The sequence below is a fragment of the Phasianus colchicus genome, chromosome 2 (genome assembly GCF_987193195.1).
Source record: "Phasianus colchicus chromosome 2, bPhaCol1.hap1.1, whole genome shotgun sequence".
Lineage (NCBI taxonomy): Eukaryota > Metazoa > Chordata > Aves > Galliformes > Phasianidae > Phasianus > Phasianus colchicus.
The window spans coordinates 93,633,917-93,706,005 of NC_143437.1; the positions used below are offsets into that span (position 1 = coordinate 93,633,917).

General features: G+C 37.4%; 1 pseudogene; it reads left to right on the plus strand.

Moving 5' to 3' along the window:
* The first annotated feature begins 14,451 nt into the window (after positions 1-14,451).
* On the plus strand, positions 14,452-40,901 carry LOC149919194 (uncharacterized; annotated as a pseudogene).
* The last annotated feature ends 31,188 nt before the right edge of the window (positions 40,902-72,089 follow it).

Here is a 72,089-nt window from a genome sequence, read left to right on the forward strand (position 1 = left end):
AGCAGAAGCAAGAAAATGATCAGAATAAATAAAAAGAAGGGTTGTATCTGAGGCATATAAGGAAGTCCAAAATCCAGGGACAAGATAGAGCTCAAATGAGACTAGAATAACAGAAGACACCAGATCATTCCTGATGTGTCATGCATGCAGCACCTATAGCACCTGTCTCCTAAGAGAGCTGTGCTCTTTTGATGCTTTGGTAAATAAACTAAACTTTTGGTAAATGAAATCTTCAGCACTGCAAGGGAAAAAGTCATCAGGGACTTGTGTCACAGGGTCATCTTGATTTTTGCATGTCAATTCCAGGTTTGTCCTACAGCAAATCAGTGGGACCCCATGAAGACACTTTGAACTTTCCCTTCAGAAACTGAAGCCTATGGTTGCTGAACCTCTGTTGCCTTCATCAAAATACAGATCTTCTACACAGCTCAGTGGACCATACAAAGAAGTGCTATCTTCTATGGAAGTAACATGAAAAAAGGATGACCATATCCCCAAACTTGGAAAGACTAGATATTCAACTGAAATTGTGCTTTTGTATTCGAGGATGAAACCCTTTCAGTTAATACATGGAAGTTTTATGGGTATTTAATGACATGCGCTGTCTTGAATTCAATTCTGATTTCATGTTATATGATGAAGTTCACCTGGTGGTGGAAGTCAGCAGTGACTTTTTCTACCACTTAGAGCATACAGTTTTACAGAGGGTTACATTTTACCTAGAAATTTTTTTTTGGAAGTCACTCCATGAAGTTTCTTTAGATTTTGAACTAGTATTTCAGAAGGAACTCATAATTAAAAATCATTCTCTCTCTAGAATTTGGTATAGAATTCTTAAGGGATGTGCAACTGCTTCAGTGAACTGTAACTTCCATTTACCTAATGTAAAAGTGCCTATTAGCCATTTAGTCTAATTCAACTGCTTCTTACAGAGGTTTTGACAGACTACACTACATATTGGCTTGCATTTCTGTATAATCAATGAATATACAGATGTTGTAATTATAAAATATATCAGAGAGATTGGCTAAGCAGTTGTTATTCTAAAAGAGAATAGATAGAATACTTACCCATATCCTGGGCTTGCATGGAAAACTCCAGTGGAGTGGATCTCCAGAAGAGATCCTTTCCTACTGGTAGTCAGCTCTTAAATGGGATCTAGGAGAAGTGGAGCCAGGTTCCACCCCTTCTGGCAGCACAGGTGAATTGCCTTCACCTGTGCTCCCGTGGCTGACTCATTGCTCACCTCAGGTGATCAATCAGAGGTTCAGGCCGTGATTCAGCAGTTCCCATACAACCTCCTTTACTATTATCCTCAAGGCATACAAAAGCAATAGTTATGTGGTGCTGTTTCCTACTGCTTGGAAATAAGTTATGAGAGTTTTTAGTTACAGGTTTGCCGATCAACAGAGATGGCTTAACTGAAAACTTTAGAATAACTGATGATGAAATGGAAGTGATACAATTATCAGGAAATAATTTTAGATTCTTAATTAGACTTTCAAACTTGGTGGAGTAACATCATTACTTATAATCCTTTTTCTAATGATTTGTTCTTCATTTATGTACCTGGAATTTCTTGCTTATTGCCTGAGAAACTTCAGTTGATAATTATTCTTACTTTTTTAGTAAGTGACTTAAACCTTGAATCAGTTGCCCAAATATGATTTGTGGTAATCATTCGGATCAGCGTACCTGACCCGAAGCTTCTTGAATGTTATCCTATCTGGCCTGTTGTCCCAGAAAGGCATGTGTCATATCTGTTAGTTCCATATGAACATCTCAAAAATCATGAGCCTTTTCAAGTGGGACTAAATGCCTAATATTTGACACGTGAACTGAGTTTGTACAGTACACAGGCATGCTTTCAGATAAGTGAAATTTCATCTGCAGACAGTTTAATTGGATGTTATTTTTCTGCCAAGACTTGTGTATTACACTTTATATTAGAAGGGCCATAGGAAATAAAAAGCTTAACGATGTTCTAACTGACATTATTTTCTGATTATGGTCCTTGTAACATTGTTTCTCTGTATTATTTAAAAATAAATTATTCCTACGTATCTCCTCCTCACATCTCCGTCATATTTCTACATTTACGTATATACATCTACGTATTTTCTACAGTATATTCAATTTTTTTTTTTTACTAACACTCCCAAGAAAATGCTGTCTGTTTAAAAAATTTTACTTTGTGATGCCTCTTTTGATAACCTCCTTTCAATGGATTATATTGGATTACATTTGTAAAAAGGAAAAATAGAAAAAATAATTTCAGAAATAATAGAAATTAATGGTTCTTACTGCCTCACAGTTAGCAAGAACTGATTAAAAACATTTTGAGAATTCAGGCCATGCTTCAAGAAGTCAAAACCTGGTTCAGTCAGAATCCTCAGTTCCTCAGCACTCTGATTTGTTAAGGTCAATGCACAAAGCACTTTGCAGGACTGCAACTTGCTGATAGAAGACATGCTGTTCTCTGCTTAGTTCTTTGAAAGCAGACACCTGAATGCTTTTGATTAAATATGGAAAAGCTACATCTGAGCTTGGGATTGAAATTTAAAAGGATTTGAGGAGACATTTTCATACAATTTTCTATTTCTTCCAGTGCTTTAATGTTTGGAGGGTTTAAAGTTGGTTCTCTAACTAGGAAAAAAGGATGTTGTCCAAGAAACATAAAAAAAAAAACCAAAGCTATAACAGTTTATAAATATACACAAGGAGAAAATGGCAAACTGGCAGTAGTCTGTTCTCCTTGTGATGAGGATATAAAAAATGCTCTGTACTGGAAAATCAAGCAGCAGCACATACAAATCTCTACAAAAACTTGCAAGGTTTAAGCTGAAAATATTTCAATATGTAAATTATTGATTTTTTAATTATTTTTCATTAACCCTAGCATCCGGGTTTATATATTTAGAAGTAGACTCTAAGACATCTGAAACGTATTTATTCATTTGTTAATTTGCTTATTCTTTCTCTCTCTTTAGCCTCTGCATTTTGTGTGAAATCTTGTACCTTTATTTATAGAAAATGAAGAAAAGAATGAATGCTAATTTTTTTGTCATACTGGTGTTTGCACAAACTTATGAAGTATTCCTATAACAGTGCATCATACCTATTTCAAAACTGTATTGCAGGCTTCTATTTTACATTTATTAAATGTATACATATGTTTATTGCCTTGGTAACTACAAGATGAACTTATTTAGCTTTGTTTCTTGTTTTCATTTATGATCTCCAAATACTTTAGTGTTATGTAATGAAATTGAACAACAAATTGTGAATTTATTGTGTCTGAAAGCACAACTAAAATAAATGTGTAAATTCCATTTGGTAAATTAGAAAAAGATGAAAAAAAAATCTGTAACTTGGAGATCACAACCATTTTGAAAACTTTTAATGGGTTCCACTTCAGTCTTTTAACAGTAAAGACTTTAGTTCAGATCTTGCTTCCTAATTTCTCATTGTACCATACCCATAGTAAGACTTACCAATAGTAATACTTGTAGGTGTATTACAGTACAAAGAACTGGAGTAACTTCAGTTAATTATGACAATGAATACTAAGTAACACAGGGAGAATTCCCTGTCCACAATGTGCTTATATTCAGGTTAATAGGTATTATAATTTCTTCAAGCAAAGAATGGAAAGTATACCCCTGGCATTACTCAGTTATTTGCAAGTTGAATAACTTTTTAAAGTGAGCATATCTATGGATGTAATACTAATCTGAAAGACTATTTCCCTAAATCCATGTAGGATCTGTAACATAGGCAGTCTGCTTCTATGCTCAGAATCATAGAATGGTTTAGGTTGGAAGGGATCTTTAAGATCATCTAGTTCCAACTCCCTGCTATAGGCAGGGACACCTCCCTCTACACAGGTTGCTCACAGCCCCATCCAGCCTGGCCTTGAATGCTTCCAGAGAGGGAACATCTACAGCCTTGCTGGGCAACCTGTTCCTGTGTCTCACCACCCTCACAGTAAAGAATTTCTTCCTAATATATAGTCTAAACCTACCCTCTTCCTGTTTAAAGCCATTTCCCCTTGTCCTGTCACTACCTACCCTTATCAAAAAGCCCCATCCCAGTTTTCCACTAGGCCTCTTTCAGATATTGGATGGCAACTATAAGGTCTCCTCAAAGCATACTCTTCTCCAGGCTGAAGAGCCTCATCTCTCTCAGCCTGTCCTTCTATTGGAGATTCTCCAGCCCTCTGATCATCTTTGTGGCCCTCCTCTGGACCCGCTCCAGCAGCTCCAAGTCCTTCTTGTGTTGTGGGCCTCAGAACTGAACACAGTACTCTAGGTGGAGACTCATGAGTTCCAGCCTTTGTGCTTGGGATTGCCCTGACCCAGATGCATGACCTTGCACGTGGCCTTGATGAACTTCATGAGTCTCTCTGGACTGCATCTGTTCCATCTAGCGTGTTAACTGCACCACTCAGCTTGGTGTCATCAACAGACTGCATGCTATAGATGTGATTTGAAATTCTTTAAGCTTGAGAGGAAAATGGAAAAAAAAAAAAAGTACTCATTTTCAATATTAATATTTATATAATTTTTTATTTTTCAAGCATTTCCCCATTTTCTGTATGGAATAGTAGATAAAGTTATTAAAATGACTACTATCTCAGTATTCTTGAGATAATCATAACATTTCTTCATTCATGCTTCTGATTTCTAGTGGCTAATGTGGTGGGCTTATTTGAATAGGAAGCTTGTAAACTCTCTGTACATAGACAAAAATGTACAGATAGTACAAATGTACAGTTACAGAGTTTTATTTTGAACAATGCATGGGATATTATAAAGTCACTGGTAGAAGTATTTTGATAAAGGATGCACTGATAAACAATTTTATCAATTTCTGTAATGGTACCCATGCTGATGATTTGAGCTGTGTGTAAGGCAGCAGAAACTCCACAGGCCAGATGAGTTTTGCTTTGAGCTTTGACACAGTTCATTTTTAGACAAAGTCATTGTGACATACACTGTAACCCAACTGCTAGTAATAATGTTCTATCTAATTTAGACTTCAATATTTACCTGTATTTCTGTAAGACCGGCAGGAGCATTCAGTTAAATCTTATCTGCAGAGTAAATAAGAAATTTAAGGTAAATTTTGTCCTGAGTTCTATTAGCTAATGATTGGTTAATGATTCAAAGAAAAATGGGTTCCCCCCCATCTGTGTATTAGACTGTAACCCTCAGAGTAATATTAGTTCAGGTGAAGCAATCCCATTATCTATTTCTTGCATTTTGATTTCACTGATTTCTCTTTAATGTTTAATGATGAGAAATGAGTCCCAGATTTGCTTTTCTGAAGTGGTCATTATCCTACCGACTCTCAGGCCTATTTAAACTCCTCTCTAAAAAAATACATTTGCACTTTCTGACTTTTATGATTTCCAGCTGTGCCAAGAAATTTTTAGAATGCTGTTGCCTGATGTGATAGCATTTTACCTTTAGTTTTAACATGGATGCGTGAGATAATTTACTGTTTTATATAGACAATAATTTATTGTTTTATATTTTCTCTGTATATTCTATCTTTTATAATTTCATCTGTTGTCAGTGTAACATTCTGATATATGCAATGAAATTAGATAACTAGAACTGAGGGCACTTTTCTAAGTGATGGAGGACAATCAGTTCATGTAACAACATTATCATATTTAATTTTCTCTGTTTATGAGGGATAGTAAAAAACTCCTTCAGTGAATTCTGCTGTGTGATTGCTAAATGCCATTGCTAAGCATGAGACTAAAAAGTCCTAGAAACAATATAAAAGGCTCTTTATATTCTACATAAAACTGTGTTTTATAGAAATCCAAGCATTTTCTGTGTGATTTACCATTTTATCACTCAGAATTCAAACTAAAATGAGATCAAATCTCAATTTTCCAATCTGGTGTAGTTTTAAAAGCGAATTTTCAAGACTGTCTTCAGGTAAGGGTGCTTGCACTGTTATAATTTCATGAGAATTTATATATCAGAATGCCATGCATCAATATGATGTTATTTCATGAGACAATTTAGAGACTGTTCCTAAACGTTTTGAAACATTTCTCATCCCTGCTATCTGAGTTTGACAGCCTGGTGAGCTCAGATCTGTCAGGAAATGCAATTAGTCAAACAGGAATTCAGCTTTCATGAGCAAATTCTGAGACATCACTGAACAAAATAAGTGAGACGACAAAATGAATTAGGGAAAATAGCTTTTTGAAGAATATTACAGAATATTAACCTTTTTTCCCATTAAATCCTAGGAGTGGTGTGCAACAGTAGACTATGTAATCAAGCCCTATGAAAACAAAGATACTCACCAGAGAGTGGTGGGCATGGAATAAGCTCCCCAGGGCAGTGGTCGTTGCACCAAGCTGTCAGAGTTCAAGAAGTGTATTGACAACATTTTCAGACATATTTTCTTATTTTTGGGTGATCCTGCGGGGAGTTGGATTTAGTGATCTATATGAGTCCCTTAATACTCAGGATATTCTACGATGCTCTGATTCTAATAATAAACAAATGCTATTGCCACCTCTCTTATATTTGCACAAAGAACACCAATGCCTGATTATGTTTTCCAGTAGAGAAGGCCTAAACTTCCAGGGTTCCTCCCACTGTTACTGTGCTTTCCCAAACTAAGACCATATCCACGTAGAAAGATCTGAATCTGACTGGAGAATCAAAATAAGTTATATCGGAAAACTGGCGTTTGTTAGGTAAAATAACTCATACCTTAATAACTAATTTTGTGACTAACTGGGAGCTGTTGAATTATGCCAGTGCATAATTTTGGATGATCCCTGGAGGCTGCATGTCTGGGCCAGCAGCACTTTGAGTGGTTAGCCTGTCTGACAGCTAGATGCCACTGTTTCTCCATAGAAATGATGCTGGGCAGTAATACAACTCTTGCAGTAAGTCAAAATGTGCCTGCCTCCTGTCAAGCAAAGCCTTTCATCAATCAGCTAATGGGAAAGAGACTAAATGTACAAACTTACTCAGAACGGGATTTTTTTTTTTTTTTTGCTTTATTTAAAACTGAGGAGACAGTTTAGATCTCTGAGCAGAGAGCACCCGTACTATTTCAGTCTGAAACATATACAAGCTTTTTGTCTTGAACTGTAAGGCATCTCAGAAATAATAGGCATTATTTATGTTTTATTTACCATAACATATACCAAATTTGTTAGCATTCTTACAACTATTTGCGTCATTTAAATCTTGGAAATTTAAAAGAAGAAAGAAATAATATGCTTTTTGTAATTTATCAGCAAGTATAAAAGATCTCAATTAAAAAAAAAAAAAAGCATCAGATTTCAGGTGCCAGTCAATGGTAAGTTTATATTGCTTAGAGTAGCCCCGTGCAGCCTTGGCTAGAAACTCACGGAAGAGAATTTCTCTGACAAGACATGTATCTTAAAATTGCCTCCCAGTTGGTTCTGAAGTTTCTGTGGTAAATGAAAAAAGCATTATTAGAACACAAAGTTTGAGATGAGAAAAAAGTGCTTGTTCTTGCATGATTTCCCAGCAGATTAAGGTTACTGCCTCCCAATGTTTGATTAACACCACAAATGTGCATCACCTGGCAAAACAAACACATCGGCATTGGTGGAGCCACTCCATACTACACAGTGTGTATTTTATTGGCATCAGAGGAGTAACATCTGCAGCTGCCTGTGGTGTCACATGGTCACCATGCTGCACAACAAGACAGTGAGGGTGGAAGGCAAAGGCAGCGAAGTTTGCAGAGGGGGCAGAGGCCCTGCTGCATTCAGCCAGCTGAGGAGATGAGAGGGGCCATGGGTCAGGGTATGTATGGCAAACATGGAGGGATGTGTCAATTTAATGCTGTGTAATGTTAAATCACTTTGCAGATGGTTTGGTAGGTTCCTATTAACGTGTTAGTGGCCACCATTTGCACTGGTCAGCTCAGTCCAGTAAATGGTCACTGGAAAACTCTGTTCCCTGATCAGCGTGGTGGAACCTAGAAATACTGATAAGTCATCAGGAACGGCATATGGAAACATGGACAACATTCCCGAATCTCAGAACATATTTCAAATGCAGAAGGAAAAGAAAATGCATCACAGTTACCTGTGTACAACGAAGGGTAATTGAAGTATGTCTCTGAAGGATGAAGCTTTCACATTACAACCAAGCTTTTTTATTAATTACGTCTTGACAGAACAGAGTGCATTACTGATTAGTTCGTAAATGCTTTAAAATAAATATTTGGAGACAAAAGCCCCAGGGCTTTAAAATCAGACATAAAGTTATAAACAAGTGTCAAAACCTCACAAAAACATTGCAGCCAAAATAAGTCACAGTAAGAAGCAAATGCTTCCATAGAAAGGTTTCTAAATCTTCCGGTAACTTATTAAAACATATCAAAAAGCATTTATCCCTTCAGTTCATGTATTGAACTATGGATGCCAAAACTGTTTTTCACTCTACTCTTGTTTTCATGTGGTAGATTTCTATTCCAGACATTTTAGAAATGCTCATGTTAGTGAGTATTAAAAGATATAACACTCTGGATACGTATATTTGTTTTTCCTTTTCAGAATCAATTATTGTACTATTTATGTATAGTCTCCTTTTCCTCAAGTAATACTGGCCTTTTTCACTAGTATGTTTTTGTAAAAGGCCACTGCATAAGTGTGATGATTTTCTGATTGTTTTCAGATTGTGGTTCGCATAAAGATTTCTCCATCGTTGGTATTTACTAGTGGGTGTTAAGGAATTTCATATGCTGAATTTTGTAGGCTCGTTTATCTCTGCACTTCTTTGCTAAAACTGTTTTCTCTCCAGCTACTTCCCCCCATTATATTTGTAAGATCTGCCTTTCATTATATCATTCTTCAGTATACACATAATCACAATGTCACACGCTAGCTAAGATTGGTGGAGACATCTGGGTCCATCTGATTCCAACCGTGCTCCAGCAGGGGCACCTGGAGCAGGCTATCCAGCACCATGTCCAGTAGCTTTTGGATTGCTCCAAGGAGGAGACCCCACAGCCTCTGGGCAGCCTGTGCTGATGCTCTGTCACCTGCGCAGTACCAAAGTGTTTCCTGATGTTTGGTCCACTGGCTCTTGTCCTGGCACTGGGCACCACTGACAAGAGCCTGGCTCCATCCTCTATGCACTCTCCCTTCAGGTATTGATGGGATCTTCCTGGACCTCCACTTCTCCTGGTTGAACAAAAACAGTTCACTCAGCCTCTTCTCATAGATGTTCCAATCCCTTCATCATCTTGGTGGCCTTCTGTTGTACTCTCTCCAGCATGTCCATGTCATGCACTAGGGGATCCAGAACTGGGCGCAGCACTCCAAGTGCAGCCTCACCAATGCTGAGCAGAGGGGAAGGATCTACTCCCTTGACATGGTGGTGTTATTTTGGCTAATGCAGTCAAGAATACCATTAGGCTTCTTAGCAGCAAGGACAAGCACATTGCTGGCTTATGCTCAAATTGGTATCTACCAATATGCCCCAGATCCTTTTCTGCAGAGCTGCTTTTCATCTGGGTGCCCCTAACAAAAGATATTTGTGATTATTAGTAGTTTCAAGAAGATGTTAACAATGTGAATACTAACACAATGCAAACAACATGAAGGTGAAGCAACATGAAACTTTTATCTTAACCAATAAAGCTGTAAGGTAGGTCTTCTTATTTTCAGTATTTCATTATGTTCTGAAGTATCTCGTTTAATTATCTTTAGGGAAGATAAAAAAAAACACCAAAAGAAAAGCCACAAAATTGCATGATATTGAAGGTTAGGCAGTAATGGTGACAAACACTTGAAAACTTTTAGAGAATGATAGGTCTTGAGGTAATATAGGTAATATTTTTGCCTGGGAAATTATTCCAAGCCAACTTTAATTGTATTATCCTTCTCTCTATATCTGTTTGACCTCCTTTGCAATTGGTGCATTTCCTATTACAGGTCTTCAGATTTAACCACCAGAGTGTTTAGGATCTGATCCAAATACTGAAAAATATATTTTCCTGAATGTAGCCACATTGGATACACTAGAAGCATTTATGAAGTAAGAAGACAGCACTTGAGTTTGGTATAATGTTATTCTGCACAAAAGACCTGTTGCCTACAAGCATTTCACAGGTTAAGGCTGTAAGTAAACTCCCAAATAATACTTTCATACTATCTTACTGTTTTCTCACATGCAGTCCAACTCCTTTGTTTAAAGTTATTTATATTTGACATATTGTCCTATGCTTCTCCCTTTTCTTTTTCTCCCACTCTCCCCTCAAGTAATACTTGGGTTGTTTTTGTTATTAGTTTATTCTCCTTCTAGATTTACTTCTATTTTCTTTCTGTATTGTTTTTTATGTTAATAGTGTCTAAGTCATGTTCTTGTGTATTGTACTTCAAATGAGGTTTTGAAAACAGTAAATAAAGGAGTAATTCCCACTAGGCTCTTTGACTCTGTTTGTTACAGTGCCATAAAGACAATTTTGTTTACAGACCATTACAAGGTATAGCTTAATCCATTTCCTCGTGAATCTAGGATATCCTGTGTGGCACTGAGCTGACTGCTTGCTGAATTCCCAGCTTTGATGTTTTAGACAGTTTTTTTAGTCACAGTTTTTTAAAAGTAGCAGAAAACTACCAATAAAGAGCTGGCCTAGCAGATTATTAGGGTTCTGCCTAACATGTAGTTTATATGCACACAATCATAAAGCAGAAAAGGGAAACTCTGAAAGATTCTGATGTGTGTCTGCGTCTACTTTGCTATCTAGGTGATTAAAGTACTCGTGGCTTCAACCACTAGGATAACTTGCTTCTTAAGAGGCTTGAGTAGATTTTGGGTAGTAAGGTTGACGTTAGTAAAAAATACTGTAATACTGTTCTCTTACATTTGGAGATTAATTAGGGCTGCAAGCATTTTGCTGGTGCACGTGGGTATAGTATGCCTTATTCTTGTGCACTCACTTGCCATGCTTTCTTTTCCTCTGTGTTCTAAGGGCACACTGAGAATGTCCAGGAGCTCACAGTTCCAAAAACCACACCAGTAACAGACATGCTTGTATTGTAATTTGCTTGTTTTTCATAGTGGAATTTATACTCACAGCTCATACTTTCTGTGTGCTGTGCTGAGTGTTTACCCTAGAGTATTTTCATGCCTATTTGCTAAGCCAATATTTGTGAAGGAAACCTAATTTGCCTTCAGGATATCAAAATATGTATTAAATTTCTGTCCAATTCATCAGGTCATCGCTGCTGTTTTTTTTTAGAAAAGAGCCCTTTAGTCCTGCCTCTTATGTCCTCAGATAGTAGTGAATTATTTAGTTACTTCTCAGCAACCTCTTTGGAAAGACTAGTTGGTTAATAAAGGAAACAAGTTCTTTCCTACTTAATAGAAAAAACATATGCCTGTATGCCTCACAGTCAACCTCCACTTAAAAGCTGTCTTTGAAATTTGAGCTGTGTTGTAGAAGTGGTGTTATGCTAAAAAGATGTAGAAGTAACAGCATAAATTACTGGATTTGTAACATTAGTTAGAGAGAGATGAGTGCTGTATAAGCCAGGAAGTGTCCTGATAGGCAGGCCTTGGGAATCCAGTGTGGTCTGTGTATTCATGGCCTCCCTTTTTTAAGTCAGGCAGTCACTGGAAGGGAAATATGGGGAGTAATGTGAGCAAAGCAACTGCTGCTTCATTAGCTCTCATATTACTAGTGCTGTAGAACAGCCTGTGTGATTATGAGTGCAAACCAACCAAACCTGTCACGGACCGTATTAGTTACAGAGGCCAGTCAGTAGTGTGTGTCTTGCAGATTTGTAATTTACTTGAGAAAAGGGGCAATGAGTGCTACTGCACGAAAATAAAGGTTTGTGGTGCCTTTGAGATGCACGCTTAGCTTGCCAGATTCAAGGGACTGGTCATTCCTTACTGCGTTTTGCCCACTTGTGAGAAGAAGATAGGTAACAGCTTGCAGGGTCTGCTACCACTTGCCTGCAGTATGGTGTCTTGAGACAGTATTGATTTTATGGCTTCTCTCTCATATCATCAAATAATTAAGTGGAAGTAACAAAGAAAAATGTGCACTTTGAGATAAAGCTTAATAATTTCTCAGCCTGTTTCTTATAGGCCAAAATCCTGGGAAATCAGTGGACTGTACTGTGAAAGGGCATTGACATTTGGGGCTCCCAATGAGAATTGATATTTCATATTAAATGCAATTCTGAGAGGAGCTCGCGCCATAAATTTTAACTCACTTTCATACAAATGTCAATGGGAGCTGTGGGTTCTCTGCAAAACTCAGCCTTATCCTGAATCAGTCCCAGGAATGTTTTCTCCCAATGCAGTCTTAACTAAAAGCTGAGTAACAAATTCTGAATCAAAAGGTTGTGAATATCTGCTTCCTTTCATTCCTGTGATTTGAGCTTAAAAAGTACTCTTTGCTTTCTGGATGTGGCCTTTCAGTGACTAATTCAAGGCTGTCAGTAGGCCCCAAACCAAAGTTCTTCTAGATGAATCTTACAACCCAGCATTATATATCATCAGTATCCGATCATTAGAAAAATATGTATGATCATTAGTGAAATATGTATCTTGGACAAAACATCTCAATAGCAGGAGATGTAGCTTAGATAAAGCATTATGAGAATGTGTTAACCATTCCTTGTTTAGAAGCATAGAATCAAGTCCTGCCAGTAAAAAACTTCCTTGGTTCCTCCTTGAGCCCTGGCCACGCTTGAGGTGGAATTCAAAGGGAGAATGAAACCAGATGCTTCCACCTAATTGTCATGTAAACTTGTTTATACAACAATATAAAAGGTGGACCATCTTGCAGCAAAGTTGGAGATCTCACCTACAAGTGGATGTGCTGCGTAGGACGTCCCAACTGCCAGGAAAGGATCTTCAAATCCGTGCAACCAGGGCTCCCCAGTGACTGCAGATCTGGATGATGGTAAAGTATTAGGACAATTGGTGATGTATCTCTATCGCTATCCTCATGTACTAATGGTTAGGTGCATTACTTTATGCTGTTTCATTCTTGCTGTATCATTTCACTTATTTTCTCATTGCTTTAAACTTAAAGATAAATTCACTTCTTTAACTTAGTGTCTCTGACCTATGAGCTGACCATGTTCACTGGCAAAACAGTTTTCCAGCACAAGTTCCTCTGTTCATTTATTTTTATTTTTTAAGTACAAAATACAAAAGGATATCATCTGGTATGATTGCCATAACAGTTGACTTAAACTAAGCTTAAAATTTGAACTGTAAAACTTATTCATAATTACTGAAGTATTACAAACAGCATCTTGATACCTCTTAAAAGATTAAAGTTAAAGAGATGTTAGATATTGTGAGATGATGTGATGGCAGTGAGTTTACATTCTATTCCTGTCTGTGGTGATTTGGAATTTCAATGCTGTAGCCCAAGTCTGATCTAATATTCAAACCAAGCTTTAAGTATTGATATTTACCCATAATTTCAAGTTTGATTGTCAGCATACACTGTTTTAGGTAGACTGCCAAAACTATTCTTGACAGAATATTGTTGATAGAAGACTGGGAGATGTAATATAAAGAAAACAAACAAACAAAAAATATACAGATATACAGGGTAAAGAGATTTTGGATTATTTTTAATTTTTTTTTTTTTTTTTTTTTTAATTACTGGTAGGTCTGGCGTAAATGCAAGATGCTGAAGAAATGAATTATATGATACTTCTCAGGTAAAAAGAAGCTTCTCTCCCAGAACCAACCAACCAACATCGTTGTCCCAACTCTCTTGATCCCTGTTTACTTGAGCACTGAGGAAATTATGATATACTATATTATAATATAATAACAAAAAGAAAAAAAGGCGGGACTCAACTTTAAATTCATTAAAATATGTTTCTATAGAGGAGTCCAAACTTCTGCATCTTGGGTTGTCCTCTGGCATGCTTTTTGTTGAAGCATTGGAGCTGATGCTCAGAGAAACAATGATGCATCAATTTTGTTGGTTTGGATCAAAATAAGGAACATCTGAAACTATACAGGCAAGAAACCATGGCAGGTTCCTAGAAGGCAAGGAATTAAGACCAACCATTAAAGCTTAAAATTCACTGCAATAATATGGTGCACTATCATGATAAGGTAGGGTATTCTTAAATGTGTGCTGCTGAACCCAGGACCTGTTCTTCATTATATTATCTACCTTGCTGAAACACAGCCTAAAGAAGGTCCCTTTAGATCTTTAGATCTCCATCTCTGGAATGGATGCACACAGAGGAAAGTTTTTGTTTAAACATCTATAAAATCAGGTGATGTAGCAGGCTACATGCTAGCTGAAATAAAAGCTACAAAGCAGCTCAAGGTCTGCCCTGTGTCATAGCTGTACCAGTTGATAACTGTCCAGCAACACACATGAAGGAGTAGGGTAAAGAGAGATTCTCTGTTGTTAGTGTAGAGAAAGCAAGCGATGCATCCTTTAATCCCAGCATTGTGCAGTTTTACTGAAGCTGCATCATTGTTGATTTGTCATGAAGATGAGAATAACTTGGACACAGATAAGACCTTGACTGCAATTGCAGTAAATGTGGTTTCTGCCGGAGGCTATAACCAGCTGCATCTGCTTTTTGAGAATGATACTGTAAGACCAATTATCCAGTAGCCCTCCACATTTTGCTCAGCCTAATGACCACTCACATAGGGGAGCATTACAAGCTTCCCACTATGCTTCTGCATTTCAAAACTGGGCAGGACACGTTCATTTCATGTTTGCTGTTATGTTTAATGATTTGTGAAATCAACGACCACAAAAATCACCCCATTTTGCCAGGTATCAGGTTGAGATTATTTCTTTTTATGTCCACTGTCTGCGCATTTATCTGCTCCATTTGAGACTTTTCAGAAATACACTTGGGTATAATACCCTAAAACTCTTAAAGAAAATTGCTTTATCCTATGGTTAAGGTGAAGTTGGAGAGCTTTTTTTAAAAAAATGTACACATCTTATAAAGGGACTAAATAAAGACAGCAGCGAATGAGAGGAAACTATACAGAGCTTATGTTGATAGTCATTTAGCTTTTGGTTAACAAATATTAGAGCAAGGGCTGCAGTCTCCAGTCTAACATCATCGATCATCTAAGTCCGATTTTTAATGTAAATAGGAGCCAGCAAAGCTCAGTGTGGTTAAACTTATCCAAATTCTTCCGTAAGACTGTGGAGTATTAAGAATTGTGGTGATTTATTCTAAAGTAAACTTAATTGTTAGCCACAGAACCTCACTGTTTAAGTTTAGAAGACAATACTCTGACCTAGTCTCATGTTAACATGTAAAAGGCTATTTGTTTTGTTTTTACTTTAGTAGTATTTAAATATTATATATACTTTTATCCACAGCTTTCAGTGATAGATAAGAACTAAAATCTCATTTGAGTAATGGATCAATGAAGAAGATTAAATGCTTTGCCCAAAGTTTTACAATAGCAGAACTAGGAGCAGCATTTAGGCACCCTGATACCTGAGTCTTATTCACTGCTTAGAAAAATACCATTCCTACTGTTCATCTGAACTATTCAAATTCTCCTGTAGGCTGCTATGTGAGCTGTGTTAAACTATTACTGGCTTCAGAAATAGTTTAAAGTGCTATTGAGTCATCGGGAGTTTCTCAGGGAATTTTGTGTGTAAATCTAGAGTTAATTTTCTGTCATCCTGGTTTGAAAAGGGCACACTGGAATAGGTACTGGAATTCTCATACTCCAAATGAACTAGAAGCATTCTGTTGCCTCTCTCTCTCCGAAAGTTGAAGACATTTTAATACTGCTTTCTTCAGAATTGTGAACTGAAAACAGCTCTTAAAATACCTTTCTTTTGCTAAATTAACTTTCTCACAAAAGCACAGGCTAAATAAAGTTCTATCTTTTCAAAAAGCATTATACTGAATTAAATATATTAATGGAGTATCAGCTATGTGATTCCTGAAAGATGCATCACACAATCTTTGCAAATTTCTTAGTAAAAGTCAGCAAAGATGATGCTTTTAATAACAAAATGTGTGCTCTTTTCCTTTGTTTTTGATTTCTTTTTTTTTTTTTTAATTTCATACCATGTCCTAATGTTCCTCTAGTAAATCAGAAAAGTCTCATGGATTTCAAAGCAAATTTGCAATAGACTTCAGTAAAAGGGGACTGATTTACTTCTGTGGTTTTATTGCCCTGAAAATGATGCTACACCTACATACATACCTGTAAATAATATGGACCAGGAACAACAGTTTGGTCCTAAGTGTAACTAGCTGGCATAGCTGTCTTCTTACACCTATACTTTCTTCCCATCTGAAATACAATGCCTACTAGAGGCAGCCTTTGGCCTGTGCTGTTCCTGAGTTCATGCATAGATGCTGTCTGGAAGGGAGAAAGCTGAATCTATGCTCTTGTCCTACTAAGTGAACTGCTTTAGCTATAGCATATGCGTGCTTAAACACAACAAATGTTCAGTTTGCACTTTTTCAGCCTGTCAGATTATTTACTGAATTATGTTCATTTGGAGGAGTTAGAAACACCATACTGGTCTTTCAGTTGAAAAGTATTTTGTCTAACAGGTAGAGGAGAGTTTCTGAAACATCTTTTTACTTCTATTGTTAATTCAAGATAGCTTTACAAACCAAGTTATTGGATGTCTTGGTCAGTTCTGCCTCAAATGAGTCTCAGAACAGAACTTTGCTGATTCCATCTGTTGTCTGATTGGACAGTTAATATGTTTCTTCATAACTTTTTGTCCCTTTTCTTTAACTGTATTCCTTCAGTCCACATAACACTGCATTTTTACTACCTTTGCAAGTTTGACCATTTTCTGCTGTTTGTCCTTTAAATGTCTGGATGCAATTTACTGTCATGTAGAAATTAATCTATTATTTCACTGTGGTATTAACTTGTAAAATTCATTAAAAATAACTGTCAAAGGTTCAGAAAACCAAAGCCTAGACATAAAATAGATTTTTTTTCCTTATTCTTTTGCTTGACTGTATGCTTTCCATTGATTATTATTATCATAAACATCATGTCAGTTATTAGTACTACTAAGATCATGTTCATGTGCTGTACAAAGTTGTTTGTTCATTCAAACACAAACATTAGCATTAACTGACTCTTAAGAGTAGTTCTTAGGTGCAGAATACAATTCAGAGATATTTCTTTTAGAAGAAATACTATGAGTTAGCTTGCAAGATTAAAGGAAAATATTAAACTGCTGTCCAAACTCCCAACCACCTACTGTAGATCGGCCGGCATTGGACTGGGACAGCTGATGGTTGAGATCTTTTCAGAAGTTTGGAGTCTTTGCTACTCAAACTGCAGTGACTGGGACATGGGGGAAAACCAGCAAAAAGCAAAGGGCAGCAGTAAACTTCCACACACTGAACCTAGCTGCTCCAGCTGCCAAGAACTACCCTAAAAGCTTCAGCAAAATGAAGTGGAGGTAAGAGTAGGAAGAGGGGAAGAGAAACATTGAGCTGAAATTTAGCCTGGAGAATGGGGAGACAGAGTGTTTTCCTAAATGTTTGCTTGTTTTTTTTTCTTTTCTTTGTTGTTCTCCTCCCTCACCTCTTTTTTTTCCACAATAACTGAGATCAGGAATTAAAACTTCATGTTAAAAATTGGTTTCACTCTCATACGGGAGACACTGGTGTTGCACATATGTGGAAGGCATCTCTAGCTAAGACATACCGTGGGAGGGGGTGGATGTAATAGTCAAGTTCATTGCATGAGACTTGGTAATGTGAATCCAAATGACTGGCAGACAAATTAGAGAATAAAGAACATGAGAACTGTTAGCTTACAAGAATGAGACTACACAAGATTTTTGGAAGATAGCATTTTTAATAATACATGTGGTGACATTTGAGGGGAAAAAAAAGTTTCAGTAATTTTCTAGTATTTTTTTCTATTATTTCTTTGTTCTCTCCATCCCTCAGAAAAGAAAGAAAATCCACAAGAAGACTTCAATTAATCCTAACAGGATTATTTTTATTTTTATTTTTAATTGTCTGTGGGGGCTGGTTTGTAGGTACGCTGCACCTGTACCATCCTTTCACTGTGATGTTTCTCAAGAAAGGACGGAGAGGAGCTCTGCATCCTGGCAGTTTTGCGGTGTATTTGCAGAGGTAGTCTAGGATGGAGAGGATGGAGAATGGCAGTCTGCTCAGCAGGGATGTAAGAGGTGCTAATAATCAAAAGCAAGACTTTCAGGTTCTAGAGGCAGAGGAACGTATCTAGTGAAAAGCAGTACAAAGGGCAGCTGTTCCAAAGATTGCAAATGCCTCGTTTTTGTGGCTGTACAATGCACAAACAAATGTATATGGGGGAATTGGAAGAAAAAGAGTGTGTGGCATAAGCAAATAGGTGTGAATATTAAAGCTCTAAAAAACAAGTACCACTTGTTTGGATGTCCTACAGAGTTGAGATGGTGATGGTTCACTGGTTTGTTAGTTTGCATAGATCTGGAAAGGGAAGGCAAGAGTTGAGATCTGCCTGCTGCACAAGTGCTACTCATCTACTAACTGCCCACATCATTTATGCTCAGCCTTCAGAGAATATAAATGCCTACCTAACTCCTCTTGAGTCTATGGGAATTAGGCAGCATTGCCTTCAATGATCTGTGCATTAACCTATGGGAACATATTGTAGACATATTGTATGTTGGAGCTAAAATCTGACTTGCTCCTTTAACTTGCTTAAGGTCTCCTCAACTGAAGGATGCTTGTTGTTTAATTTGATTATCAAGGGACTCATTTTGTGAGATCAACCATAAATCAACTTTTCTATAAAAACACACGTCCTTTAGACAGATGACATGAGGACCCTTCTAAAAATCATCTGAGGATAGCATGGTATTGGTATTGCTCCTATGGCTAGGAAAACTGTCTTGAGACCTGTGCTCAGTATGCTCTATTGGTCTGTGTTTGGTTTCTCATCTGCACAGTGGAGTTTGTGGTCCTTCCCAGGTCACAAAGGGTTGAGGAGAAATGCATTAAATTCAGGACTGCTCTGATAGAACAATAATAGGGCTGGTAAAGAAGGAGAAATGTCCTTCCAGTACTCTATGCATTTTATTGTATTATACTGTTCATGGCAAGGGTCTTAAAAAATATGTTGCATATTTTATTCAGCATAAATAGTAAATGATAAAAATTAATTTATACTGAAGGATGTGTAAGGGGGGCTGGGTTACTAAGAGGTGGTAAAGAGTGAAGGGAACGTGCTTACTGTCAGCCTCAATATACTACAGTTTAAGCACGGTATATTTTCTTGGGCTTTCCTTTATTTTAAAGCACAGATTTCTTTCCAACTGCTTTAAGCAGGAAATGAAACCTACTCAGAAGAGGAATGCCTCCACCTGTTCACCTAAGCCAAGACGAAAAGCTACTAAAATCTGCATGGTTACAGAGAAAAATGGAAATGGCAGTGCTGAACTCACAAGGGTATTGTGAAGATCATTCATTCATTTATTTGAGTTAGAAAGTATCACAGAAAAATGTTAAAGCATAAATAAATGGGTCATGGCTGGGGTTTTCTGTTTGATAGGATTTCTTAAACAGTTTATAAAGTATAGCATCTCAAACTTTTAGGAACTGAACATAAAATTTGAACAGCTCTGTGAAAATGGGCACACTGTATCTGAAAAACAAAATGACATTTACTGTCTTAATTGAGTTAGCACACAAGTGGCAAAGCAAATAGCAATATAAAATTATGGTAGTAGTTTTTGAGATCTCTAGTCTTCTATAAAAGCACAGGAAATACGCTGCTGTGGTTTGGAGTGCCAGGAGACATTTACAGGCAGGCAAAAAGAGAAAGCTCTACTAAATGTCAGTTTTATTGTAGGGGAGAAACAATAACTCTATGCAATAAACATTTTGAATCCAAATCTGTAATTAATATGCTGCAGACACACACACACACAAATGTACCTGACTTTTGTATTCTCGTTAGGATTTGTTTTTTTAGTACCCATATTAAATTAAACCCAGTTTGCAAGAAAAAATAAAGTGCTCATACAGAAACATTATGACTTAGGTTTTTTCTATTGTTTTTACTGGTTGTAACTTACATGAATAATACCTATGCTTTTTATACAGTTGAATAATACCTATGCTGTTTATACAGTAAGCATATATTTAAGTTTATATACACATAAATAAAAGTTCTGACTTATGTGGCTCAGGGCCAGACTGGATTTTAGTGTGCACATAAGGACTAAGAGCATATGTTATTAGGCATTCCTGAGACTTGCTGAATTGTATCCTCTCCTATTACAGTGGCTATTACTGTGTTAAAGCTGTTTGGGGAACATGCTGGGTAATAAATAAAAGTACCCACTCATTTAATGTTGTAGTCATGTAATGGTTAAATTACAGTGTGTGGTCAGGCTGCCTTTTTTTTGTGTTAGTACCACCTATGAAGAAAAACTCCTCTTTACTGCAACTGGAAAAACATGTATGTCCCAACTTACAAAATACTAATTCATACAAAGTTTTCTTTGATGTAAATGAGCCAATTCAATTTTTATCTTTTCTGCTTCTCTTTATAAAGGAGATGTTTTGAGATGGCAATATCTTGTTGTGACACAAAGTGAAGTGTGCCCTTAGTGGATCATCATTCCAAAACAAGTACTATTACTTGGGGCTGCTTCCTGATCAAGTAGCTTAAAAATGATGAAATATTTTTATTCTGATTATTGATTCATTGTTAAGATTGAAGGAAATCCTCAGATCACATAAATGGTAATACTGTAATGAAAATTTTTATTCTGAAAGTAACAGAGCTTGTCATCATCATCAGTGAAGCAGTAATGTTATTGTACTTTCTTTTGGAAATAATTTTCACATAAAGTATTACAACTTGGAATATACTTCTTTAAAAAACACATAATTATCTGTTTCCCCAGGATTGTTGGAACTTTCCAAGAATCACTCTGCCTCTTTCGAAATTCCTAATGATGCAACAGCTTCTTCCACTTTCGCTTGTTCCATTGGGCTGCTGCTTCTTATTGCAATAATTGTCCTGCTTTTATATAATCTGGTCATTCTGATTATGGTATCTCAAGAAAGAAGTTTTTATTTTTCCACTACAAGGTTGTCATCTTGCTCTGTATTGCATGGGTCACAGTGTGTACTCTTTCAGAATTGATCTGATGAGTGCTAATTGGCACATTTAGCTGTTTCAGTTGTGAATGACACTAAAGGGTAGTTGACTGGGCCAGACTGGTGCAAGCATTAAATAAAAGCCCAGTCCTGTTGTATTTCCACAGAATGCTGGTACTGTCAAAATGCTGAAGAGAACCTGCCATCAGAAGTTGCAAATGTTACATGCTTTTCTTCAGCCCTCGCAGTGTCTTTACTTTACCCTGCAGTCTCATAAACCACCAAAGATGAAAGTCCCGTGTTCCCAGGCTCCCTGAGCTTGGGGACTGAGCAGCCCCTTCAGGGAGGGAAGGAACTTTCTTTTGCTGGGTTACCATTCAGCTGGCTCAGCTCCTCAAACCAGATGACTTCTTGATTAATTTTGATGAGATGGAGCATTTTCAAAGGTATGCCTGTGATCAGTGGGTAAAGCAGCACTGCATCATTCTTGAGTTAGTGTACTTCATGATAGATGGTATCTGTGAATGTACAGTCCTGGAGATGATGGAAAGCACACTCTCAGTTGTCTTGCAGCTGTAACCTGCAGTTGGGTCACCATGAGTTAGAATAAAAAACATTAGTGCAAAACTCCACAGCAAGTAAGACTGATATTCAAGCTAAAATTTTGTTTTGTATTTTGTCACAGCTCTTCAGAAACAATCAAGACAATGTATTTTAATCATTCTCCACCCTTCCAGAAGAGTGATTTCCCCTGACGTGTGTTTTACATCTCATTTAAATCCTGGGTGGTACTAACTTTGTAGTAAATCAACATTACCAAATCTACTATACAAACATGTTTTGCTCTGCTGTTAGTCTTGCCTTCAAAGGTGCTTGATAGGAAGGTGAACAACCTGCTAGCTTCTGACAGCTGGCTCAGCTCAGGGTTGAAATCCAGGACAGAGTAGCTCCGAGAACACAGGCTGTGTGAACACAGAGTATAAATGTGAGACCAACTAAACCCTCTGGCATTATCTTATCTTTTTGAGAGCAGTGTGATTACTTTCAGGGCACAGTCCATGTGGTCCCAAGAATCTGTATAATAGATAATTGGATGAAAGATGTATCCTTTTCCACCACATTACTCATAGCATGATTGGCTTTGTTGTAAACCATCTACAGTTTAAAATACACAGTGCGCTTAACTCTTACATATCTTGCTACCTTCCATGAACAGTATTTTAATGCTGATATATTTAAAAAAATTCAGCAAGCCTCATATCAGATGAAACCATGTATATTAGAATGGTTGCAATAAAGACTTGTGATAGATTTTAGAGGATCACAGTGCAGGATTTATATGTAGTTGATTTATATGACTTTATCACATTTGAGGTCATAATTATGTTTGCCAATAAATTTCTCAGAAAGGACCATTCTTCACTTTAATTTTACTTATATAACAAGTGTTATCATAAATGGCAAAAAATAGGAGAGATTGAGAGAGACTTTGCAGAATAATCTAATCTAACATAAAATGCAAACCTCCCTCATAAGAAAATTTTCCATCAGATGATGGAAACACACAAAGCCACTTTGTCATTTGACAAGGTTGACATACATAGAAAGTGTCTCTTTAAATGTCAGAAACCAAAATGTATTTGCTGTTGGTAGTGTTTCTAGGATTTACCAGGAAATATTAATGCAAGATAAATATATCTTCCTCATTTCCTTCCTGTATAAGTATTTGTCTACCATGAAAATGAAAAAAGAAAGGAGAGAAAATTTGGCAGCACTGCATTCCTTTTCAAGTTTCCATTTATACAACTATTTCTCCAGCATGATCTCAATTGGGAAAAATGATTCAATTTACATTTTAAAAGTGAGAGTGATAACCTTTATTTGTGCTCAGTGTTGATATGCTGAGAGTATGTGCAGCCACACAAAGAATGGAGAAGCAGCAGCAGGCAAGTCATTTGAGCTAGCAGCACAGAGCACAACCTGAGTTGCACACTTTTTATAGGACTATCTTTGCTTTTCAAACAGGCCTTCAGCACATATTGCAAAGTCATTTGGGTTGGATTATATAGAAAAGAAGAAGGGTGTTTTGGGAAGCCTAAATATAGTGGGCTATTATCTGAGAACAGTATAAACAGAAAAATATGTTACTCTACAACATGCTTTGAAAGAGAATTACCTTTTTAAGGAAAGGCACAGTGTAGAATATAGGTAGAAATAACATCTATAGCTGCTTCTCTCAGCATGAAATTTCAAAGCTTTCAAACCTTAGGCTTCAAGGCATATGGTCAGATGGGATTTCACTTCCATGTAGGTGCTGCATATATTGGTGTATCATAGGAAGGTTTGTTGCCTCAGGAACAACTGCAACTGACAGATGAGCAGAGGTCCAAATTACCAACCTAATTACCTGTGCACCGTATCCTCCATGGAGACCACCCAGCTGGGAGGGAGTGAAAAGCATGGCTGTAAGTGGCAACTCTGCTCTCCTTTTGGAACAATGTCTGCAGGTTTGGGAGCTGAAGTGCCAGAGGTTCCATACAGTGGGAGCAAAAATAACCCCAGCTATCTATTGCCATCATTCCTTTTGTCCTTCCTGCCCACCCATATAAAGTTGTTCCTTATGGATATCATTTCTAACTTTCTCTTATTTATAAATTCTTCAAATATTGTACATTAGTTACTGATGGAAGAAACTGACATAATATACAGTTTTTAAAGTTTGTTTTAACACTAGCATTTTTGCCATGAAATCTTTATCAAACTTCCATTCTTTTTTCTCCGCTTCTGTTTTCTCCCCTTCCTTTCTTCTAGAAAATTAATTCGTGATAGGAGGATATTTTGAACTGAAGATTCCCAGGACAGATGATGTGAAGATTTCCGGACCCATACTTTATAATGAATAGCATTAAAAAAAAAAAAAAAAAAAAAAAAAAAAAAGGAAAAAGAAAAGAAAGAAAAAAAAGAAAGAAAGAAAGAAAGAAAAACGATGTATAATTTTGAAGCAACAGTGAAAATAATATTCCATGTTTGAATTTTCAGAGTGGAAATGTTATTAAGATAAATGTGTGATAAGTTCTAATTTAGATGGTCAAAAACTTTTGTCAACATCTTTTTTTTTTTTCCTGAAGAAAAATTGTAATAATTATTACTCATTTTACATGCAAAATTATTGCTACTCTCTTTGCCAGCACTGCATGGAGGTAAACATCAGCCTGGAATGCTTGTGTGTTATTGACACCACTGACATTTCCCCAACTATGATGGAACCCATCTTACCGACTTCTGTGGGTTTTAAATGCTTACAGGAACAAAATCCAATTTTAAATAATAAAGATGGTATCTAAGACAAGCCTGGTTCTGTTATCTTCTGAGATAAGTCACTGAGGTTGCAATGGGAGGTCCCAAGCATTGGTCAGTTCAAGCAGATGTTTTAGAAAGTTTCTGAGAACATGATACTTGTTTTTATGTTTGTGCATTTTTGAGAGGAGTTAATAGGAGGTTTCAGAGCAAGACAGGAACTAGTTACTTTGTTTATTACTTTGGTAATTCACTGGTTCCACTTAAAAATTGTGTTATTTAATCTGTGGTCTTATGCATATTTGAATATATTAGCAAAATTTGCAGTTTTTCTGCAGATTAAAAAAAAAAAAAGTCATACATAAGAGAGAGTCTGATGTTCTAAAAGTCTATCAGAAAAAAAAAAAGACCTCAGCTATCCCATTGTACGTACATATTTCCCTTTAGTTTCCCACTCTGCACTAATCCTAGTTTCCTCTGCTCTAAGTGGGCAGTGCTTCACTATGGGGATGGTAACAATGAGAAAAAATTCCTCAGCTTTGAGGAATGATTTTTTAATTTGGCCTGCTTTTTTTTTTTTCTTTTCTTTTGTAAAAAACATAACAAAAATATGCTTATATTTCAATAGTGTATTTTTTCTCATAACATTTTAGGATATTTACACCTAATGTCATTATACATTGTAATTATATAATTGCACATCTTAATTACACATTCTCATTATTTCATCATGCCTGCTACCACAATTAAGTAATTAGATCTAATTTTATAAATTAGACCTAATTGCATAAATACATGACAATGGCATAAAAGTGGCCTGAAAGAATGAAGAAGACTTTAATCAAAATGCGAAGAATTTTCTGTGTGTCACAAATCCATGCAGCCAGGGCATATGCAGCACAGGACCAATCCTATGGGCACTGTTTGATGGCTCTTATTTCTCTTAAAATGAGATCACTGGCTGCTTGCAGGTAGTCATTTTAGAGTACTGGATCTTGAGATTTTTTTTCTTCCAACTTTGTGCTTGACATTATAATTTCAAAGTGATTGTTTTTTGGTGCAATGGCACATTTATGCCATGATTTTTCACCATGTTAGTCTTCTAGCATTCTTTATATTTATTTATTTAATCTGTTCCTCTCTTTCCTCAGACTTCAGTTTCCTGTTGGCAGGACTTATGGGCTATATTTATCCTAAACCACTCAGCTCATCAGTGTGCAGCCTTGAGTATTGCTGAGTCTGCACAGACCAGAGTACTTACAGGTAGCCAGCTCCTGGGCACAGTTTTGGCTTGCTCCAAACACTACATTTCCATGTAATACCTTGGGGACACATCAGGGGACAGTGCAGGTCACAGGCCTTTTCCAGTAGCCAGTATGAATGAAGCTGTCCTATCCAGAATGCTGTGACAGCATTTTGTCACATGGACACAAGCCGCGCAATCCTGCTTGCCAAAAACAACCAGGAAGGGACCCTTGTCCCATGTAGTGTTTTTGTATAGCTATAGCCACAGAGTCCATCTCATGAGACAGACACATTCTTAGAGATAAGAAGATTCTGCTTTAAGATCCAGTACTCTTGAGTTATGCCCAGTTTATGATGAGGCCGTTCATGGTCACTACACTACTGCAAATGTGGCCTGTAGGTGAGGCCTCAACAAACTGGCTAGACTGCTCAGTTTTGCCACACAGAGCTTGGCAGGTGCAAATATAATCAGAATTTTACAACCTGTTGGGTTGCCATGCGATATTTAACATCAAAAAGTAAAGGCAGTTCTCTGCTGTAACTGCAGAGACAGCCCTCTGACTGTAGGTTGGTTCAAGAAAAGGTAGTGCAGGTGTGCAAAGAAGAGACTTACAAGCAACAAGGCATCATGGTAAGATTCAGGCATTTCAATTTTTTGGGCAAATTTTTTTTTTTTCTTTTCAGCAGACAGAATTTAACTGATTTTTCTGACAAAATAGGAGGAAATTATACAGCAAAAATAATCTGGATGAAAAAAAAAAAAAACACAATCACATAGCTTAAAAGAAAAAGATTGCCATACTCCTCAAATCAGACTATTTCATAAGGGTAAATGTTTTTAAAACATCAATATATTTTGAAAACACGGAAATTCTCTTACTTAGGCTCTGTAAACCTCAGGAGTTTCTTTCAGAAACTAGCCAACTAAAGGAGAAACAGTGATGGTTTTAGTGTAAAATAATATGAATTGCATCTTCCATTGGAGATTCATCAAAATGATTTAATTTCTCAAGGGAATATATACCTGCCTACTGTGACACAATGTAGAATATGTCATATCTGATTAAATTTATTTCACTTCCATTGGTTGCAACAGAATTTTTGTACTGGCTGAGAAATTAGGAGATTTCTTTTTTTAATTCCACTCTCTCTACTAAATACCTTCATTTTTCCTCTGAGAGTTTCCCCAGGAAATCTGCACATTCCCAATTTCACTTATTTACCTAAACAAAAAAAAGATGTGCATTTATTTCTACTCTGTTTTAATACTGCGCTAACATTTGCTACCATTTAGTTTGTGCAATTACAAGAATAAAAATGATCAGTTCTTACTTTATCCTCCATTCCCCTGTCTGGAATGAAAACGATACCAAATTTATCTCTGCTGCAAAGCCACTGGAGATAATGGAGTTGCAAAGGGTTTGAATACTACTGATTGTGTGAAACCTATAACCTCATTTTCAGCAGGGTAGGAGTAGAGATTCTCTGTGCCTTTATTTAGAGCTGCAGCTTCCATTACATTTAATTACTTCTCTCTGAACCTGTAAATAGAAGGTGTTTCTTGTTAAATGTAATTCCTTTTGCTTGTATCTTGCATGATAAAGGTATAGTTACTAAATGGACGGAGATTGAATCAAAGAGAAGATTTCAGTTTTAGGCTGGAACTGATAATCCTCCTTGAAATAAAAATCACAGCTAGTAGATAAAGCCCCGTAATTCCTTCATTAAAAAAGGACTTGTCTTCTACAGCTAAGCTGGAAGTGCAGGAAAGCTGAGCACAAGGAAATAAGCTAGAGTATGTATGCTGAATAAAATGAATTATTGTGATTAAGGATGTTAAATTAGGCTATTGATTGAGTGCGTGGTTTTCTGATAGGTATAAAAGAAAAGGAAATGATTAAAAAAAGATAGGTATATTTTTTCTTTTATAAACTCTCTTGATTAAATAGCTTAAGGATAAATCTGTAGGTGCCTGAGGGTTAGTTCTTTTGAGTTACTGCCATAGCATCATGCTTTGGGAAAAAATTGGGTTACATTTCCTATAGTGACAATTTTTTTTTCTGTTATCCATCTCTTATCGTCTTTCTTCCATTATCATATTTCTGATCATTCCTGTGCTTAAAATTAACCCCTGCCCCAGCTGACATAACTCCTGAGAGAGTGCAAAGGTTTCAGTAAAGTTTTCATTAGTCCCTAAGAAAAAATGTAATACCCTGAGAGCTGTGCCTTGTCATTCATAATCATCCTCTTCATCCACTGCACATTTTTTATCAAGATATTTTCTGCATGGTTACAAGTATACCCAATTATGAAGTATTCATTGCCATGGTATTCAAGTGCACTTCAATTTATTAAAAGGGTTATATGATGTGATTGCTTGAACAGCAGGGAATTGGACATGACAACACAGGTTCCTTCTAACTTCATTGTTCTGTAGATAAAACTAATGCCATAAAACATTTCTCTAAAAATAGATGCTATTTGGAAGGTCACCATATATTTAGCATTTAAAAAAGAAACACCATGAAGTTGCGAATTACACTATGAAATGATCAAGTTCTCTGCATTCTGTCTTTCGGGTGGCATCTCATTTGCCGCAGCTAGAAAAGTTCAACTTTAAGCAGGAAAGCAAACAAAAAAAAAGGTTGAAACATGAAACCAAAAGGCTCTCTTGACGCTGACATCTGCCTTGCTGTGACTCAGGCAGCCTTAGAGTCTGGGAAAATGAAGTGTCAAGGTATTTTTCTGTGCTGTTTTGCCAGCCATTCTAAGAGCCTAGCCCTCTGCAAGGAGCTCCAGGCAGTTCTTGGACCTGAAGTGGGCTCTCAGGCAGTCCTATAAAAGCAGAGTGATGATGCATGAAAGGTATTTTAGTTACGTATTTTTTACCACAGGGAACTAACAGAAAGAGAAGAGGGCAGGGCAGGGCTACACAAAATAGCCAGAGAGCGTGCTTATCCAGGCAGGAGAGTGGAAGTTTGTGCTCTGAAAGAGGACTGACTCAGTTCCTGCCAGTAACTAATGCACACCATGCTAGTGCAATGTATATGGACACTCTGACAAAATGATTTCTGACATGGAAGTGTGTATGAAGCAAAGGTGTAGAATTTTTAAATTGACAAAAATAAAACAAAAACAAAAGCACACGCATACACAAAACAAAACTTAAAAACCTTGAATGGATATACTAGGAACTTGATTTTAGCTTGATTTCTGTGTCTGAGATAGCTTTAGTTCTAGCTGGCTTAGGTATGGCGAGTAACAAAACTGCCTTGGCATGTGTGTGCAAAGCAGGCAATCTTCAAGCTGCTGAAATTGGTGCAGCTATTGCATTTCTAATCCAACCTGTTAGTTAAGAACACCATTTCAAGCCATGTATTTCAAGCTTTTATGGAAGCCTGTAATCTCCACAGACCTTGAAATGCTGTTATCAGGATTGAGACCAAGATTCTCTATCAAGACAAAAGAATTGGCTCACCATATTCCCACCAGAACCCATGAGGAGAGGAGCTTTGTCTACAAGAATGTTTTTCACTTTTGTATTCTGTAAGGCACTGGAAGTTTAAAGACATTTTAAAATAAGAAAAAGTTAAACTTAGTCACTTAACGTGGCCTTACTGTAAACAAAAGCACAGCCCCAAGTATTTATTGAGCTGTGTGTGTGGGCAGTAATATTTTGGCTGTTAATTTGTTAAGCCATTGTGGATATGAGATGATCACTAGTTTACTAACAGATGGACATCCTTTTAAAGCCAAGCTGTTACATATTTTTACCATTTTAGTTTGGATAGAGACCAGTTTTTTACCTTATGCTGTGCTTTTTATTTCTTGAGTCAGAAGATAAATTCACTACCAAACTGTGCTTTAAAAAATAAGGAACATTCCTGTATTCCATGTGGACTTCTTTAACAGAAAAATATTTGCCCTGGATGTTCCCCTGCCAGTAAAATATTGAAGTCTGACCTTGGGGCTTCATTTACTGGTGCATCCTCTACCTAAATCAGTGAGATGCCATTTAGTTGATTGACGTCCAGATACAACAGACTTGGGAGATGTCATGGCAGGTGCCAGGTTTAGGGATATTTTGTCAGACTACTCTCTTTGTTCAAGTATTCCACCATTTGTTGTTAGTGCCATCTGTCAGGCTTTGCTTAGTGACTCCCTTTCTTCTTTTTGAATGTTTGATACATAGCTCCTGAACCAAATTCTGATCTGATACTCAACACCACTGTTAATAACATTCACTACTGTAAAAATAAATTTAAAAAATTGCTAATATGCAATGTACTGTAAATACAGATTGCAGTAAATAAACTGATGGATATTTTCACAAGTTTCTTAGTCAGAATTGTACCTCTGAATGCAGCATATTTTAGAATGAATATTGTGTTTTTATTTATTCCACATCTTTGGGCTACCTGTTTAAGTGCCTCACCACACTGACTGTAAAAGATTTTTTCCTTATATCTAACCTAAATCTACCCTCTTTGAGCTTGAAACCATTTCTACTTGTTCTGTCACCACAGACCCTGATAATTGTCTGTCCCCTTCTTTCTTGTAGCTTCCCTTTTGATACTAAAAGGCTGTAATCAGGTCTCCCTGGAGCCTTCTCTTTTCCAGGAGCCTGTCTTCGTAAGAGAAATGTTCCATTCCATGGATCATTTTTGAAGCCCTTCTCTGGATGCACTCCACAAGGTCTATGTCTCTCCTGCATTGACTCCACATCTGGACAGAGTACTCCAGGTGAGGCCTCTCCAGTGCAGAGCAGAGGGACAGGATCACCTCCCTCAACCTGCTGGCCACACTTCTTTTGATTCAGCCCAGGATATGGTTGGGTGTCTGGGCTATGAGGGCACATTACAGGCTTATGTCCAGCTTCCCATCCACCAGCATCACTAGGCCTTTTTCGGCAGGGCTGTGCTCAATCCTTTCGAATATCTTTCCAATTTGGAGAGAAGGATGTTGTGGGGTACCATGTCAAGGCCTTACTAAAGTCCAGATAGATGACATCAGTGACTCTTCCTTGTCCATTGATACAGTGACACCATCATAAAAGGCCACTATTCTATGGTTCTATGATAAGAAAGCAGGTTTTAAAGGAACTAGGATACGTTTAAGTCTGCAATCCCTACAGATGTGAGAAATCAGAAAAACAAAACAAAACAAAAAAATCACACATTGGTATAATTAAATTGAGAGAATTAGGTGACACTTCAGATGCAAATCTTATGGAAAAATACATAGATCTCAACTTCTCTGAAATGTGGTTCTAATGACAGAAATAAAATATTGATTTGGTAAAATCATGAACTCATTACTGATATCAAAAGATAAAAAAAATATGGTAAAAGTATAAATTAAGTCAAATTATTAGGGATATGTATAAGGAAATTATACAACAGGGATATGTATAAGAAAATATACAACAATAAGTAGGGACAAAGGAAAAAAACAAAATGAGATACAACTAGCAGGAGGAATCAAGAGTAAGAGGAAATTGTTTTGTAGCTACATTATCAACAAATAGAATATAGAGCAAATATCTTCCTTTTTGCTGAGGACTGATTATGCTGAAAAAAAGAAAGAAACAAAAAACCTACCAGTGTTTAATGTTGCTTTTTATATCAGTTCTCAGAAAAAATAAATGAAAAGTTCGGTTATGAGGAGCTGCTTAGTACTGCAAAAATGCTAAAGAACTCAGGCAGGAATATGATAGGGAGTGGAGAAAAGAAGTACAGATTTTCATATGAAATCCCTGACAGGATACATCATGGTCTAGCTACAGAAAAAAATAATGGTTCCTACTAGTTATTTCGTAAAGGACATCTGACAGAAAACTGAACAGATGTATTTTTCATTCTTTTCAAAAAGAGAGCAAAGGAATTATAGATGGACAGCTTAATGGCAGTTTCTAGAAATAAAAGCAACAAACTTTGGAACAAACAACCAGACAAACTTTTGTAAGCACTAGGATGATAATAAGAAAATGAATAGTAGGAAACATACCTTATTGAAAAAATGCATTGAACCAAAGTAACTTAATATCTTTTTTAAGCAGAATAACACCTTGTTGACTGTTGCTTCTGAGGGTGCTAACAGATTCTTTGAGGTCTTTCTGCACCAAGACAAGCGTGAAGATTGAGCTAGTTATGCTAGTCATGACTGTCAACCTGTCCAACTCCCCAGCAATTGAAATTCCTGCCCTCTTTACAGTGCCACTCTTCATAGTGTCTCATTGATGTGAGTTCCTTTCCAAGGTCACAGAAAATGGAGTTTTAAAATCAGATTTATGTTTTAACAGAATTTCATGCCAACTACCAGGTGAGGGCTGGAAATTAAATAACTTCAAAAATGTTTAAAGAAAATTGCAAGAGAATATAAAATAATTTTAAAACTTTTTCTCCATTGTAAATCACTGTGAAGACATTTTGACAAGTCTTTAAAATACCATTATAGCCATTTAAAGGTGGAATAATGGGAGCAAAGGGGTTTACATTATGCTCAGCCACATTTGGCCAAGAGCCCAGATCAGCAGGCAGATTCATGGTGATGATTTGGGTAATCGGTCTCCAAGTCAGGATCAGATGATGGCAACCAGTACCAGATACAACCCTGTGATTGCTGGGCAGGGCCAGAGCAATGAAGCATGTCTGGGGTGAAGCAGTGAATTCAGTCCACACGTTGGGGTTGAATCAACAGGGTGGAAATCATTGGTTCTACAGCAGCGCTCAGCCAGGAGCTGAAGACCCTGGACTGGGCAGAAATGGGCCCATGAGCGGCAGAGTGTGATGGGAGGCCTAGCCAAGGCTGGTAAAGGCGACAGAGGCTTAATGGTCCCTCAGTGCAACTCTGGTACATCTTGCTACTCTCAGACAACTGCAGGTTTTATGTAAGAAAAGTGTGTGAAGGATGCTGAGAAAAAGGCCTTTTGTGTATGTGCAGTATATAAAATTTCAATACATTTTTGAAATAGGTTCAAATTTTTTTTCTTTTTTATTTTGTCATGCTATTATGACCTTTTTTGTGCTGTGATTAGAGTTATAGCCAACAGTGACTAATAAAACTGAAAATGGTCAAGGTTTCAAGACTTAATTTTCATAATTTTCAAGGCTTAGAAGTTTGTCTGAAGCTGCTATGAATGGCTAAGCCCTACTCTATACCTACCCTAGACAGCTCATCAGTATTTGTTATTCTTTAATTTGACCATACTGGGATAAGCCAGAAGTGTTTGCAGATTTGGTGCCAATGGAGTTTGAAGGACTAAGATCCTCTAATAAATATATGCCTAGTACAAGCAAGACATTTGGGATAAGAACAAGTAATATATTTTGAGTCTACAAAACCAAATATCTGGGACACCTGCTCACAGTTACACAGATTCTTCTTGCTTAGTTTAACATTTCTAATTTTCTTCTGCAACAAAGTTTGTCTAATCAGAGACATGGAAGGCATGTACATACTATATCAAAACAATTCACACCTTACCAAGGTCTTACTAATTTAGAAGTAAAAATCTAGGCCAAAGTTTTCAAAGGGACTGTAATATGTATTGGCAGACAGAAAATTCAATTCTCTTTAGAACATGTAAATTGTTTTGGTAAATGATAATTTAAAGAATTGATATGAACTCTATATGATTTGTCATTTGTACAGGTACTTCCATTCCACAGTAGTCTTCACTGCTGAGTGACATTAGAAAAGTACCCTAATGCATCTTGGTTTTTTTGCAAAATAAATGGTGAGCTTTGCCTATAATTCCTTGAAAATGATTCCCTCATTGTTGCCAGCTAACGGTTCTTTCACAAAAGCTGTCCTTCATAACCACTGCTTTAAGTTTAGCCTTTGGTTGTCCTCTTGCAGATAAATAGAGTTAAATAGATATATTTGCAAGTCATTAATTTTTTTTATGATATTGGTTGTGGTCTCCCAGGAAAGAAATGTAATTCAGTTTTTTTGTTTTGTTTTGTGTTTGTTTTTATTTTTATATTTACTTTAAGTACTTCTTTTTGTTTTTATTTCAGTTTTGTTGTTGATTTTTAATAATAAAAACTGTACTATAAGTCAACCTCACAGTATCTGTTTTTCATACTTGTGTTACTGAATCTGTCCTGCATCAGTATTTAGTGAATAAACTAATAGATTTATCAAGGTTTGCTGCCAATGGAACTTAAAAGCCTTCTCTGACCCTCACAGGCAGTGTGATGGCATGTGATGGTGTAGCCTTTCAAACCTCTTAAATAGAGTGAGCTTTACTGCTATCACAATATCCTGGAAAATGCATTATTTATAATTATTGCTCTGAGCTCTGGTTTACTATGCTATCCTGTGTACATTTATTTGTCTTCTGACTCCTTAAAACTAACATATTTCATACAAGATACATGCACTGTAAATAACCTGTACTACTTTATATGTGCTTACTTATGAGTTTGTTAGAAACTTCTGAATGAAATATTTTTCAGTAATTTGGAATCGAATACTGACATTCAAAATTACATTGACTTAAATGAACTGCAAGTATTTGAAGAAAATGCTTAATCAGGAAAAGTATCTTTGTATTTATAGGAAAGGTTTATCAAATGGAAGAATACAAGCTAGTAAATAGGGTTAAAGATTCTAGAGAAATTTAGTGCAAAAATACCTACAATACTGCTAGGTATTAAGACAGGCATTGCTGGACACTCTTTTCAATTCAATGGGCTTATGATGTTATTACTAGAGCCTGTCTTCAGTATTGAGAAGACACCCTAAAAACATTTTTTATTATTGTTCACTGTCTCTACAGATATTTGAATATTTTTGTGATATTCCCTTAATGTAACTTTGTACGGTTACACATGGTAGAACAGAGTGAAGATTTGAACATTTTTTAATCATTTAGTTTTTTGGAAAAAAAAACAAACAAAAAAAAAAACAAACAGCAAGGAAGTTGATATTATTTTATTAAAAAACAACAAGGAACTTCCTTTTTCTAGTTTATCATAGAATCCTTGGAGTTCAAAGGGATCTTTGAAGGTCATCTCTGCGATTGGATTGATATTATACAGTATGATATAAGGCAATAAATTTGTAATATAGCTCTGCCCCAAGTAGTATTTTTACTGTTGTTTAGAAGTACAAGAGGTTTTTTTTGTTGTTGTTTGTTTGTTTGTTTGTTTGTTTGTTTTTTCCCCACAAAACCATAAAAATCATAGAATCCTTAGAGTTGAAAGGGACACTTACAGATCATGTAGTCCGACTCTTCAATCAATAGGAGCATCCACAGCTGGATCAGTTTGTTCAGTGTCTGGTCTAGTCTGGCTTTGAAAGTCTACAGAAACATTTTTTTCCTCTAAATAATACTAATATTTCAATTTACTGATCTAAACATTGTTTTTATGCTGAGGAACACAGAACTGCACATAATGCTTAGGGTGAGGCTGCACTAATGCTAAATATAGTGGAGAATCACCTTTCTTTCCATCTGGATAAGTTGTGTTTAATGCATCCCAAAATGTATCTTTTCTTTTTGGCTGCCAGGGTGCAGGTTTGTGGTGAACCTGCTGTCAATAAATACCCCCAGGTCCTTTCCTGCTGAGCTGCTCTCCAGTCAATTGACTCATTTGTGTCTGGCATTACTCGATTCCACATGCAGAACTTGGTGTTTTCCTTTGTTGTATTACATGCCACTGATGACTGCTCACTCTTCCAATCTATCTAGATTCCTCTGGGATTCCTCTCATCACTCTAGGGAATCAACAGTATATTTCAGCTTAATATCATCAGTGAATTTGCGGAAGAAGTATTAAGTCTTGTATCTAGATCATTGATAAGAATGTTGAACAGAACTGGCCCTTGAATTGGACTGGGAGATTTCTGAGGATGGATATTTATTATGTGGCCTGATAAATGATGGCTGAATACTTAGTTAAATATAATTTACAATTTTATTTAAGAGGAGTCCTCACTGGCAGCATTTTGAAGGCTTTTTCTGTGAAATAGCTTGGCCTAATTCCTTCTTGCTTCAAACTAGCTTAACTCCAACAACAAAGGTCTGGATTAATATTAACAACAAAAAAGATCAGCTATAGAATTGCAGCTGTACAACACAAGTCTGGAGAGGAAATATCTAGTGTAAATATCCTTAATGTAACCAGTTAATCTAAATATTATTTTTCTTTATTTTTTAGTGTTTTCCTTTTGTTGTCTCACCAGAAGCTCATTTGTGTACTTATAACTTCTTTGGAGTAACCTCCAGTATAACATAACTCTTGAAATAAGAGATGTTGATTGATATAAGAAGCAAATGATAATAAGTAGGGCCTGGGATATCTGTATCTCTTCTGTATGCATTTTTTAAAAACATATGTTCACAGAAGGAGGAAAAGTTCATCTAACAAAAAAGAAATGAAGAAAATGAAGTTGAAGGTTAATGGTAAGTTCTATCACTCTAAAAATGTAATTTCAAAATGTAGTCTTGCTTGAGGAGCAATACAGTCAGCATGGTGGAGGGTCTTTCCTTATTACTGCCATAACAATTTTTTTCATGTGACACTAAAAGTACCATGGCTTACTTTTTGAATAGTCTCTAGCAGTTGTGTAACCCTAAAATTAAACTCTGAACTTGTAAATGCATTCTGTTCCACTCAGTAGAAAAATATATTTTCTTCTGAAAGACCGTGTCAGGTTAAGGACAAAGCAAATCTAGAAAGCTTTTAGTAAGTTTAAAATTTTCTTTAGCAAAAGGTGCCTGTGCTTTCAGTTACATCAACTCTCCAGTTGGTTGTTGGCTCAACTTCCTTGTTTAAGATGATCTGTGCGGTTGGTATACTGGTTCACTCCTAAGATGTCTCAGAGTAAATCTGCCAATTTTCTCAGAGAAACTCAAGTATGCTTCTGGAGTTTATCCATTCCAGGGAATGCTCCCACTTGGCAATATGGAAAGTCTGAAGCAGGCTTTGCTTCCCTCATGGCTCTGTTTCTGAGCTTTCTGCTCTGATACACCAATGGCACACTCATTGCCAGCCCTGGGTCAAGCAGTGTGTCTTCAGCCCAATGTTAAAAAAAAACAAAAACAAAACAAAACAAAAAAACCACAAAACCCTTTATCTGCTAGGTATTGGCACAACTTTGGGTAGGAATTTCCAGCTATTGAGCAGTTAGCTGGGAGGTGTCTGAATGAGAATTTCTGTGAAGTGCCACTGTCCTCATAGCTGGAAGTTATTGTACCCTGGTTGGATATTTTTGGTTTTTTTTGGAGGGAGGATGCATTTTTAAATATTGAAGGCAGAGATAGTTTTCATGAATTTCATGGAAAAAAAGTAGGCTTTTTCTTTTCCTGTTTTGTAGCTGTAAAAATTTAATAATTTAGGAGAATGACATTTTCAGAGCAAGTGTCTATGTTAACAGTCACTATGACACTAGAATCATTCCATGTTTGAGTGCTTTTTTTCTGACACATTTAAATTGACTGTTCTGTAGTTCCAATTACATTGTCAGAGGTCATGATCAGTGGCTGTCATTGTCACTAACTTCATTTACATAGCATTCAAGACAACTCAAGAGCATAGTCGTGCTGGTGATTTCAGAGAACATAGTGAACAGCTAATCTCGGAATCAAGCATCTTCTGAATGTGGATGGAATAGAGCAGAATGCTACAGTGATACATTGCTGTTGCCTGTGCTGAACAGTGTTCTGAACTCAAGGTGATGTTTATTAAATTCTACTTTCATTTTTTAAGGATAATAACTTCATACTTAAATTATTGAGAGATGTATTTCTAAGCTAATGCCTTGGACATAACTATGTGCAGTGTGTCAGTGATATTTGTTTCCAACAAAAGAGAACAGTAAAAGTGTATTTTTTCTTTTATTTTTATTTTTTTCTCATTGCTAACCATTGAGAAACCTAGGGCTGTGAGCAGTGGACATAAAGTCTATAGTCTGCCTTAATGATTGGAGAATGGACACTCTCGCTATAGTAGCATGAAACTCCTTGAAGTGCTTCTTTCTCCTGAGCAACATCACTTCAGGCTTTGCAAGAGTATGCCTCAGTCAGCTACCCCTCATCCATATTCAGGCACAGAGCACTGTATTGTCCTGTGCTGAAAAATCAATACCGTGAATACTGTGTGTGCTCAGCCTATTTGATCTCCATGGTTGTCATGACTACACTTCAAGGTATTGATTCATCCACAGGGATCTCAGGGTTGGATGGTCCTTGTATTGAGGCAGAAATCTTTTGTCCTGTGAAATCTAAGCACATTCTACTATGCACCAAGCTTCACATATTGTTAGACCACCAAAGTGTTTTTGTTTTGTTTTTAATTTTCTAGGGTTGAGGGGTAAAAGGGGAAATTTCTTAAATACCTCCTGCAAATTCCCGCATGTCCTATTGACAAAGATATTGCAGATGTGATAAAATGTATAATGAAAATTAGATGGATAAAATGAAAGACACTGAAAGTACTGCTGGTTTGCTTCAGTGAACACAGTGAATTGTGTAGTCTGGGTGTATCCTCAGTAGCTTGGATCTTTTTGTTCATGTATTTGATCTATTATGGTCAACTCAAGAAAAGAAATCAATGGAAAAGATTATGATTGGAAAAGACTGTAATTTGCTTTAAAGCTATGTATTAGAATCTGTTGTTTCATACCACTTATTCTTACAGTTCACTTTTCTATATGGGCAAGTATATAAGATTTATAAAAATAGTACTTACAAATGTATTTATAAAATAACAGGTCCCAAATGACTTACGCTATACATCCTATTTGTACCCAGTATTCACGTTTCTCTGTTTAGATGCCTTTGTACTTGTACTCAACTGATTCTTCTATGATTGCTACTGTCTTTGATCTCCTGGAACAGTTTTATATAGAGTAGCAATGTCTTAGCCTATTTTTCTATTAAGGAGCTAATTGAAGTAATTGGTAAGGTCACGCACATACAGTAAGATCATGGTTTGACTAAGACCACAGTGCAAGTTTTTGAGATCCAAAGGTAGCCAGCCTAATCTCCACTGCCTTAGGTGAATTATGTTTAGTTCATTAGCATTCCCCAAAGGAGACTTTAATAGAGAGGGGGAAAAAAAAAGAAACATCAGTGGAAAAAAAACTATTAAAAATGTGGAAGGGAGAGGGTCAAACTGCATCTTATATTTTTTAATTCATTTGAGGATCCAGGCAACACAGAGTTTTGCCTTCTGTGGCAGTGCAGATCTTGCTGTAAAAAGACAGGGAGGCACATAATGGGGAAAAAAACGTGAATGAATAGAAAGGATATGTTCTCCAGATTTAAACATTGAGAATATCAAGCTTCTCTCTCCCAGAGAGGGTGCAAGTTCCTCATTCCTTATAGCTGTTTGCTCTATGCAGATATACTTGAATTTGCACCGTAAAATTCATTATGTCCACATACTGTGAAGAAATAGCTTTCTCAGTTGAATCTGTATATTAAATCTGAATCTGTATACTGACTGGGTAGAAATCAATAGAAAATCCTAGGGAAGTACAGGGGCAGGAAAGTTGCTTTGGCCTGGTGCTCCCTTTCTGATCACAGGATTGTTACAGTCATATTGTACTGCTGAGACTCCACTCCTCAGCTGGATCTCTATCAGAGGTGTTTTTTCCCTTCAGTAAGACTTGCATGGCTGAAACCAAGGAAATTTTTTTGTCTTTGGAGTGAGATACTAAGGCTCTGTTGTATTTTATGCTTGGATGGAAACTGCTGAGTCATGGCCTGAACCTCTGATTGATCACCTGAGGTAAGCAATGAGTTGGCCATGGGAGCACCTGTGCTGCCAGAAGCAATTCACCTGTGCTGCCAGAAAGGGTGGAGCCTGGCTCCACCTCTCCTAGACCCATTTAAGAGCTGACTACCAGTAGGGAAGGATCTCTTCTGGAGATCCACTCTGCTGGAGTTTCATAAACAAGCCCAGGATATGGGTAAACATCCTATCTATTCTCTTTGTGTTGTTATAATTTGCTTTGCCTAACTCTCTTGTTTATTTCATAATTATAACATCTTAATATTCTTTGAGTATATTCTTGGTGAGCCAGGCAAGCCAAATATACTAAAACTTTGTCCTTTCTCTGGAATTTCCTTAAATGGGTTAAGGGGGAGAACGCTACCCCCCTAGATAAAATGATTCCAGGGTAGATCCCAGGATTTGTGGGATCTCCCTGTTATGAACTAGCAGTTATCAGTGAACAATGGGGTCCCCTATTTGTTATGGGAAATATCTTCCCATATCGCATGGCAGATTACTTTCAGGGACTTAGGGGACTTAGCAAAGATATACTGATTACAAAAGAAAGATAATTAGCTGCCTCCACAGTGGCATGGCCACTATTAAATGCTTTAAATCATGCTGAAATGAGTAATAATACTTAAGAGAAAGAAAACCAACTTTTGAAAGACCGTATTGAGAAGTTAGAACAAGAACTTGGCATATTAACAGGGAAGAAACCAATTCTGCATCTTCCAATAGGTCAAGTTCATCATTTCAATAAACAATGTCTAGATTCCTGAATCAATAGACTTAGTTTATCAGGAAAATAAAAAATCTAAATTAGATCTTGAATCTCCGATTTTGACAGATGCACTAGAAGTCCGTCCTATTTTAACTCAGAAAACACAAAAAGTGCAGGACAGACCGGCAGGGGTGCCACCTGATCAGTGGCCCCCTGCCCGGTCTCATTTGCATGTAACAGCCTAGCCATACACAGCAATGGAAATGATGGATTTAGTACAGTGATTTTGGCAGAAACCTAGAGAAAGTGTGCCAGCTTGGTTATTAAGACTGTGGGATTCTGGGGCAGAAACTGTTTTGGTGAATGGCCCGGAAATAGCCAAGTTGGCCACCATGACTGTCCATCTTGCTCTCAGGCAAAGGTTATATGCGGGTAATCAACCATTGATGAAAACCATTCTATAGTAGAATGGTTAATGGTGGCCTGCCATATGGTATAGCCAAATAAATCTGATATACCTCTATGTACAGGGATGTGGTCCTCCATGGAGGACCTTCAAAATTATATCCATGAACTGGGCGTAAGGGAAGCAATTTATGAAGTCACATTTGATGGCCCTGATATGATCAAATTCTCAGCAGGGATGAGACTTAATTCTACAGCAAGCTCCTTCTCATCTGTATGGTACTTTGGTCTCTATATTAAATCCCCTGGTGGCCTCAGAAGCAGTAGTCCAGCAGGCTGCCCAGTTAGTGGCCAACCTGGGAGAAACAGAATAGCTGTGGACTAGGCGCAATATTCAGACATTAGAAGAGGCCGAGGTCCTGCTGGTGACTAAAACCAAAATGCTGGCTACTCACATTCCTCAATTGGGACCCACAAGAGTCTCCCAGAAACAAATATTTAATGATTTAATTTGGGCTGGGGTCCAATTTGCTAAGATCGACTGCCAGCCCAACCATGTCCTTCTCCAGCTTTGGAGACAACTAAAGGAACAACCAAAAATTTCAGAACTACCCTAAGAAACCAAGGGTAAGAGTTATAGAGAGAATACCAACAATGACATGGAACCTAGAAGATTTCATTGTTCCTAATAGGAAAAAAAAAGCTGCCTCAGGTGTCTCAGGCCATGATGCCTGAGCCACTGGAAGCAAAAGAATTGGCCATAGCACAATTCATGGCGTGATGAGGGATGCTAGTTCCCCTAGGGCCTCCAGATGGGACTGGAGGCCCTGTGTAGAATTAACGATTTATTGGTCCCCAAAAAAATATTTGGAGAGTTATGGCATTAGTGGACACTTGAGCAGAAGCAATTATCTACGGGGATCTGACCAAATTTGATGAAGACAGAGTGATGATTGGTGGTTTAAGGGGACAGACTATTCCTGTCAGCCAAACATGGTTTAAACTGGGGGTTGGGCATCTCCCTCCCCAGGAGTATAAGGTGTCTATTGCCCTAGTGCAAGAATACATCCTGGACATAGATATTCTATGGGGCCTGGCTCTCCAGACAACTGTGGGAGAGTTCAGACTTTGACAGAGATGTATCAGTATCTGGGCAGTGCAGGCAATATTAAGAGGCCATATGAACCATGGGCCTATTTGCCTGCTGAAACTGCACCGGATTACTAATGTAAGGCACTATAGACTCCTGGGTGGGCAAGATGAAATATCGAGAACGGTGCAGGAATTAGAAAAAGTGGACATTATAAGACCTGCACACAGCACATATAATTCCCCCATATGGCCAATGCAAAAGTTGGATAGCATGTGGAGAATGACAGTGGATTACAGAGAATTAAATAAGGTCACGCCGCCTATTCATGCGGCCATACCCAATATTGCCTCCCTAATGGATACATTAAGTAGGGAAATAAAAACCTATCATTGTGTCCTAGATTTAGCAGATGTGTTCTTCAGTATCCCAATTGCTGAGGAATTGCAAGATCAGTTTGTGTTTACATGGGGAGGCAGGCAGTGGATCTTTCAGGTCCTCCACAAGGGTACATGCATTCACCAACATATTGTCACAATCCAGTGGCGTGTGACCTGGCTGATTGGAAAAAACCTGATGATGTTAACCTATATCATTGTATCGATGATCTCCTGCTGACATCTGACTCACTGGAGACAGTAGGGCAGGCGGCAGATTCATTAACTGCCTATTTGCAACAGAGGAGATGGGCTATAAATCCCCAAAAGGTGCAAGGCCCAGGCCTGTCCGTAAAATTCCTGGGAGTGGTTTGGTCAGGAAAGACCAAAGTACTACCCAGTGCTGTCATAGATAAGGTTCAGGCATTCCTAGTCCCTACAACATCGAAGCAGCTGCAAGAGTTTCTAGGTATATTGGGTTATTAGTGTTCCTTTATACCTCACCTAGCACAGCTGCTAAGGCCACTCACTTTTGTGAGTACAGACTCACAAAAAAGGGGCAGCTATGGGACTGGGGGAAAACAGAACAGGATGCTGTCCAACAGGCAAAAGTGGCAGTTAAACAAGCCCAGGCATTTGGTATATTTGATCCTACCCTCCCAGCTGAGTTGGATCTTCATGTTACTCAAGATGGCTTTGGTTGGGGCCTATGGCAATGCCAGAGTTCTGTTCGGACCACCATTGGTTTTTGGTCTCAGGTCTGGCATGGAGCAGAAGAAAGATACAGCATGACTGAAAAACAGTTATTGGCTGCCTATTCAGCATTACAGGCAGTAGAGCCAATAACTCAAACAGCTGAAGTTATAGTGAAGACCACTCTGCTGATTCAGGGGTGGGTGAAAGATCTGACCCACCTTCCTAAGACGGGGGTGGCTCAAGCACAAACAGTGGCATGATGGGTCGCCTACCTCAGCCAAAGGAGCAGTCTGTCTTCATCACCCTTGAAAGAATAACTTCAGAAGATCCTAGGCCCAGTGACGTATCACAGTGATGCACCAAAAGAAACACTGGTCACTCCACCAGAGAAGAGTCCTGTTTAGGAGGGAAAATATCCTATCCCTGAAGATGCCTGGTACACAGATGGGTCCAACAAGGGCAACCCGAGCAAATGGAGAGCAATAGCATACCATCCTTCCACTGAGACAATGTGGTTTGACGAGGGGGATGGTCAGAGCAGCCAGTGGGCAGAACTGCGAGACGTGTGGATGATTATAACCAAGGAACCCAGTGATGGTATTCTGAATATCTGTTCAGATAGTTGGGCTGTGTACCGGGGCTCACACTTTAGATTGCACAGTGGGCCACCCAGGAATGGATTATCCACGCCCGACCAATCTGGGGCAAAGACACGTGGTTAGACATGGAATACAGTCAAACACAGGACTATATTTGTCTACCATGTTTCTGGTCATCAGCCCCTACAGTCACCGGGAAATGATGAAGCTGACACGCTGGCCCAAGTTCGATGGATTGAGAATTCACCGTCTGAGAACATCGCCCGTTGGTTACATCAGAAGCTACGGCATGCAGGACAAAAGACAATGTGGGCAGCTGCTAAAGCATGGGGACTGCCCATACAACTACCTGACATCGTCCAGGTATGCCAGGATTGCAATGTTTGCTCTAAGATGAGACTGAAATCATTGCCCGAAACAACAGCCCATCTTGCTAGAGGACACAATCCTCTCCAGCGATGGCAGGTCGATTACACTGGGCCCCTTCCTCAGTCTGAGAGTGCGAGATATACCCTGATCTGTGTCGACACTGCAAGTGGACTACTGCAGGCCTATCCAGTACCGAAAGCAAACCAGGCATATAACATCAAGGCACTCACTAAACTGATGTCTGCCTATGGGACACCTCAAGTCATTGAGAACAACCAAGGGACTCATTTTACTGGTGTAACGATATAGCGCTGGCAGAAGAAAATAACATCAAATGGCGATTCCACCTGCCAGGTAATCCATCGGGGGCAGGCATCATTGAACATTATATCGGTATTCTTAAAGCTGCCCTGAAGACAGACTCCCAGTCCCTGCAGGGGTGGACTAAAAGACTGTATGAAACCTTGTGGGACCTGAATGAAAGACCCCAAGATGGCAGACCCAGTGCTCTGAGAATGTTGCAGACAACATGGGCCACCCCACTTAGGATCCAAATTACGGGCACTGATCATCAGGTAAGACCCCAGATTGGTAATGAAAATAATCTTCTGCTCCCTGCCCCTGAGAATTTAGATCCAAGCACCCATAGAATAAAATGGCCTTGGAAGATGTAGGTAGGACCCAAGTGGTGTGGCCTACTTGCACCTTGGGGGAGATTGTTGGAGGTGGAAGGCTCAGTAGTCCCTCCAGTAATAGATACATGGCCTACTGATATTGTGGTCAACGCTCCAGTCTTCATTGCTAAAGGTACCCCCATCATGTCCCTATGGCAGATCAGGACACCTCCTTTGGTGCCTGATGTAGTTATGCAGCCGCAGACATCTGGCCAGAAGGTGAGGTACAGGTGGCTAGGACATGCCCCAGTACAAGCGGAAGTGTTGACACAGGATAGAAATACGGCCTATATCTTGCCCTGGAGAGCAGACCTTCCCCTCCTGGTACCCCTGAAATATCTATATTACTCCCTGTCAGTCTTTGAGCCTTCAGGATCACCGGAAGGAATGAAATGCCATCAAAGCATTCCAGTGTTACTGTCAGGTCACGTGCAACACCCGGTGATGGTCTACATGGGACTGATGGAACATAGGACGGACCTGTACCTCACGACCGCATGCCTCCAGTAACATCATCGAGCACTGGCCCATAAAAGAACATGGACATTCACCAGTCATCACTCGTCTTGAATTGTAACAACATGCATCACGGCCTGAACCTGATTGATCACCTGAGGTGAGCAATGAGTCGGCCATGGGAGCACGGGTGAAGGCAATTAACCTGTACTGCCAGTAGGGGTGGAGCCTGGCTCCACCTCTCCTAGACCCATTTAAGAGCTGACTACCAGTGGGGAAGGATCTCTTCTGGAGATCCACTCTGCTGGAGTTTCATAAGCAAGCCCAGGTTATGGGTAAACATCCTATCTATTCTTTTTGTGTTATTATAATTTGCTTTGCCTAACTCTCTTGTTTATTTCATAATTATAACATCTTAATATTCTTTGAGTATACGATGCTTATAGAGATTTCTGGTGTTAATAGCAATAGAGTTATCTGGTTGATATTTTTTCTCAGTTCCTAGTAGAGAGGAACTTCATAGGAAGTCTACCAGATTTCCCCAAGTTTAAACAACTTTGAGTTGCAATTACATGAAAATATAATCTCTCCTGTTCCCTGTAGCGTATGTTAGGTTTTCATCTGTTTTTGTACTTTGAAATCAATGATAGTCTACTTATACACTATAAGTTTCTAATGTGAAGGAAGCGTCATAAAAACATTTATTTTTCTTTGATTATCCACTTTGGATTTAGATGTTGGTTAATAAAAATGAATGCTGAGCTTTAATACTTTCTTGAATTTCAAGAGGATTTCTCTGGGGAGAAAACGTCTGGAAATACTGTGTTTTTAAATTACAGGTGGCAGACATGGAATGGTCCTTTTAGGGTCTTGAACTCTGAGCACTATTTTGGTGTTGTATTGATCTGTCTGATTGCTACAATCAATGGGAAAGGCATTACAACAAAGGTGTAGTGCTGGACGGAAGGACTGGCACAATAGAAAAGTACTATAAAGAAAGGGAAAAAGATGATCATAGAATCACAAGGTTGAAAAGGACCTACAAGATCATCTAGTCCTCCCATCACCGTTACTACCACAAGCTACTAAACCATATCTTGTAGCTCCTCATCCAGATGCCTCTTGAACACTGCCAGGGATAGTGATTCCACCACTTCTCCCTGGGTAGGGAAGATTGCTCACCTGTATCAGAAGATTCTAAATTAACAGGACAAAGCTTCACCAAGGAGGGATCTTCAGAAAGAGATCCTTCCCCAGTGGCAGCCAGTCCTTAAATGAGGTCTAAGAGAGGTGCAGCCAGGCTCCACCCGTTTTGGTTACACAGGTGAACTGCCTTCACCTATGCTCCGAGGGCTGACTGGGTTCTTTCCCCAGGTGATCAATCAGTGGTTCAGGCCAGGACTCAACAGTTCCCATACAGGTGTCCATAAGAAAATATGGATGCTGGCCCCAGGTTCCATGTTAGCCAAAACCTGAGCATGAGAACTCAGATTAGAAGTGGAAAGGATTTTTTTTAAATGTAATGCATATCACAATATCAGGAGTAGGTTAACTTCCCTTTCTAGAGACAATAGACATTCTTCTTCCATCCCTGGAGTATTTTTTTTTTTTGTCCTTTTTATTATGGTTTGCTAATAAAGTGGATAGTATTTGAAGTCTTCAGTTTTGAGCTCGCTTATCTGGGAGTTTCAGATTTCAGTCTTTTTTCATGAGACTTAATGAAAAGAAGAAACCCTTGCAGTGTTATTAGCAGAACTTTGTTTCTGGTAGAAGATGGACAATTTCCTGCATTAAATCTCATCTTGAAGTGTACTGTATCCTAAAATAACATTTTAAGGTCTTGGGTCAGTCATATAGAGGGTATAATGGGCATTTTAAACTGAGGTACAGAGCACAGTCTCAAACTAAGCATACAGTTCCCACCCTGGCGAAATGAGGTGAATATCTTAAAAGAATCTGCTGTGGAATTTGAAACTGGAGAGAAGCAGATCTGTGAAGTTACTAATGCCACACCTCTGGTCCTTTTCAGGTGTCTTGCCTATGACCAGATGTAGGCAGAAGCACCTTCATGAAGTGCTTTGTCTTAATGCACTCACAGACCAAAGAATTCTTTTCAAGGCATTTCAGTGAAATAAGCTGCCATAACAGTGGTAAACTTTGAAGACAGAACACAGATAATATCAGATGATAAAGGAAGAAGGTAAATGGGGCTACATGGAGATGAGGTAGCGCTATTGGCTATCATCTGTTGATAACCCCAAACTGCGTCTATTTCATTACTTGCAAAATGGAACAGTGATAGTTAAGATAAAATTATGATGGAGCTGCTGTGTCTGTTGTTCTTCAACAATAATCTTGTAGAAGAAAATCTCACTCCAGCAAATATACTTTTATAACTTGAAAAATATAGTAGCAAGAAAAAAGAGAAATATGATGCCTGCTAGTAATCTTCCAGAGGATTCATAACACATCTTTAGTTACTTCAGATAGTCTTCTAGAAAGCTTTCTAGCAGTTCAGAAAACACTGTAATTCTTCTCTTTCTAGGAGCCTGGGATTAATCATTCATTTATGAACTACTCAAGGTCAGACTTTCAGCAGGAGTTTACTTAGTAGATTTTCTTGTAGCTGATGCATATTTAAAACCTAGAAAAAGAAGCTGTTGCAACTAGGTGGTGGCCATTTCTTCAGAATTATTATCGGGCGAGTAACTGAGTTCTTTCCTGATTTCTATTTATTTCTGAGGGATTGGTGTCTCTAAACATGTGCACACAAATACTCCTTACAATCTACCACCACAATGGTTTTTAAAATCAAAAAGAAAGATTTGTCATCAAGGTGAGATAATTCAGTCTTTGTTACATTATGAGAATAATCAGCTGCACTGAGAGGAAAACAAATCCTTTTATTGAGGGTCTAGATATTTTTCTTAGCCTTCTATTTCAGAAGGGTAATTCATGATACACTGAAAACTTACAATGCCTGTAACCATTAGTGGGGAAGTTGAACCAAATGTACGCTGAATGTCATTGGCAAATATCATACCTAAGTGTAAAGACTGTTGCTAGAGGAAGAGCAAAGGTTTCTCATCAGCTTTTAGCTACAGTATATAAATTTTTATTTAACGCTTCCTTGTTGTATAGTAGATAGTTGGTTTTATAACAGTTGTTTCTGAAACAATTTAAAACAGACTAGTATCATTTGGTCTGATTCATGATGGCAATACTTACTCCCTGTCCTCGTGAGACCCACCGGAACTGGTTTTCTACAATAAAAATTCTTGCTAACAGCATCAGGTTCTAGAAAAGAGAGAAATGGCAATGAAGAGACACTTCAGTGTAGTTCTTTAGTTTTCTAAACTGCAAAAACATCTTATAGTTCAAAAAAATTACTACTCAAATGTTTCTTTTGTTATGGGGAGCTAAGCTTACTTATAGCATCTGTTAAGAAGTTTTAAATAACAATATCACTTAATCAAAATGGATTCTTATGTCGAATTGTTGAAGTTTTGTTTTGGACGATTTCAGCATTTGCATCTCCTGAATGATTTATTTCCCTGACATTAGCTGGATATTAGGAGGAAAACCACTGTTTGACCCCAGGTGATATAGATGAGACATGAGACTGTTCCAGGTTGAATTTTCCTTTTTAAATTTTTCATGAAATTCTCTCATCAGGACCACTGCTCATCTTTGAAAAGATTTTGAACCTAATAACTGCAACTGCTTCAGTCCAACCATCAGAAAAAACATACCTGCACACAAAAATCCCTCCACTGAAAAACTTGCATTTCACCAAAGCTTTCTTCCCAGTTTTACTGCGCCATAATAATGCTGAATAGATTTAGGGGCTATCAGTTGTAAAATTATCATTTTTCACCAAAGTAACATTATATTAAATGCTTAATTATTCATTACTAATGCTTGTCATGGTGAAAGATTGGTCCCAGTAATTTTTAAAGCAGTAGGCCTGGCTTTTCTTCCTTGAAGGTTAATGGCTGAGCCCTTGGTTTCATTAGGCTCCCTAAACGTAGCACACCTCATATGTCACAGCTTAGCTTTTTGCTTTCTCTCCCATCACTCCCCTGGTGACTACATATTCACAATGCTAAATGTTTGGTAGGGTCTCTTTCCTGGCTTTGTTCTGGTATTTTTGCAGGAATAAATATTTTATTGTGACAGTAAGGTGGGTGGTCGCAAGAGAAGTTAGGGGCTTTGTGAGATGTGATTGTTCTTGGCTGGGTAGAATTATTCCTGCTGGGGCATTTTTAAAATGGTGGCACTTAGCCTTAAATGGAACAAGGCGCACTGAGATTATGAGCAAATTATGCAACTTACAGAAAGCTATTTACTCATCTGAAATTACATGCATGAAATATTGATGGTACATTAGTAACACAATGGGAATAAAATAGGACTACATTCTGTCTTGCTAGGTACAAGGCAACAGGATTACAGCCTTAAGCTTTTTTCCTTTGCAAACCTCTGAACGTTTAAGGTTTGTATTTTACAGGCCAATTTCAATATAACCTGTCAATGCAGGGTGAAGGTTGTTTGGGGTTTTTCAGAACTTTAACAACATCAAAAATCCCACGTAACAGAGAAGATATTCATTTCACAAACATGGAGAAAAGTTTTCTACGGTTAGAAGGAATTGCTCCATATGTTTTCATACTGTTATTCTTATGCACCCTTAAAATTAAGAAGTTTTGAATGCAGGATTAGGTCCATTCTATTTTTTTTTTTTTGCGTGATTTCTTTTTAAGCTCTTTCCCATCTCTTTTAAAAGAACAAGACAAGCCTCCACATGGACTAAAACAATTAATTTCAAAATTGAAGAACTAATGCAATCACTGAAAATCCAGGAATGTTGGAACAGACACAATTATACTGTTTCCATCTACCTTGGTATTGCTGCTAGGAACTTTTCTTTGCTAACTAGTAGGTGAGGGAGTTATATTTGTGAACATACCAGAGCTTTCTGTTTAGCACTGTTTTTTCACTATGTGCTCATTCCTCTAAAGCTGAATCTTGTATGCAATTCTATTTACTGAATTTGATTCCTATAAATGAAGCCAGTGCTGTATAAATAATGAATTTTGAACGTATCCATACATGTGCCAGTGTTCTATAAATATAAATGTGTAATTTTCAACAAAGCTATTCAATGCACTTTAAAGAGGATAAATAATTAATATGGGTTCTTTTTAGTTATTAAAGAGGCACTGTCAAGATAAAAATCATTGGAAGTTTTTAACAAAATTCCCTTATTGCTTAGAAGTAACATTGATAAATGAAAACAGAATTTTTTGAAATATCTACTCCAGGCCTTGGCTTTGCTGCCCCTACTAATGCTTTATAGATAGTGATAGATGATGGATATCTGGGCCAGAGAACAGATGGACGCCCAGAAATGCTGTTTTCTCACTGTTTGTGTGCTTTTCTCTCAGCTTGGAAAGAAAGTATTTGTTTTCCCAGTTTCTGAGCTTTCATTTGCTGTGCTTCCCTCATTTTTCCTACTTGCTCATCCAAACAAAATTCTGTGCTGAAGTTCAAGGCCTTAAGTTTAAAGCCTCATTAGGAGAGTACAGCTTTTAGAGGTGGGAACTAGGATTATGGATTCAGTGATTATTCTTAGGTCTGTGGTGGGCTCTTGTTTGCTCAAGCACAACCCTAATCTTTCCTTCTTAAATATGTGTGATGTCACTGCTCTGGACGTTCCAGGTGCAAAGTGTTGTATCATAAGGAAAGGTGAAAGATTAAATGGCAACTGCTGGTTACAGAGATCAGCCTGAAGTCTGCTTGCAAGACCCTACTGCTCCGTGGCTTCTCTTTCTTTGGCCACTTCTCTCTTCATTCTTCAAGAAAGTTTTATGTATTATTTTCTTTCATATGAAGATGACCATGTCTGGACATGTAAATGTCATTGCCTAATTTTTATGTTAAGTGTTTTGGACTTGCAGTAAGAAAAATACCCAATGTTCTCATTAGTATTTTGTTCTTCTATGTTAGCAGAGTATTGATCTAGGTGATCAAATGAAGGTTTTTCCCAGTAGTAACATTTATGATTGTATTGTATTTCATTTTTAATTTAATATGGACTCATCCAAGAAACTGTCTGCTATATCTACAATTTTAGAAAATGTTTGGAATATCAAGCAAAGGAAAGGGGATAAAACAATTATTGCTGTGTATCTCAAAGGTGATATTTATTCATCCACTATCAGCGACACAAAAATTATGTGCCCTTCTGAGCTGAAGTCCTTTGCTGTTTACTCTGAAACAAATTTTGTAAGGGGTAGAGGAGAATGAATGATTAACAGCATCCTTCTGCTGCAGAAGAACTCAGCATGTTCCAGGCCTAGCCATTACTTTCTGCTGAAGATTGCACACAACTGTTTGCCTTTTCTTTGGGACCATTTGTACTCAGATAATTTTTACTCATGCTGTGGTAGCTAAGTGGAGTTGAAATACAGGATGCCTTCCACAAATGCAGGCCAAAAAACTACACTTCCCTCCTCACAGGATATGAGTGTGATTTTCTTTCAAACATTTACAACCAAGGAACTTGAACAAAGTACTTAAGTTTTTAAATTACTCTTACTCATTTTTTAATTATTTTAAAAAAAGGCTTTTAAGGTCAGCATAAGCTATGCCCTTTCAGTACGGCATGTTTTCTTCACCTCTGATGGCAAGTCATGTCACATAAGAGTCTATAATCTCACAGCATCACCATGTACTGGTTTTGTTAACTGCTTAGCTGAGATAATATGAATACATACATGAAGTAATAGTGTATCGCAAGATGAGCCTGCACTTCTGAGATACCTGTGAATAGTTTAAGAGCTAAGATACTAGGAAGAATATTCAGCCCATATTCAGAAATGCTTCCAGTGACAATAATAATATCTCTTTGCTGCTGTACAGGCTGCTGGATTATTCCATTATACTCTGTAGGGAAATACAAGCACAGGCTTAAAGAGCAGTTCCAGACCCAGGAGAGTATCGGTGTACTAACAGAGGTGTTCAGCTCAGCTTGAGCAAAGTCCCATTGCACCTACCCTGATCTTACCAGCTGGTTGGTGTATCTCTGTGCTATGCTGCATTATGCAGGGTAGATATGCCCATAGAGGATCTTTTCCCTCTGGTGTAGTTCTGTTTCATTTGGAAAAGGTGAAATAGAGTCAAACAATAGATTATGGCTGTGAAGATTAGGCACTGTGAGTTTTAAGTGAATGAACTTCATCTATTGTGCACTACCATTCTAGCTGATAAATATCTAGAGAGAATACAATTGCAAATACTGTAGCTCTCTGGAGGCCTTCCAGACATAATAATTTTGGTAGTAAATTGCTTACCCAGCAGCTTTTTACCTCATGGGTGGTCTGTATTTTCTTCTTTTTTTCACTGAATTGGTTTAATCTGTCCTATCAGATTAAAAATGAATATCATATTTAATACTAAACTCCAGCCTTGCTAAATATCGTGTACTGAATGTTTAATTATTTTGCATGTACAACATAATTAGCCATTTATTTCCTAAACAGCTTTCATTAGAGATTCCAAATGGATAAGTGAATGGTATTAACACCCTCATGATACAATTATTCTCTCACAGGAACATTGTATCATGTAAACTAGTTAGACATTGGCACCAGAAAAATAGGCATATTCTATTGTGCTGAACTCATGTTCATTTTTAGGGTGCTTCTGTAGATAGCTCACTGCACTGAATATTCTGGAGTGTAAAGAAGAAATTAGTAAGTAGAAACGTCTCTCACCTTGGTCAGTTTGTTGGAGGATTTTTTGAGAGTATTGGAAAATTCTGATTGATCAAAACTGAAAATTACTGCAAGGAGGTGCTACATCTGAGAGTATTATTTTGGAAAGGACTTCTGAGATTGTTTGAAATATCTCATCAAAGTGAAATAGATTAAATTGTTTCTGTATGATCTTCTATCTACTAAAAAGAAGGGAAAGAGATGCAAGATCTTCTCCTAAAACTAGACAGACTGTGTCTTGGTGACATGTAGAAAGTGAGGAACCAGTGTGATCAACTGGTTGACAATCCTGCCCATGGCAGGAGGACTGTACTAAATGATCTTTATGGTCCCCTCCAACCAAAGCCATTTCATGATTCTGTGGAGGTAATAATAAAACGTTCAGGAAAGAAACATGAATCTTGGCTAAAGTTCTGCTTTTCTTTTTCTTTTTTCTTGGAGGATATGATTGCTGAATGAAGCAAATCCTCCTGTGAGGTTCTGTTGTCTCTGGGAACCTTTTACTATGAAGTGACATGTTTTTGTTGGAAAAGACTTCTGCTTCACAGTGATGTCATACTTATTTCTCCATTATCTTCAATGAATTTTAAAGTAGGTTGGCACTATTTTTGAGCTTTTTGGTTTTGAACTGATATGTTCTTTTGGATAAAAGCACAATTTTCATGTAAAAATATACATACAGTACTGTATCAAACATTATGGGAATTAAAAGTTCATGTATTAGTCTACTTGCCTGTACTGATCTGCATTTAGCCTATCTGACCCAACTTTTTTACTACAGGTAAGCCAAGATAGAACAGAAGAGTCAAAAGAAGCTGTAAATGAAAGTAGCATTTCCAGTATTTTTCTTCTTCAGATGAACAGTACAAATTTGAAACATGAGGTTCAACAAGACTGAATGGTGGGGCTTGCTCTTTGGCCACAACAACCCCAGGCAACGCTACAGGCTTGGGGCAAAGTGGTTGGAGAAGACTGTGTAGAGGAAATGGACCTGGGGATATTGACTGATGCTTGGCTGAACGTGAGCCAGCAGTGTGCCCAGGTAGCCAAGAAGGCCAAGGGCATCCTGGCTTGTGTCAGAAACAGTGTTGCCAACAGGAACAGGGAAGTAATTGTCCCCCTGTTCTCAGTTCTGGTGAGGCCGCACCTCGAGTACTGTGTCCAGTTTTGGGCTCCTCACTGCAAGAAAGACATTGAGGCCCTGGAGCGTGTTCAAAGAAGGGCAACAAAGCTGGTGAGGCGTCTGGAGCACAGGTCTTATGAGGAGCGGCTGAGGGAGCTGGGATTGTTCAGTCTGGAGAGGAAGGGGAGACATTATTGCTCTCTATAACTACCTGAAGGGAGGTTGTAGTGAGCTGGTGGTTGGCCTCTTCTGTCATGTAACTAGTGATAGGACTAGAGGGAATGGCTTCAAGCTGCACCAGGGGAGATTCAGGCTGGATGTTAGGAAATACTACTTCTCTGAAAGAGTGATCAGGCACTGGAATGGGCTGCCCAAGGAGGTGGTGGAGTCACCAACACTGGAGGTGTTCAAGGAATGTTTGGATTTTGCGTTGAGGAACATGGTTTAGTGAGAACTATTGCTGATAAGTGAATGGTAGGACTGGATGATCTTATAGGTCTTTCCCAACCTTGGCCTCATCTGGCTCATTATGTGATCAAACTACTTACTGAAGTTCTGGCCAGGTATTCTCAACTCTAAGCTTCCTGCTGGTTGGTTTTGACTCTTCACTCTGTGTCATACACCAGTGATCATGTGTCTGTCATGTATACTCTCCTATTTTATTTCTTGTCCTATATTCACTAGTCCACTCTTTCCTTTTCTTCCTTTTCCTCTTTATCCTCAACTTAGCATTATTAAAGGCATTTGCTATTAAAAGGCCAAGTCCCTCTGGTAACCACCTATTCTGCAAAGATAAAAATCTTGAAATGAATGTTAAGTTACTGATGCAAGCCATATTTTCATTTATGCTACTGGAACACTGTATTCTTTGTCTTGTCTATTTAAACTCTAAGACTTGAATTCATTTCAGATGTCTCCAGTGTAAATACTCAGCTCTGAACTAATCATCCCAGTTTCCCTTCATAGACAATGCAGAAATAGGCACTTCTAGAATATTTTTCAAATCACTCTAAAATAGACTCCAAGCATAAACTGGATAAATTATTCTTTAAAGGCGCCTATTAATTTCAAATGTCTACAAAGGGATACATGGATGTTGTCTGGATCCAAATAACACTCAGGAAGCTGGTAAAGTAGTCTACACAGAACCCTGTGTGAACTCTGGTGGGTACTGAATAGCACACTGGGACGAAGGAGGCTCCCTGCATTAGCCCTGGTATTTCTGATGATGTGATAGTAAACATGTGAGTGCTATGTGTATAGATCACTCTGAAAGTAATGCCTCCTATTTATTTCCAAGGAAATTACAACAGATAAAAAGATCACAGTAATACTATTTGAAAGAACAAATTCTTAGCTACTGAACACCTTTTTTTTTTTTTTTTTGTCAACATAGTCACCACCATTATCTATTCAGTGTATTAGAGAATTATTAGTAAGATATATAGGTAACAGTATCTTTCAGTCATCAGCATTCAATTCTGTTTGAGAGATGAGATTGCATGTACAGGAGACTGCGAATAAGAAATTTTGAATATGAGAAGCAGTGTTGTGTATTTCTTTTCAGCTTTATGCTCTACAGATTCCATTCTGTGTTTAGTAGAGTCTAGAAAGGCACATTTCCCTGTGTGTAAGTGATGTGTACATGCATGTCACACTGGTTTCTGTCTATGTACACTAGGATCCTTTGGGGGGGGGGGAAGGGCATCTAAATATTAAACCTTTGTATATTGGAGATGTGATAGTTCTTTGAAAGAAAACTAGAGAGAAACTAGAATGAAGGCTGAGATTAAGAAAGAAGGTAAAAGAACTGGGAATGGGATATCAGTATGTAGTAACAAAAGGGAACAGGAAATGTAAACATGGAAGAAGGAACAAAACCAGCAGAGAAGTGAACACGGTGAAAGCAAAATTCCCTGCCTTACTAGTAAGGTGAAAAATATGATGGAGATTTGAAGATACCCACAAAAGGATGATAGTTATCCCCATGCTCCAAGAAAGCCTCTTCATCTTGAAATTTCTGTTATTTATGAAAAAAAGAATGTGAAGCAGGTAGAACATAATACTCAGAGGCTCTGAACAGGCTAGAGGCTACATTGTGCTTGATATTGCACAGATAATAAGAGGCAACCCATGCCCAAAGTGCATTACTGTCCTGTATACATACTCAGTGTAAATTCATCAGGAATATACAATTGGATCCATGGCAGGGATGATATCTCTAAAGACTGATTTGCAATGGACTGAATGAGTTGTGCATGCAGTATTGAGGTTTGGGCCTACAGATGTTAAATTTTAAAATTGTGTCTTCAAAGAATGCAAGATAAATACAGTGAAAGGGTAAAGCAGTAAGACTTGAAAAGATTAAACTTTGTATCCTGCACATACAATGTGTTAAATAATGGACACAAGAACAAAATGACTACCATGCATTTTTCATGCACTAAAGCTATCTGCTTAACAGCTTCTTAGAATATCCAGGACATCTAGCCAAGTAGAAATGAAATGCTTTATTTATTTTGTTATTGATAGTTGGGAGTGGGGTGAGGAATTTTAAACAATTTTCTGAGTATTGTTCTCACTGATGTCTAGGAAACTGCTTTTGAGCTGCTGAATTTCATTGCTTCTATCAAGGTTGCTTGTGTTTGAGTTGACTTTCCCAGTCTCTCTGTTTATTCAACGTTAAGCTAAGTACTTGAACAATGGAGAAATTGTAAACTTTTGAAAACAAAGTTTTTGATAATTTTGAGTGATAAAATAAATTTTAATATTTGCTTATTTAGGCCAATGCACAGTGGCCTGAATGCTTCCTTTTAATGACTGTTGACTATCCTATCTGCTCATTTTTGGCACTCAACATTAATCAGTATCAGAATTTATGCAAATTAAGAAGAACTATCATATATTTCTGAATGTCTTCTGTTCCCTGTAAACTATCATACTGCTTGTTCTTACAATAGTGGAGGAAGGATCGTAAACTCCTATCTATATTAGAACTGCAACTTCCAGTTCTTCCACTTTGCCTTAAGACTTTTCAACCTGCTTAATAGATGTTTGTTTCTAGTTTCAGTTAAAATGTCTGTGCTATGTATACTTTACTATACAGATGCGAATATAAATACTTCCAAATCTGAGGAACTTAGATTCTTCTGAGAATCTTCTAAATCAACATCTGTAACAGAGTACTGAAAAGATACTACCAAGAACCAGAACATGCCTGATGGCCAACTATTTTATTTGCCAGTTTCATAGTTCATGATACAGGGAAGATGCTGTGCTGTCTAATCTGGTGGTACTTTAGTGCTTTCTCAAGCCTACTTTTGTTTCTATTTCCTCCATAAACCCAAGCAGTCTTGTACTAACTACTTCTGCCAAGGAAGACAGAAAATTGTTAGAAAGAACTTGATTAAGTTCTATACTTTTATATCAATATGCCTTATTCCTAAGTCTGTGCTGAGGTAGTCTCATAAAAATCAGAGCTTAATTTTAGATTTGTAAAGGAGAGCTCAGCTACTGGAAGACTAGGTAGTGGCAAATGTGATTTCTATCATTAGAAAAGGAAAAAAGGAAAAAGCAAAGATGTGTATAGGTCAACTAGTTTAAATTCAACTGTCATAAATAACTGAAGTTCTTGTAAGGACCTAAAGAAATACTGAGAGAGTTAGAGGCAGCAAGAAATTGTGTAAGACCTTGTATGAAGCCAATAACTTTTCATAGTAGTGTATCAAGAAAAAACAAACAAAAAAAACAAGTAACAAGTCTTGTCTCAACTTCTGTGAGACTGAGTGTCACAACTGTCATATGGACATTAATACAAAGATATTTAATTATTTTTGCATGTATTCCTTATTTTGGCTAAGCCTCGCTTCTATCACTTCTGTATTCTCCACATCACTGGGATAGAAATGAGCATATCTGTTCAAAATTCTTCATGGCAGAAGAGCAAAAACTCAAATGTTTTACTGTTGAAAGACACATTCAAAAGTTTACATGCCATAACACAGTTTTATCCTTAACAGAATTGTCAGAACAAAGGCATTTTTCTGTCTCGGAGACAGATCATACCTGCCTCCATTTCGTATAATCAACATATCCTTCTGAACTCAGCTCTATCCTACCTGTGTTAGCAACACTGTCAGTCAACAGTTGTCTCTTGGTTAACCAGAGGTAGAGAGTAGTTGAGGGTTTACGTGAAGCAAGGAAGTTTTAGATTAGACATCAGAAATAATATTTGAACAAAATGACTGGGGAAGTGTTAGAGTGCATTTCTCAGAGGAAGTTATGAAGTCCTCACTGTTGGACATTTAAGAAAAAGCTGTGAAGACGTTCTTCCAGGTCACCTAGGAGATAAGTGTCATTGATTTGGCCTTAGAATAGGTGATTAAATACTTCTTAATTTTTAAAAATAAATCTCACTTTTGATGTTTCCACTTCTGAATGTTTTGCTTTTCTTTCTTTTCCTCTTTTCTTTACATATGCAACTAAACATATATTTCATTCAACAGGCAGTTGACTATGATAATTTCTATATCATGCAAACTGAAAATTGCAATCACAAGAAATCTCTTGTAATCACCAAGCCATCATAGCTCTCTGTTTAAATTAGCAAAATTGTGCCATTAGTTACAGGTGTGCAATTGGATTTAAAAACAGTAGGGCTACATGGGTGAGATTTCCTCTATTTATCTTTGAAATTGAGCTCTTATTGAAGGAAAATACTCAGAGGGAAAAAATTTAGTACAAGTATAATGCCATACCCAGATGACAAAATTGATTTATTGAAAACTAAGTGCTTTATATGGTGTGCTTCTAAAAACCCGTTGTTTTCATGTACGAAGTTTTAAATCTTTCAAATTGGAATACATTTTTCCAAAGAGTCAGGTAAATTGAAAGCTATTTATTACAACATTTCAGAGAAATGTTATATGATTTCTAGTCTGGATAGAATGTCTCAACTTTACACAAAAAAGAACCCTGCTGTTTTCTGCACTAGTCTACTAGAACTGGGGTTCTTGAGCTTTTGCCAGACAAATTAGTTTGTGACAAAATTTTTTCTCTGCCATATGTTCATATATTTTGATCAGACACCCTGCATAGAGACATTTAGCAACTATGGAATAGAGAATTTGGATAATGCTGAACCTTAGACTTAGATAGGGTTAATTCAGAATCTGGAGCAAGCACTGGAAAGAAAACAACTTTTGGTGAAAATGTAATGTTGCTTTAAAAGGTCATACTAAAATGCACATCCAAATCCATGATCTTTTAATAGTCAGCACAGTAAAGTAGCTTAGGACAGTGCTATCTAAAGTCACTTTGAATTTCTCACAGGCATTGATCACATATTTGATACTACGTATATGAGAGCTTCTGTTGCTGCTAATATATAATCTGGGATAATAAAAAAAAATGAAGTCTATTTATGCTGATGAATTTGTTTAGCCATATTAATCTCTGATCAAATTCTCATGTACTAAAAGTTCAGATAGCATACGTTGTGTATTACTGATTACATAGATATTTTTAATAGCTATGCAGCTTAAAAATGCTGACATAAATAGCTTTCAGTTTACTTGACTCTCATTGTCAGCTTGTGAAGGTGAATGCTCTTTTAACCAAGCTAGTTCTGATCAAAACCAGACTGAGGTCAACAGTGGGACAGGAGATTGAATGGGTTATCACCAGTGTTGATTGAGAGTGATTTGATTCAGCTGCTGCTGCTGCATTTCAAAGGAACAGTTGGTGATTCTGCAACATCAAAGAGCAGAAAAGTTTTAAACTGTAGCTTTTAAAACTTTGTGAAATGTGACTCTTCTCTTTTTTATAAACAACAATGATGTGTTAAAACATAATGTATCAGTGGCATTTTTGTTAAATGTTTCCTTTGCCTGATGTCACTAGTATTTGCCCAAGAAGCCATTGTATATCAAAATATATATTACTTATATTTAACCTTTGATACAGCTGCTGACATGATTATTATTTAAGAACTGCATTACATAGAAAACTATGGTTACCATTTCACTGTTGGAATAATGGATCAGTTATGCATTTTAAGTGGTAATATTTCATTTACTGTCATTTATTTCATACAAAAATAAGATACTTTGGTTTGTAGTTAGGGATGGAGAAAACTTTCTAACAATACTGAGCTTAATATCACATGAAATACTGAGAAACATTATTTTCACTTTAACTTCTTATCTTCCTATCCAAATAGAGTAGTCAGGGATTTATTGCCTTGAAATATTGTATTCAGAAGAGGTAACTATCTATTTTAAAATGCAAGAAAGAATACTTTTTAAAAAAATATCTGGAATTGAACATTACTCTTGATAAAACTATGAAAGAGAACAGTGGGTTATTGTTGATAATAGTGACTTTTTAATTAGTCAGAATATAATTTTTGAAGTTCTCAAACCAAGGTTTTTAATCTATTGATGGGATTCCAGAGCACTGTTTCAATTATGATGCACATATTTTTTCATGTTGCTTTAATTTCTTCTTTTTTGTTTTCCCCTTCAAATAATATGTTGAAGATAAGATAGAAATAAGCAGTCTTTGTTAATAAATACTCTTTGCTTTTTAAGTTATGAAAAATAATTTTGTTCTCAAAATTTCACTTTTTTTTTTTTTTTTTTTTTCCCCCCTCTTTCCATCTCCAAGCATTCTATACTATGAACTAGTGCTGTGCTTAGTGTTAATTTTTGAAATAAATTAGGCTTGGAGTTCAATCTACTCTCAGTTGTCTCATTTACCAAAACATCAGCCATCAATGTCATTGGTCTTTGCTCTACAGCACACAAAATCTGAGTCATAGTTCTCACTTTTCGTTTTCATTATAGCATTTTTTCATCCTTCCTTCTACTGTTTCTCCCAACTTGGTCTTCATGAAACTGGCTAGTCCTTAAGATTGGCTGTATCTTATTTCCCAGAAGTGATACCACCAATTCTAGACAGCAAAAATCCAAGAGCCATTGCAGTTTCTCTTCAACATGCTGAAACTTAAATACCTGGGAATCATAGAAGCCATAAAACTCTCATTTCAGAACTCTAATTACTCACTTTATCCAGGTAATGGCTATTTACCTATCCCTAACTGCCTCAACACTTTTTATCACAGCAATCATTCTAGTAATTACTCATTTCAATGTTTTTGAAAACATAGGTATATCTTTTTCCTCTGTATATAATGAAAAGAAAAAAAGAGAAACCACTCCAGTCTCCAAACTCATTAATTAATCATGAATGCTATTGTCTTAATTCTCTTAAACCATTTTCTCATGCTTTTTTTATATGACAACTTAGACTTTAAGTTATTTCTTAGGAGGATCTCTCTGTGTAAAAGTTCTTATATTAAATTCCCTTATTTAGTTTCTTATATTCATAGAATCATAGAATGGCCTGGGTTGAAAAGGACCACAACGATCATCTAGTTTCAACCCCCCTGCTCTGTGCAGGGTCGCCAACCACCAGACCAGGCTGCCCAGAGCCACATCCAGCCTGGCCTTGAATGCCTCCAGGGATGGGGCACCACCCTCTGTGTGAAAAACTTCCTCCTAATATCTAACCTAAACCTCCCCTGTCTCAGTTTAAGACTATTTCCCCTTGTTCTATCACTATCCACCCTCGTAAACGGCCATTCCTCCTCTTGTTTATATGCTCCCTTCAAGTACTGGAAGGCCACAATGAGGTCCCCCTGGAGCCTTCTCTTCTCCAAGCTAAACAATCCCAGTTCCCTCAACCTTTCTCCGTAGGAGAGGTGCTCCAGCCCTCTGATCATCTTAGTGACCCTCCTCTGCACCCACTCCAAGAGCTCTGCATCTTTCTTATGCTGGGGGCTCCAGGCCTGGATGCAGTGCTGCAGATGGGGTCTCACAAGAGCCAAGTAGAGGGGGAAAATCACCTCCCTCTCCCTGCTGGCCATCCCTTTGTTAATGCAGCCCAGAACACAGTTGGCCTTCTGGGCTGCAAGCACACACTGCTGGCTCACGTCCTGCTTCTCGTCCACCAGGACCTCCAAGTTTTCCTCTGCAGGACTGCCCTCGAGGAGATCTTTCCCCCAGTTTGTATAAATACCTGGCATTGCCCTGACCCAATTGCAGCACCCTGCACTTGGCCTTATTGAACCTTGTCTCTATCTCTTTTAAAAACAATGGAGTTGTGTTCCTCTTTAAAAACCTTCAAAGCTGATATATATTCTGAGCTTATATAAATGCAATTTGAAGATTCACCTGTTTCCTAACAAATGTCTCCTAGTGTTTATTGATGCATATTAATGATTTTGAAGCTTTGTCTACCCTAAGTGCAACTAATAGCCAATTCTTTCCTACATATACTTTCTGTGTATACTTCTGTTGCAGTGCTCCTGGAAATGTTTATTCCTGAATTGGTTTATCACCAACTTCTGTAAAGACAAAGTGTTTGAATGCCCATACTGTGTGATTTATCAGTGATTGGACTCTACATTGTAACTTAATGACAAAAAACTTTTATTGCTTTCCTTTGCCATAGGTACGTCTTCATAAATAGGTAAAAATGAAGGACCAATAGCCTGGCATCAACTGCTACCCAAACCATTTTGTGTATATCTTTTACAACTCAATTGTCCTGAAAGCTGTTTTGAAGCCTGCAGGGAATGCAAATGAAATTTTCAGAAAGAGCTTACTGAATCTGAGTTGATTCATCTAAAGAAACATTTAGATGTCCTGAGGGATATGGTTTAGTGAGAAATGGTGGTGGTAGGTGGACGATTGCACTGGATGATCTTAGAGGTCTTTTCCAACCTTGGTGTTTTTATGATGAACTTTGTATACAACCTTTCACTTTTGTTTAACATTACCTTCTGTTTCAGGACACTATTTGCTTATTATTTCTTCAAACTTTTCATATAATATGAGGTCAGTTCCCTTTACCTTTGTTGTGAGGCAAGTCGCGTACAGATTCAGTGACCAAAATCTCTCTTTTAAACAGTAGTAATAAATATTTAAATGTTTTAAGAGCTAGCACTATTTGAAAACTAGATTAGGTTTTTCATAATGAAAGCTTTCTGAAATAAAGAAAAAAGCAACACATATTTACTGTTTTGTCAGGATCAAATTCATTCAGTCGACAAGATACTGAGGTGATGTATCAGATGCAGACAAGATGATGGCCTTTCATTGACAAGTGCCCTCTGCACAGTCTACTGACATAATGGGGTGGTGTATTGCAACTGGACAGTATACTTCCACTGACAGATTTTTTTCTGCTTCTGTTTTAAATATACAGAGAGTATGGATTTTAGTTGCTTGCCATTAATGGGGTCAGCTCTGCTCATTTCTTTAATTTAACAATATGATGATTTGTTCCACCTCATTTGTTTAACTATTTAACTGTGGACAAGAGCTTCAGCAGATATTAATCAAAGAAGCTCTGTAGGCTACATTAGCAGGCCTCTTATTTGCGAGACTTTACGGTCTGCTCTGCAGGGCTTTTATTACTTTTGGGTGGTTTCAGTGTTAGTTTAATAAAATGATATAAATGCTTCATCATATTTGTTCAATCTTTTTCTACTTGCTATCTGACTTTAAGGGGCTAACTTTGTTCCAGAAACGTTGCCTGAAAGTGTAGGATTGAAATAAGTATGTATGTGGGCATGCAGACTAAATCCCCAGGACAGAAACAATGGTTAATTATTAAATCCAGAAGACCCTATTGAACTGGAAACCTCTTGGCATAGTAAAGCCTGGGAAAACAAGTTTCCTCCAACTTATGTGATTGTGTTGGAATCTGGAGATGTGAAACAGAGACAGCACAAAAAAACCCTAAGTGTTTGTATTGCTCTTTAGAAATGTAACGAAGGAGAGGTTCATGGAAGAAACTGCATGCTGTGCTTAATTCAAATGATTCTGAGTTCTGTTTTGTATTGTGCTCATAAGAGACGTGATTCTGGAACGAGGAAATGAATATGGGACTTTAACATTTTGTTTTCATTTGAACTTTTTTTTTCTGGTTGTGTGTGATAAGGCAACCGTGCTTGAGTTAAGGAATACATACCAGCATTTCACACGTTCCTAATATTTGAACAGCTAACTACTGTACAAGGTGGAAAATCCTGAAATACTGTTCAGAGCTTCTTGTAGCTTTGTATGAGTATACAGAGATCAATCAGACCTAAGATAGCTATACTATTTCTGAAACCTGTTAGTTAGAAATCTTCCAAAAAGGCTGAAGAATTGTTGAAATCTATTAGTGTACCTGCATTTTAAGTCTGTACTGACCTACACTGTTGACACAGCAGAGATAATTTACAAAAAGGGTGAAATATGTTTCTTAAAATATTGAAACAAACTAATTGCTTATAGACTCTTTCAACAGTATATTTGCCTGTCAGCTTTATACAATTTACAGCATGGAAATGAACAGTTGCACTCCGTTTGGCAAATAAACAGACATTGGTGTGTTTTAAAATTAAACAGATTTTCACATGAGTAAAGAGTAAGTTTTGTATGCTCGGAGATCAACAGAGGAGCCAATGTATATCCTTAGTCATCTGTTTTCTTTGGTATGAGCCTTCACAAATGGTAAATGAGCTGATAAAGTATGCTGTCACTCAGCAAATCAATTTTTTTTTAAATTGTGCTGTGAGTCCTGTATATGTGCATCCACATCACAGGAGAAAGACATTACACTGTTCAGCTTTAATTGTCAGTACAAAGGCAGTTGAGCTTGTTAGCAGATATGATGGACACAGCTTTTGTCCTCTGCTCACAGTCTCACCTTTCTTTTTTTTCTTTTCTTTTCTTTTCTTTTTTTTTTTTTTTTTTTACCCAGAGTGCAGCATGTTTCTTCTTCACTTGGGCATCTTAATATGTTCTCTATCATATCTATGATGGAATTTTTGAGAAGTAATTGCTCCTGATCCCCTTCCCTGCTGAGTTTCATGGTACTCTTAATATTAGATTGTGTTTATTTCTCCTTGGTTTAAAAGAGCCTCTAGTATAACCAGATTTTTCTTAATTGGAGCTTTGAATTTATAGGCTTCATAAGTTGAATGACCTTTTGTTTTCCATTCAGCAATGTCAAGAGTCAGACATCACTGCTGTCTGGAGGCCAAGAATTTAAACCTACAGTTCATTTTTTCTCAAAGGCAGTTTGGGCACAGTGTAACTGTGGATAAAAATCACCCTAATGGCTATAATGAGCGTGTTCTTTTGAAAAATGTCCCGTTCATGAGTCTCTGATTCTATAGTTCATGTCGGCCACAACAGCAGCAAAAAAATCTGCAGTTAGGCAGGACAAGTACTAAAGCCACCTGGAAGAAAAGTCTGTTAAAATAACCTCTTCAAATCCAAGAATAGCCATCGAAATATGAGTAACAATGAAGTCTAGCTTGCATAGTACAAAAACACATAGGGAAAACTCACTCTCTTGATATGTATAGGATAAGGTAACATTTAATTCAGGCAATTTGCAAGAAAAGGCTATACTGAAACGTCTGTGTGTTTTGCTCTAGTTTCTTATTCATGACAACATTATCCTGTTGCACAGTCAAAATGAAGTTAAATCTGTTGTGAAAAGTATATGAAATGTGTATGTTATAGAATATGGAGAGTGAACATCTCTGAATATTTTTGCTTTTGAGTTAGTGACAGGCCCTGCAGAAAGGCAAACAAAAGTTCCACAGGTCAACATGGAAGCCTTTGATGATTAATTAATTTACTGGTTGACTGCAATGTGTGAATGAGTATATTTAGGGTAACATTCCTTGTGTTAGTGTTTTATTCTTTTAAACTCTTCATTGTGCAGCTGGCTGCTGTATGTTTAGACACTTGAAGATACTTTGGGGTAAAATGGGCTTGGCAGATACTTGCTTTTGTGAGGCTACAGGTTAAATGTTGTAGAAGTGCTTAATTGTCTTCCTATGGTGAGTCATCATGTAACTCCCTTTTAAATATCTAGTTGGCAGTCACTCTAACAATATATTCAAGCTAACAAATTGCTATTCCTTTCAATGGCATATCACATGTAAATTGGAGGAGAAGGGAATGGCCTGTGATAACCTTTTTGCTGCACTGTTCAGCAGCCCTAGGACAGTCCTTTACCCTTCCTCAGCTTCTGAGAAGGCAGCTGTTCTGTGGCTTTTGTACTGCAGCAGAGCACAAAACAGAGAGCATTAATTCTTTATAGTTGTGGGATGTAGTGTTTGTTTCCCTTATTAAAGGATTACATTTATGTGGTTCCATCCATACAAGAATTGAGCAACCTTCTAAAAGGTTTGTTTGTGATTGTGTCAATTCAGAAACTTCCCCTTTTCATTTAACTATTTATTTTAGCCTACAGCTATTTCTACAGTGAATTTGTTCACCTTATACATTCTCTCAATTTTTAGGGAGCTGAAAAGGTAAGTATCAAGGAAACAGATGGTTTATACACTACTTAACATTTTTTCCCTAAAGAAATTAATTTAATCCCTAACTTAAAGTGCCTACTTATTTTGCATTTTGTTATGATTCAAGTTTTAGAAAAAAATGTGATCTTATGTAAGGATACTAATACCAAAACAATACTGATGAGATAATGAAAAGAACTAAAAGAAAATTTTTTTTAATTTGTATGATTTGGAGCACAAATAATAAGTAAATCTATAAAGGTCACTTTTTGGTTCTAGACCGAGTCATTAATGGAGAAAGTACTCACTACTAAGTTTGAAACATATAGATTGATTGGCTCTAATGACAATTTATATAGTGTGCTGAAAAGGTAATACTTACACAAGGACATCTGGGAAAATGTAACCTGTATGTGCAGCTCAGTTCAACCTGAGAAGAAACTACAGAGAATGGGGAAGCTTGTGGGGAAAAAAAGAACTCATTTCTGTAGTTTATCAGTTATCTTGCCAGTTTGTTAATGCTTTCACAGGACTTGTTTTTCATTTGTTTCAACATAGAGACAGCAGAAAGCAGTTAGTGATACACAGTGCTGAAATCAAGCACTTGTGTTAACCCCAGTGTGATAGAGGTGAAGCTCTTGAATAGAAGGCTGTAGACAGCCTTCAAGCTTATCTTAACAGACTGACAACACAGAATTGTTGATGATGCATGCTTTTAATATAAGAAATCAATAAACATGTTTTTGTGGATAAGGTTGTTGAATAAACTAGATAGAAAAGTGGAACTTGTGAAATGCTGCAGATGTGCATTTTCATCTTTGTTTGAAAGCTACAAGAGCAATGAAAAATAAGATGCATATATATAATAATCAGAATTTTATACCAGTACATTGATTTAATATGTCCCTTTGCATGTCATTATTTTATTTTTCAGATATTCTTCTAGATATTAGTCTTGTACAAAACCAGAATGCACATTTTTATGCTTGCTTTACTTTGTGGTACAAGATTTTATTTAAAAAAATGAATGCTTTATTTCCAAATCTTTTGTGCTAGTTGGATTGTTAATGTAATCAACCTCTTCTGAAATGAATGGTAAACTAATGACTAGAGATGTGTTCAGTAACCCACAAATAATTCCTGCACCCACTCATTATTTAAAAAGAATAGAGCAGACTTTTCTGTGGGTGATCCAGCAGTAATTACAAGACCACAAGTTCACATAAATGACAGTGCAAAAGCCAGTGCCGTCCTTGGGTAGATCTAAGCTCAGTACCATCAGGCCTCCCCTCAGTTCTTCTGCTCTGGGCTGAGCACACACATGGAGAAACCTCAGCTGTTCCTCACACGTCTTGGCCCTCTAGAACCTTCACCATCTTTGTAGCACTCCTTTGGACACTCTCTCATAGTTTTTTTGTTCTTATATTGTGGTACTTAAAACTGTACCCAGTGCTCAAGATGATGCCACAGCAGTGCAGAATAGTGCTGAAAAATTCCCAAATCCCTTCCCCTGACTGGCTAGCATATGGTAGAAACTTTTCAAATAAACATAAAATCTGCCTTTGCAGAAGCATTTAAACTACTGTCCATATTCAAATGAATTCTAGACTCTATAGTGCAGTTTAATGCTTTGCCCAAGTCTGTCCTGGAGTTTGATCTGGTAGCTATTAACTTAGTTTCTCTAATAAGTGTTGACAGATCTGAATTAATTCAGAAAAGCAGCTAGAGAAATGTGCTTACTATTTACATAATTGTCTAATAATCACAGCATTTACCCTGGAAAAGGGAAACTTTTTTCTCTTAACCTTCCTCGACCTGAAGAGATTTGAACCCTACGTCACCCTGTTTCCTGTTGGAGTGCCCTATAACCAGCGCATCTGGGAATGCTGCTCCAGCTCTCCTACTGGATAAGAGCAGTGAGAGCTGGGCCTGGCTCCCAGCTTAACGGAGTATTAATAAAGCACTTTTGAAATAAAATACCAGAACTCAGGTTCACTTTCTACCTTGCTATGCAGATATCTGCTTATGTCTTCTCTCCCTCTGATGTTTTGAGTATTCCTGGATGCAAACTGACCTTGTGGAGGCACAGAGGGCTTTCTTAACACGAATAACTTAGAGCCTGGAGTTTAGGGAGGTTTCCATGACTGTGTGATTATGGGATCAGGGAATGAAATCTAAACCATCTGAGGTTGAGGGAAAGTATAGTTGTCTCTGTTGGGAAATGCTTTTAACACTAAGCTCTCCTACAGTGAGAGTGTGCAATTCGTTACCTTCATGAATAAAGTGTGACCATGCCTCTGAAGTGCTGATCCTCAGAAAATGCCAGGCTTCACATAACTGGGTTATGAGAGCTCCACAGAGAGACAAATGCTTTGAAATACCACTAAATATGTATGTATTTCCAAAGACAGTTGTAAATGGCAATCATCTTAGTACTACAGGATTTTTGGTGTGGAGGCCAAGGGTGCCATATACTATATACTATGGTTTTAGGATTATTTCTGGTAAGTAGTTCATAGGGCATTTTGGCAGCTACTCTGTTATGTACCATGGCCATTAAGGCTTCTGTCAGGGTTTCTAAAAATTTCTAGCAGTCACTGAGGTTAGCTGAACTCAGTGCCACTGCTATCTTGGTGTCTCCCTGCGGCATCATTTCTACAGCAGGAAGCAGGATCCAGATAGTGTTGGGTAGCAAGCCAAAATTGGAGACCTGGAACAGTTTGTACCTGAGCAAGAGAAAGAGTGGGAGCAGAATAGTATGAGAGGAAAAGGCACAAATTTATTACGTGTTTCTCAACATACTATTTTAATCTTAGAATATTGTTTAAGCTTAATATGCTGATAAGATGTATTAGATGCCACTGCACTCTTATCATATGCAAGGAGATTTACAGTTTGGGTAATTTACTGATCCTGATCAATAAGAACAATAAAAATTAGCCCATCTGATCAGAGAAGACACTGTTCATAGTCAGAAGTACCAGTATATAGCTAGTATGCACATAAGTCTAAAATAAATGGCGTGCTGTCAACTTACTAAACAGCAATCTACATAATATTAATATATTTTCTATGTTAATTTTTCTGATGAAAAGAAAATTGTTCAAATTGATTGTCTTAGTCTCCTCACATATCCTTTTTAGAAGCTGCCCCTTGGACACAGTTTCCTATGGCAGCAGGTATTCGTTGCACCTGTCCAGTCCCACAAAGGTGTTCCACGAAGAAGAGTGGGAAGTATTCACAGCTGGTTTTAATTTCACCACTTTAATAGTGATGTAGAAGCAGCTGGGCAGGGCATAAACTTCATTTATCTTTGCAGAGTTGTGGCATGATGGATGAGTGTCTTCAAACTGAAGGTGCCAGCACCCAGCAAGAAGGACATAGTGATTGTCCCATGGGATCACGTTTGCTTGTTGTCAACAGCACAGGTTTCCTTTTTTCATCTTAACTATACTGTCTTTTTCTGCTCTTCACAATAAATCTGTTTGGGAAATCACAATTGTCTAACACACCAGATGGCATTAACTCTCTGGTCATCAGCATTTTTTTTTTTTTTTTTTTTTTTTTTTTTTTTTGTGATCATAAATTTGGCAAAATGCTGCATGCTGACTTTAATTCACAGTATTTGCACATCTGGCAGTACTTACTATGTAGCTCACAGGAATAGGTCCTTTTGTGCTCTTATGTATTTCCTGTACTGGCAGGTGGCCACCTCCATATTGGTAGAAGTGTCTGTGTGTACAAGCAAAACTCAGGGCAAACACAACACTGAAGTGGTTATAGAAGAAGCAGATTCTTGGCTAGAAGTGTGCAGATTTCTTACAACTTTAAGTCATTTAAAATGACCTTTGCTGATCATTTATTCTGATATTTCACTTTGACTCTCAGGAGATAGTAAAATCACACAGTAAACTACGGAAATAAATATTGTTGCCCTAATCATTCCAGCTGGTCAGGACTTGGCATTTCTTTTTGGAGAGAAATTCTGACATTCTGAAAGTTAATTGCATTATGAATCAAAAGGAAGCAGGAATTTCCCCTCCTCTCTCAGCTTGATGATATCTCAGACTCTTTTTTGATTCTGTTATATTTTGATCTACAGTGGATAAATGATGTTTAAAATATATTTTGATTAATATTGACTTTTTATACTAATAATGGCTATAGAGTATATGTAAGGTAAATATAAAGATTGAAATGAACCACTTTCATAGCCTCTACAAGAAGACAGTCATATTTTGTTTCAATCTTTTTCTCTGCAAATTTTGTCTAAATCCGTGTGTTCTTCCAAAATTATACAATAACAATTTCATGGACTAACATTTTAGTAGGGAATAGTACTGCTGAGGGATTTTCAATCATCAGCAATTTCCTGTCTGAATACATTTTGTTTATTTGGACTATTTTTTTTTAGAAAAAAATGTTATAAAAAGTAGTGAAAGTTATGTAAAGTGTATAAAGAATAAAGGTATTCTCCCCTAATAAGGACATTCCTATTTATGAGGGTGGACAGTGATAGGACAAGGGGTTTAAACTGACAAGGGCTTTAAACTGAGACAGGGGAGGTTTAGGTTAGATATTAGGAGGAAGTTTTTCATGCAGTGGGTGGTGATGCACTGGAACAGGTTGCCCAAGGAGGTTGTGGATGCCCCATTCCTGGAGGCATTCAAGGCCAGGCTGGATGTGGCTCTGGGCATCCTGGTCTGGTGGCTGGCAACCCTGCACATAGCAGGGGGGTTGAAACTAGATGATCGTTGTGGTCCTTTTCAACCCAGGCTATTCTATGATTCTATGATATCACCATTTTGAACATTAACAAGTTATTATCATACAGGCTCTTTATACTGGGGCACTGACGGACTGAAATTTGCTATAGTAAAGATAGGGGATAGAAAGAAACAGAACATTTCTTGAAAACTTCCAGGGATTGTGACTCCACCACTTCCTTGAACAGCCTATTCCAGTGCCTCACCGCTCTTTCTGAGAAGAAATTTTTTAAAAAGAATTATTTTTTTCCCAGAAACAAAAGTGAATTTTGTACAGAAACATACCTCAGACATAACCTCCCCTAAGGCAAAATCCAGTAATGCCATAAATCTGCCATCCATCTGCTTTTAGTTTTCTTCCAAACTGGATATTTCTTTTTGTGCCATTTTGACTCCCAATCCATATCTTTGCTTTGATCAAGCCTTCACATCTCAATGTTCTTAATTCATTAATCAAAAAACCTAGTTTTCTGTTTCTGTGTACCTTAGCCTATGTGCCTTCTGAATAATTAGGACACGTATGTCTGAGCTGAAGCTAATGGGAAAAGAGAAGGAAGAATCAATGAGCTCATCCCTGGTGAGACCTATTCTGGATTCATCTTTCTGGGTAGCATGAGAAAAAGTCTTCCTTGACAACAAACGGAATTGCTCCTAGAAACCAGCTGTTGTTTTGATAACTGTCTACAGAGCCATTTCATACTAACTCAAACAAGGCCTTGGTTCAGGTCAAGCCCGTGAAGCAGTAGTCATGCATCATTTACTACAGTGTTTTAACCTAACAGAAAAACAAAACAAACAAACAAACAAACGAAAAACCACCCCAGAATTGTTTTCTGATTGTTCAGGGAGCCTGGTTGATTGTACACTGAGATCAAAAGGAGTCTTCCCTCTAACTTTTAATAGGCCTCAGATATGATGCAGCGTGTGTCTGTAGAGACTCACTTGACTTCTCACTGAATGAAGCATATTTTTTCTCTACAGATTTTTGGCTCTGTTTTTTTTGTATCAGTCAATAAAATGCTAATCAATCAGATCACTTGATTTCAATTTTGTAATGTGATGAGTTCAAATTCTAATCCGAGTTGGAAGATTTTCCGTGTCATTTTGAAATACTGCTATGAAATCTGTCAACTTATTTCATTTTCTTTCTGATTATTGCAGATAAGACTAGTTATGATTTCAGTCTTTGACTGTATTATTTGAATTGAAATTGCTGTTTCATATTTCAGTCAGCATCACCATTCATATTTTCAAGGTCATTATCACAAAACT